The sequence below is a fragment of the Apteryx mantelli genome, chromosome 5, assembly GCF_036417845.1.
Source record: "Apteryx mantelli isolate bAptMan1 chromosome 5, bAptMan1.hap1, whole genome shotgun sequence".
Taxonomy (NCBI): domain Eukaryota; kingdom Metazoa; phylum Chordata; class Aves; order Apterygiformes; family Apterygidae; genus Apteryx; species Apteryx mantelli.
Window position 1 is genome coordinate 59,656,760 of NC_089982.1, and position 72,089 is coordinate 59,728,848.

General features: G+C 37.1%; 3 protein-coding genes across 5 annotated transcripts in view; 2 read left to right on the forward strand and 1 right to left on the reverse strand.

The window, feature by feature from the left end:
• The first annotated feature begins 13,219 nt into the window (after positions 1 to 13,219).
• Positions 13,220 to 27,640, forward strand: GNPDA2 (glucosamine-6-phosphate deaminase 2). Of its 2 annotated transcripts, XM_067298095.1 has the most exons (6): positions 13,265 to 13,363; positions 13,887 to 14,069; positions 14,395 to 14,579; positions 14,681 to 14,855; positions 18,353 to 18,457; positions 27,515 to 27,640. In XM_067298095.1, the coding sequence occupies exons 1-5, from the start codon at positions 13,348 to 13,350 to the stop codon at positions 18,409 to 18,411; spliced, it is 618 nt and encodes a 205-aa protein (XP_067154196.1). In that variant the 5' UTR covers positions 13,265 to 13,347; the 3' UTR covers positions 18,412 to 18,457; positions 27,515 to 27,640. The 2 variants fall into 2 exon arrangements, with proteins under 2 accessions (XP_067154197.1, XP_067154196.1); XM_067298096.1 differs by lacking the exon at positions 27,515 to 27,640 and having other exon boundaries at positions 13,220 to 13,363; positions 18,353 to 19,396.
• On the reverse strand, positions 22,783 to 45,436 carry GUF1 (GTP binding elongation factor GUF1). 2 transcript variants are annotated; one of them, XM_013949499.2, is made up of 17 exons: positions 45,299 to 45,436; positions 43,717 to 43,828; positions 43,253 to 43,401; positions 42,939 to 43,019; positions 40,871 to 40,948; positions 38,958 to 39,041; positions 38,511 to 38,575; positions 37,476 to 37,679; positions 35,234 to 35,373; positions 33,846 to 33,969; positions 33,349 to 33,481; positions 30,663 to 30,806; positions 29,505 to 29,638; positions 27,647 to 27,748; positions 25,614 to 25,733; positions 24,801 to 24,837; positions 22,783 to 23,741 (listed from the first exon to the last, which is right to left on the reverse strand). In XM_013949499.2, exons 1-17 carry the CDS (start codon positions 45,434 to 45,436, stop codon positions 23,604 to 23,606), a joined length of 1,983 nt encoding a protein of 660 aa, XP_013804953.2. In that variant the 3' UTR covers positions 22,783 to 23,603. The 2 variants fall into 2 exon arrangements, with proteins under 2 accessions (XP_013804953.2, XP_067154195.1); XM_067298094.1 differs by having other exon boundaries at positions 38,958 to 39,059; positions 45,299 to 45,333.
• Positions 45,437 to 69,590: 24,154 nt separating this feature from the next.
• YIPF7 (Yip1 domain family member 7) overlaps positions 69,591 to 72,089 on the forward strand; it is a 13,017-nt gene continuing 10,518 nt past the window's right edge. Inside the window, exons 1-2 of the mRNA XM_013949474.1 lie at positions 69,591 to 69,706; positions 71,509 to 71,675. Of these exons, the coding sequence (XP_013804928.1) occupies positions 69,591 to 69,706; positions 71,509 to 71,675 (283 nt within the window). The remainder of the gene's footprint in view (positions 69,707 to 71,508; positions 71,676 to 72,089) is intronic.

Consider the following 72,089-nt stretch of genomic DNA (forward strand, 5'->3'; position numbering starts at 1 on the left):
TATAAAGCCGTGTCTGCAAACCAATCTTAACCAAAGACCAGCAACATACCAGTCCATACGTTGTGAGGAATATGCTTTCTAACCCTCTGCTTGGGTGACTGTTTGGCCATGCCTGTGTCACCCTTACATCATGCCCACAGAGAGAGAGGTACTCATTTTGTCAAGCTATGGGTGCAATTCCAGGCACTGTGTGCTTAATGAGCAGTAGTCACCCTAAGCATTCTCCCACTCCTGCCTTTGTTGTTACTATGTGATTTGCCTTTCTATGCTCCTAGGAGATGCGAGGAGAGGCAGGAGTGGTGGAGCCTTTCTGCACTACCTACCTAAGCCAGATCCTGGCATAGTTCCAAGCCTCCCTGAATGTCCAATAAAAGCAGCATTTGATGCCAAAGATCCTGTCAACTTCCAATTTATTTCCCTTCCTAGGCTGCACTGTCCTTGAGGTGAATTAAGACATGCACATCTTTTCATATTCTTTTTGAGCCAGTATTATCCTACCTGTAGAACGAATAGATATTATGGGGTTTGAAGTAAATGGGTTACATTCTATATATTTTTAGATCTCCAAAAAAGAGATGTGTTTGCAGTGCCTGACTTTGTGAGGACTTTGATAAAGAAATAACGGATGGGGTACCATATTAGAGAGTCAGGGACAATTCTGGCCTCAAGTTTTTCCACTCCTCTGCCTGCTGATCACCACCTCTTTAGCTTGAGAGGTGGCAATGAAAATCAGATGAGCCAATTAAAATAATGAGCTATTTCTATTTATTCCAATAAAAGATATTTTATGGAGATTTACTCAAGTCCAAATACTGTCTCTGATTCCATGTTTCATCACATGACCACTCTTAAAAACAGCAGACTGAGGTAGTTCATGACACATAAATAAATTTCTCTGGGGAATTTTTAACATTGCAACAGTCTATATCTCTCAAAGTTCAAAATAAGACTAGCAAATTGATGGGAATGATCAGTACTGTTCAGTGCCATAGTCTGATGGAGGTTGGACTGGTCCCAGATGTGTGGGAAATACCTCATCTAGGCAACTGGATATCCATAGATCCCCTGGTACCCACAGGAGAAAAAAATCCTGCAAAAAAGGCAGCTATGTGTCAGGAAGACAGACAAAGACTTAGTAATCTGGGCTCACCTGGAGATCTGCTGTTTTGTCTCTAGAACTGCAAGAAGTGCATTTGTACACCGCCAGAAATGGTACAATCAGCTGAGAACAGCTTATCCTGTGGGGACAGGCAGTCACTAGCATTTGTAGGCATTAAAAAGAAATTCTCCTGGGAGAAGCAGACTTTGTTTAAGCCTACTCTGTCTCCTTAGCTCTCCAGCTGGGGCAAGAAACCTAGGGAAAGGTGTCCAGTGGGTTTGCTGCAACATAGGAACAATAAGAATACCAGCTGGCTTGTTGAAACCCAAAAATGAAAGATAAAGACTGAATGTCAGAAGGATCTGTACAAAGGATGAAGCTTAGAAAGCTCTGGTCATCTGCCGAGACAGAAGGACACAGTGGAACAGTCACCTATTTAAGAGATTAGGTAGTACAATATTTTAGAAAATTCCAAGTAACTATAGAGAACGCCCTACTCCTAGGCACTAGAAGTTCAGTATGCCTGGTTTTTTTGTTGTTTCATCTTCATATGAGATACGTAAAAATAAAATTGTGACCTGCTATTTCCACCCCATGACAAGTGTATGTGTATTTTAACCTGATGGTTAAAATATTTACAGTTCCATTATCTTCCTTTTCAGAAAATAATGACCTAGTAATCAGTATCAAGATATCCATTTTCTAAGCTATACTTCACAAGGAGTATTACAACTTTTTAGTGCTAAGTGGTTTCACAAAACCTCTGGCTAAAATGATAAATTAAAGAATACCCAGTCAGAACAGATAAAGATCCATCAGTAGTTTGCAGCATGTTCTGAAAACTACATACAAATATACTTCTGAACTTCTGCTCAAGCTCCACCCTGATCTAGCCTCACTGAATGGACAACATGATAAAGAATATCACTACTGTTTCCAAAAATAAAGTACTATATGCTGGAAAAAATCATCTGGAAAATATAGTACATGAATTCCATTTCACTGGATTAAATATGAAAAAAAATGGAAAGGAGCATAAAATTGATTAGGATTCTGTTTTATACCAACTACTGAAGTCAAGAAACAAAACAGTAAGAATTCAAGGAATATAAGGTGTTAAATGTTAAGTAGTTAATGAACCAATGGTTTGCTTCATTTGAAATACTGAATTCACAGTTTAAAAGAGAACGAAAACACAGCAAAAGCAGAAACAGTCTGCGGGAGAAGTCAGCAGTTTGAAAAGAGAGTACCATAGAAATCATAGCATTATCGTGCAAAGTTCATAGCACATCATAGCACATCACTGAAAATGAGGAAGGTTTTTCCAATGAATACCTGTTTACACGAGTAATGAAGATATGAAGAAGGGGGGGGGAACAAAAAAAAAAAAGCACTCCAGGTTGAAGAAAGTCTGAAATGCCCAAGATGTGTCAACCTTTTCTAACTAGGTGAGTTGTCCTAATAACAGGTACAGCTACTTTTCCTTGCTGAAGTACTCGCCTCTGCAAGGCCTGGACAAACACGTCCGCCACGCCGCTGCCGCGGCTCAGAGCTTATGCACCTGCAGAGCGGCAAGGAGGAAGGCTCCGCTGCTCTTCCCTCCCGGCCCCGCCGCAGCCGGGGGCGGCTCCGCCGCTGCGCCGAGCCCCGCGGCGCCCCGCTCGGCGGCAGCACCGACCGCGGCACCACGCTGCCACCTGCCGGGGGCGGCACGGCGCGGCGCGGCTCCCACGGCCCCGCCGCACAGCCCCGAGCTGCTCACCCTGCGACAGTCGAAAAGTACCACGCATTTCACATGCAGCTACTCTGTTAAAATAGCGCCATTTTAAGAAAAAAAGCCTTTAACTCAAAAAACGCAAAGAATAACGCTTGAAAAGCCTTATGCAATAAAGACGGAGGCATAATTCTAAACTACAGTTCTTGAAGCCATTTTACAACTGTGGTCCTTCCAAGCTTTTTCAAAAAAAAAAAAAAAAAAAAAGGGAAAGGAAAAGTAAACAAGTATTAAGTGTAATGCAGTTTTCCTTTCCTTGCAAGCGCTGATGAAAATCACTGAGGATGATTTTTCTAGTTATCTCCCATCATGCCTGAAAGGCTAGCATGAAACTTTCAAATCCTTATCTTCAGTTCTGCATAACACTGTCAAAAGATATCATTTTCATTAGCACTGGAGACCCACTGACTGTCTGTGCTCATAGATTGAATATACCCAGAAACATGTCCAAGCACCCAGCTGACTGACACAGGATGGTCTACCTATAAGCTAGTAAAAGCAGTGGCTGCAAAAACAAGGCATCCATTATCCTGTGTGCAGCTTAGTTGGAATGGAATGTAGCACTGAACATATCCTGCACACGTTTGTGCTTGATCCCCAGAACATCTCTATAGGAACACCTACTACCTGTGCTTTCTCATTGGCCTTGTGCAACACACAGCAATACGTCCATAGCCTGTAAGAAAGAGCTTTGAAATACACCTCCTCGGATCAGCAATCTTCATTGACGACTTAGTGCCACAACCCATTGCCTACAGTGGCTGCTAAAGTGCTACAGGATGCTCATGTGTTGCTGCTCAGGTTCATGTCAGTAGGTTTTCCTGGAATCTCCATCCCGTGTTGTGGTGGCGCCACCTTCGAGGAAGGGGAAATCTGTCTGAGCTGCTGCTCCTGGAGGTTTCATACCTCACACCACAGGCACCTGGTACTGGGATGCTGTTGTGGAGTGGATATGCTGGGCCACTGTTGGGGCATAGGTCTCCCAACAGAGTACAGTCTGCAATCCTTGTTCTCCAAGCATTCCCTGATGTGGAGGTAAGGATCTTGGAGCAAAAGAATAATCATATGAGTTCTGCCTGTATCAGAAAGTATTGCAGCTCAGTATGAGCAGATCTGCACAGTGACATATTCAGTGCTGAGGACCTGAAGTCTGCAACACACAGTTTGAGGATTTCACTTCAGAGCAACCCCAAATAGTGTATGTTGTGGACGTTATGTTCTTAGCACCAGCTACATCACTTTACAGATCTGCTTCTATTGCTCTGCACTACTTCTGAAAATAGCCAGAAACTGTGACTCTTGTGCTCCAAGCCCCTTCTCTCTACAAGTAGAACTTGGAGAAAAAAGAGCACAGGCTCAACTCTTTAAGGAGACTCATGCCCCCAAAGCCCAGCACATCCACTCTAAAACAGCATTTTAGTGTCAGGTGCCTCTGATATGGTTTAGCTTCATCTAAAAGGAAACAATCTGCATGCTTTCAGCCTGCTCCATGATACAAACCAAAGTACAGTAAAATGAGGACCAGCAGGAGATGGCAAAAGTGCACCCCTCATGCCTGGAGGAATCTCTTTCCTTCTTCTTGTTCCTCAGCAAAGCAGTTCCAACAAGACCTGAACAAACAAAATGAGATGACTTTTTGCATCCCTCCTGGAAGTAAAGAGTAGGCAAGAAGGGTGTTACAGTCCAACATCACAGGAGTGCACAGCACAACCTTGGATATTGCACGGGAAACACAAATAGAAGTGATGTGGCCTGCTGGGACAGCACTAGAGGACCTCGAGCATGCCCAAGTGCCCTCTTCTAGAACAGTAAATGGGAAGGCTCACTGTAAAATTCTGACTACTGGACCATGTCTGAGTTATCTAGGAAGAGTGCTGTTTGGAACAGACCAAATCACACCAAGGAACATTTTAACAGTTTAGAAACATAGATGATTATGTACCAGTGCTGGGCACCTGCCTGAATTTACCAGAACAGATGCAGCCATGATATCCAGCTTTATCAACTTTTTGTAAAGCAAAACAGATTTTACAGTAATTTTTGAAAAAATCTTTTGAAATGGAAGTCACTAGGATCCAGCATGTGAGTTCTGCAAACTGTGAAACGGACCAGATGTTAGTATATTAAAGCTGTTGTCTTTCTTTTAAAATCAACAAATATCCATTAGCAACACTGAAAAATTCATAGATCTTAATAATAACATTAATAGCAAAATCACTTGGGACATTATACCCTTCTGCCAAAACTATATTAGTTCATATTATGCCAAGAAAAAAGGCTGTGTTACCTAGACTCAACTGTCCCTATAAAACTGTTATTGATTCTACTGATTATAAAAAACAGCCTGTCCAGACACTGAAGATGTGGGAAGTATGTTGTGACACAAGACTATAAATATGTTATTAGTGCCTGCATAGTGATTTCCTGAGAAAAGATGATCAGAGTATGGATTTTCCCACCATGCATTTAGAAAATATTGCAAGTGTATTTAGGTAGAAATCTGAAATGACTAATGCTAGCTAAGTTTTAAAACACTGTCACCTGGGGTGCAATTCATCTAAGTGTAAACCTCCACATTCAGGCTATTCACATTTTCTGAAACATGCTTAAGATTAATTAGAACATCAACTACAGATGTCTTATTCTTCCAGTCACTCAGCAGAATGCATTCTAGAAGCCTAGGCCTGCAGATGGTGTGAATCAGCCCACCCATGCTTTAATGAGGATGTCTAACTGGGCAGACAAGAGTCAGAACACTGAGCAAATATCCATATCCAAACCCCTTGACATCCACTCTTGCTACTTCTTAATAGCTATCACAGTATTCCTTGCAAAAAGGCCTCACAATCAGTTTTCTTGACTTATAAAACATCCATGAAGTACCAGACCAAATAGGGACTCTTTGCAGGGGGAAAAAAAGTAAAAAAAAAAAAAAAAAAAAAAAAGTCGTTCCCCATCAGACTGCTTAAAGTAGGGGCAAACTTTTCATCTCAAACTTGTTTCATACCCCTTATCTCTACCTTCAGAAACAAGCCCAGTCAACAAGACACCAGACAAGTCAGGCTGACCACTTATTGTACATATTTCAGCCCAGTCATACTCTTGCTGGAAGAGCTCATTCATACGTTCAGCCCAGAGGAGAAATGGATTAGGAGAAAAGTGGGAGGGGAGGAAAGGACAGACAGAAGAGTTCAGATCAAGAATCACAGAATTACAGAACAGTTGAGGTTGAAAGGGACCTTTGGAAATCAGCTAGTCCAACCCCCCTGCTCAAGCAGGGTCACCTAGAGCACACTGCCCAGAACCCTGTCCAGACAGCTTTTGAGTATCTCCAAGGAAGGAGAGACTCCACAAACTCTCTGGGCAATGTGTTCCAGCGCTCAGTCACCCTTACAGTAAAAAAGTTTTTCCTTATGTTCAGACAGAACTGCCTGTGTTTCAGTTTGTGCCCATTGCCTCTCATCCTGTCACTGGGCACCACTGAACAGAGTCTGACTCCAAATGTCCCATGCTACAGGGGACATGCCACAGATTTATGCACTCACACCTACAACTGATACATCAGTAACGAGGAGAGGACAATAACCTGAGGAAAGGTAATAGGCAGCTCTGCCTCCTGGTTTTGTCAGGAGATGCCTGTAGAGAAATATGTTGGCACACCAGACACGCGCTGGAAAACGAGCAAGACCAACATCATCTCTCTTTGCATGGCTTCAGTAGTACCAAGTAGCGAACTCCAGCATTGAATCCCTGCTTAACTACATTGAAGAACCGACCAGTAATGACAGGTCAATGGTGTGATATTTATATCATGCTCCCTTCTCCCCCCCTCAAATCATCACATTTATCACTTGTTCTGTAGTGACTCTTGCATTCAGAACCAGCTGGCACTTGATGATAATTGTCTATTTTGCTATAGATTCTATCAGAATACCCACAGAAAACACCAACACATGGCTTAAGGGAAAGAGGAATTAGAAATAAAAGCACAGGGTACTTATTTGTTGCATATAGCTTCACAAACTGAGTCAAAGCCTTGCCTATGAAAATGAAGGTGGTACTAAATAGCTAGATGCTTCATTTCTGTGTCTCTGTTGGTATATTCCTGGTATTACCATATCTGATGTTTCCTATCTTACCAGAAAATTGATTGAACTGGATTGCTGCATTAAAGCAAAAGACACTGCATGCTATACACTCTCCAGATAGTAGGAATGTGGTGAGGTCTAACATAAAGGAAGCTTTGAAAAAAATCATGACAAGTACAGGAAAACACAAGCATTGGAAACTATCTTCAGTCTTTGCAAGCAGTATTCAAGGCTTCCAAGTAAATTCAGCCTCTTCAAGCTTATGTTTAGGAGTCAGGTGAAGTTACCAGAAGCCCAGTATGCTTCAGTCACAGAAAAGTGGAAACCTATTGAGCTTGTGGCCTAAAACAGAGTCCCAGAGGCATCTTCCACTTCTCTTCACATTGAGAGGTCTGAAAATTAAAAAAACAAAAAAAAACCCAACAAAAACAACAACCCCCCCACCACCACACTTCATTTCCACTGCAGTTTTCCTCCTTTTCCCCTGACAGTTATTGCCCTTTAAAAGGTTTCAGTTGCTACATTATTTTGTATCCACATCCACCATACGTCTGGCACACAGCAGAGTTTAATTTGGTAAGAGGAGAAGTCACAGTCTTTTTCTTCATCTTTTCATCGTCGCTTGTCAATCTCTGCTTTTAACCTCTTACTTGGCAAGAGCCTTCTTTGCAACCTTTTTTGCTTTTTCTCAGAGTCTTTGCTGTGTGTTGATTTACTACAGTGAACTTTGTTGCTAATTGTCCCACAAACCTGATTTTTACTATGTTTACTACGTAAATGGCTTCACAAATCTCCATATATTCTTCCCAGCATTGGTTAAGCATTAAGGGCTAACACCAGTTAGTTTGAAGTGAAGGCATCAGGCCATTAAGGAATTCCCTGTGGAACTGCAATTAAAATTTAGGCAGATCCTACTGAAACTCATGAGTCCACTGTGGCCTAAGCAGATCCAAGTTTTTGAAGTGCAGGGCTGTACTCTGGGCCTAGTGAAACACAAGCGGACCTGTAGCGCTGAGTTGGGAATATTTTGCCATCTGGATATCTGCAACACAGCCACTTACTGTCTTAGTTCTACCAAGGCTAGCATTAAAAATGAAAGGCAAGGGACATAGCTGGTCCTTGGATGGGCAGTTGCTCACTCTGCTTGATGAGTAAGAAAGATGGGAGCATGTTCTGAGCTGATTGTAAGGTTAAATGTTATTACAAATACTTAGGCTGAGTCATTCTGCTTTGTAGGTCCCAATGTTGGACAGAATCCTTTGTTCCTCAAACTGAAAAGGAGATTACCACACCAAAATCTGAAGGGACAACTACTTTGTTAAAAGATTGGATTCACCCTTCTAAATTTAGGTAGCCCTCCTCAGGTAAAACTTGATTCAGGTTGGTTACTATTGAAGCACATCCAGTTTAAATTCCCAGTCACTTGGAAATATAGACACCTGAAGAGTTACAAGTTTAAAAAAAAAGTAATACAAAAACCACCTGATCACAGCGAATATATAAAAATCATATCAACATGCTGAATAAATCGCTTAATACTGAGCAGATGAATAAATCATACAATACTGAGCAGAAAAGGCCACTAAGAAAAGAGCAGAAAAATGTATCAAAAAGGGACTGTTTTTAGAAGCAGTAAAAAAACACTGGGATTTTAAATACTATGACTATGAAATTTTAAGAAATGTCTAGTCACACTACTCAGGGGTCTGAAACCTAATAAGGAATTAGGGCTTTGCCTAACTACTTGCAACAACATTCAGTGCATACAGTGCACTGTATCTACTATTAATGTGAACATACTATTAGAAAGGAAATTCTGAAGAAAGACTTGGGAAAAACATAACCTATGCATTAGTATACTAAGGAGGAAAGATAGCATTGAATAAACTCACAAAGGATGGGGAATTTTTCTGACTATGACTAGAAGAAGCAATTGATCATGTTGCCAAGACATGCTAAAAGACAACAGACATTGAGGGTTGCTCAGAATTTAGAAGCAGGGAAAAGTGCAAAATGTTCAGACAGAGCAGAAAATAGCACATTGCATTTTCTCTAACCTCCTAGAGAACATGCAGTATAGGGGAGCCCATTATTGGAATTTTAAGCTAATTTTTCATTAGTAACGATTGATCAAAATGCTGAACTTGGTGAAATTTCCTGTTGTGGAAACTAAAAGAATTGTATGAAAGAGCTAAGATTCCTATAGCAGCTCAACTTGTACAGTGATAAACAAGGCCAAACATACATATAGACAGGGTTAGGAATAACCTTGGAGAGAACAGAAGCCTGAAAGTTGAATGACACTGTTCTGCCACTCTGCCCAGGAAAACTGAGCTAACACAAGTGGCTGCCCTTGCTCTACCATCCATTCCAGCATGCTCCACTCTCCTCTTGTCAACCCCATGGGCAAGTAGCAAGTATATACTAGAGGAATAATCCTCAGAAATAAAGTACTGTTTTGAAATTAAAGCAGCAGAGAAAGAATTTGAAGAAGTAGAGAGGTTCATTGTTGCTGCCTTCAGGAGCAACGTAAGGTTGTGGCACATACAAGCTGGCAACCCTAGGGATGCTGAGAGTGAAGAGACAATCTTAGCAGGATAGCACTAAGCTGATGAAGAGAGAAAGTTATACAAATGGATACTTCACAATCAGAAAATAGCCAAGTAACCTATTAAACTTACATTTCTGGAAATAGAGATTACCAGCAGAAGGAAAGGATCTCCCCTACAATTCTGAAACATGATTTTCAGGGATATAGGTATCTAGGTGTGCAGTAATACCAAAGAAGACTGTGTGTTAACCTGTCTGCTAGATGCAGAAATGGATTACCTTGAAGTTTGGACAGACAAGAAAAGTCAAGGAGAAGCACACAGCCCATGTGGGGAGGAAAAAGAAAACCAGGGGCAAAATTTAGGATGTTACATAGGAGCTGAAAATCACAGCCTCCACAATAGCATTCTCTGAAGCATTCCTGGTACTACACAAAGAATTGAGAGAGAAGCAGAGGCTCAGAGTGTGACTCAAGAAAAGGTGCAAGAGAAAACAGTATTCATCAGTACCTGGCAAAACTTCTGAAATAAAGCCTTTACAGGAAGAATAGGCTTCACCTAAATCAAAATGGAACCAAGTTGCTGGTATTTAAAAGTTAAATTCAGAAAGTTAAAGCACAGATTTTAAAACAAGGGATAAGTTTCTTAGTTTTCTGTTGAGCCCAAAAGACTCTGGCGAGATTTATTCTTCCCATGGGTTTGCAGATGAGATCTTTTATGATCATAGCAAAGAACTTCTCAATCTTTTTTCTAAACAGTCTTGCTATTGTTCTAGTCAGGTTAGGAGAAAAAAAAAAAAAGCATACTGTTCTCCTCATATGGGTGTAAGTTCTCATTTCTGACAACTTTTTTACTTTTATTATTCCAGTACTGGAAAATCCAGTACTAGATGGATAGGAATAGATTTACCCCAGTCTCCTAATATGGTAAGTTCCAAATGATCCCTATGACATGTATATACATACTCAGTTATATAGTTTGCTCTCAATTTTTGCCATTTCTCAATTTTAAAGTAGCTCCCTCTAAGAGCATTAGCCTGTTGGCAACCAGTAAGAGCTACTGCACTGTATCTATGCAGAATACAGCCTAGTTGAACCTGTAACATTGTTTGACCATCTTTAAAGGAGAAAGCAAAGAATGAGAGAAAGAAGCTGATAGTTTAGCTTTTTTGCAATAACTGCAAGCAAACTCTTTTGCAGTTGCTTCAAGCACATGCCTAAGTTTAGAGAAGTGGCTTTTCTCATCAAGACCTCAGCATTCAGCAGAGGCCCACTACCTTCCCCAACTCCTCCTCCTCCCCCAGAAGCAGGGCCTTGAAGGAAAGACCTCGATTAAAGGCCCTGTCACAAGCCATAGGGCCACAAGCGTAGACGCAAGCAGAAGCCCCACACCACCAGCAGCTTTCCAGGCACCGGAGCAGAGACCGCCCTCCCAGAGAAAGGCCCGCAACCACCCCTGTCACAACCCCCACAGCCCAGCGTGTGAACGCCGCTAACGGCCGCGCCCGCCTTTAACTGCCGCTGCCCCGCGCATGCGCGAGCCCGCCCCCGCCGCGGCTATTTCCGGTGCTCGCCGGGCGCTTCCGGGTGGTGGGTTTCGTTCCTCGTCCCTGCAGAGCGCTCGGGCGGGCTGGCGGCCCCTCCCCGCTGCCGCCTGGAGCGCCGCCAGCTCTGCGGGGGTGAGCGGCGACCGGGGAGAGGGCTCAGCCCCGCTCCCTTCTGTGGGGGGAGGCGCGGGAGTGTTCGCAGGGCCCGGGCGGTGGCTGTTGGGCCCCCGCGGTGGGGGGGGGGAGGAGGAGGGAGGGCGTTGGGGCCCTCTGGGGAGGAGGGGGCGGCCGGCCGTGGGTTCTCTCCTCCGGGGCCGCTGTGGACTCGCCATACCGAAGATGTTTCCAGCCGAAAAGTCATGGTTGTTCAAATGCCTCTTCCCGAGTCCCCCCCTTTTTCCCCCTTCCCTAAAAAGCATTACCAGTTTCTTTGGGGAAATTCGTCAAGGCTTTATGGGGTTGCCCTGAAGCTGCAGGTTCTGTTTTTAGTGACTATTTCTATCTCTGGGATAAAATGAGGGTGTTAGCTTTTTAGTATCAGTGGTATAGCATTACTTCTACAGAGGTGAGTTTGACCTGTGACAGTTTTACAGTCCAGGGAATGGAAGTAATAGAGTAAGCAGAAGATGATGGTCACTCCCTACCCTGTTTAGTGTGAGGAGCAGATGTTGATCTGTTAGATGCTATTGTAATGTAATTTTGTTTCTTCTAAAACTGGCTTCTCTTCTCGGGTCAGCTAAGGATATCTGTGCGTGCTAGTCATGGTTTGAAACTTAGGTTCATCCCATGTCTAAGGGCAGCTATACTCCACTTCTGACTAGTGCCAAGCATGCTATGGTGAAAACCGGTGGCTTAGTACCTTGCAATCTGGCTAAAAATCCTCAGTCTTTCTATTAAGAACTGATCCTTCTGAGCAGAACCTTATGGAAAATTCTCTCACTTAAATGCAAGAAAGAGTCGTGCTTTAATAGTCAATCATATGTCTTGTAGATGCTCATCTTAATACTTGATACTTTCGTGTTCAGAATGAGAAACTCAGAGAATGAATGTCTCAGGCTTCTGTTTAAAGTTATGTTAGAATTAAAAAGTGAAACCTTATGCCTTATTTTTTTTTCTCATGAATTTTGAAGGATTTCAATACTTCTAATGTTTTAACACTTTTGCATATCAATAGACTTACCAGAAGTGTTTATGGTTTTAGGATGGGACTGAAAGGAACTGATTACTTCCAGTTACATGTTTTGAATATAGACATACAGGGTTATTCCAGGCCTGTTCTCTAAATTTAAGAGATGCAACTGGTCATAAGGAGGGGGAAAAAAAAAGAATTTATTCTAATTTATTTTGTTTGTTTTGTGTTTCAAGCAGTATATGTTCTTCTTTTCTAAGGATAGTAACTTTTTCTTTGTAAAAGATCAAAATTCAAAATATGGCTTTGTTCTCTTCTTGTTTTAGCTTTTTCCCACAAATTGCTTTAATTTTATGTATGCATTTTAATAAGTAACTTCTGGCTGATATTTATTGCTTAGATTCTATAGGTGCTTTTTTGATTGTTTCACGGTGCTGCAGTTTGAGATAGGACTGCAAGAATACAAAATTTATGCAAGTAAAATATCCTTTTTTTTTTTTTTAGTGCTATGCCTCATCGATATAAAAGGTGATTGTTTAGCTCCTCTTATTTAAGAGGTTTATAGGTATTCTTATGGTGCTTATTTTAAACTTTTAACATTTTCTCCAGGTTTAAGTTTATTTTATTGTACAAGTCCCTCACTGCCATAATGCGACTAGTAATCCTTGAAGATTATGATCAGGCTAGTGAATGGGCAGCAAAATACATCTGTAATCGTATTATCCAATTCAAGCCAAGTCAAGGAAGATATTTCACACTTGGTCTACCAACAGGCAAGTTTTCTTCAAAACCTATGTAATTGACTAAACCTAAAAATGTATTTGCATCATTGCTAACAGATATCATTTCTGTAAGAACAAAATAGTTATATCTTTGGTAATACTCGCAACATATTTCTAATTTAAATATGAAATATTCTTGTTTTAAAAGAAGCTGTGATAATGATAGGTGAGAAATGAGTTTTCTTTTAATTCTGTTGAAAAGCATTGTAGCAAAATCTGACTATGAAGAGATTTAAATACACTCTGAAAATGTTGTGTGGATATATAGCACAGTAGAAAAACTTTATTCAACAGGGAGTACGCCTTTGGGATGCTACAAGAAGCTGATAGAATATCACAAGAATGGAGATCTCTCTTTCAAATATGTGAAGACTTTCAATATGGATGAATATGTAGGTAAGCTGTGCTGTTAATTATTTGAGAATATGGTACACTGGAACTTTCTTCATTAAAATTGTTAAACACTTTTAGATAAAAGACAAGATCAAGGTCTGATATGTTTGTGCTTCTACATTAGATTTACATACACCAGGTAATTTAAGCATGTGTCTGTCTTATTTATTCTCAAAAATGTAAAGAGTTATTAACTAGTCCAAGTAGATCCTGAGATAAATTCAATGCTTGTAAATAACTGAAATACTCCCTCAGGAAGTACTTTGTCACATAGTATTGTCACTTCATTTATTATGAAGATTTTACCTCCTTTGTGATATTTGTGCAAAGTGAATGTATTAAACCAATTACCTTGCTGCATAGCAATAGGAAAAACTCATCAGTGTTGTTTCAAATTCTGCTTTGATTTGTTAGATTGTTTTAAAAAGCTTTGTCCTCCATGCCATGTTTATTATATGTAGACTAAAATGATTAAGGTTGGTTAAATAAATTTGTAATATGTTAACTTCACTTCAAATGGTTGCAGGGCTTCCCAGAAATCATCCAGAGAGTTATCATTCTTATATGTGGAATAACTTCTTTAAACATATTGACATAGATCCAAATAATGCTCATATCCTTGATGGAAATGCTCCAGACCTACAGGCAGAATGTGATGCATTTGAAAAGAAAATTGAAGAAGCTGGGGGGATTGATCTGTTTGTTGGAGGTATGACAAAATATTCTGTGATCAGTTAAGATTCAAACAAATGCACTAAATCTGTAGTCACTATTTTTAGAAATTTGCTAAAAAATTTATTCTTAAATATAGTATAAGAAAGTTCTCTGACTAACAAAGAATTGGTGTGATTATCAAAACAGAATGGTTGGTGTCCAGTTTCCAATAATAACTTACTCTGAAATAAGTTTTCAGTGCATTTTTTGAAAGCGGGGGACTAAAAAAGAATTTATCCTAAAACTTTTCTTTTACTATGTCTGAGGATATCTGTTGACCTGTAGCTCTGGAATGATTTATTTTTTTTAACTTTGAAAAGGCATTGGTCCAGATGGCCACATTGCATTCAATGAACCAGGATCAAGTTTGTCTTCAAGAACAAGATTAAAGACTTTAGCAATGGACACCATTTTGGCAAATGCTAAATACTTTGATGGAGACTTATCTAAAGTACCAACTATGGCGCTAACAGTTGGTGTGGGTACAGTGATGGATGCTAGAGAAGTAAGAACTCATTTAGTTTTAGTTGCATGTATCTGTTTTCAAGACCATAGCTGGTATATATATACTGGGATTGAAAGTAAACAGAGACCTTTCTTTTGCAGGTGATGATTCTTATAACAGGTGCACATAAAGCTTTTGCACTGTACAAAGCAATTGAAGAAGGGGTCAATCATATGTGGACAGTTTCTGCTTTCCAGCAGCACCCTCGCACTATCTTTGTATGTGATGAAGATGCTACTTTAGAACTAAGAGTTAAAACTGTAAAGTACTTTAAAGGTGAGCACTGAATCAGAACAGTTACCCATATTTGAAAACTAAATTTAAAATTATGTTAAGTCTGGGCTTTCCAACACATTAGGGTAGCTAATGTATAATGTTCTGTATTCAAAATATGAAATGTTAACTTCTGTCTTGAGTGGAACAGTGCTAAGAGACATCTTGCGTTCCTTACATATGAGATCAGAGTATGTCAGTTGATATTCCTGAAAAATCTCCTTTGAATAAGATCTTTCCTTTGCTCCCAATTTGAAATTGTAGTTGAGTAATCTTCAACTGCATGTTTAGAAAACAGCAGCAGTCTGTGTCTAGTATACTGATCTTAAACCCATTGGAAAGTGTTTCACTTAAAACTTGATACATCTATTAATCATGATATATGCCATGATATTTTTGTTATGACTTGTTTTGTTATGACTCGCAATTTGATATCTTGTAAAGCATTGTCTAGTAAACTTGGTGTGATGTGGGCTTTGCAGTCAGTTGAGGACATCTTGCATATAATGGAGTTTGCACAATCTATACTGGCTTTTAATACATTGCACACTTACTGTGCTTTTCATATTTGCAGTAGGTATATTTAGGTTTAAGGTAACTTTGAATTTTTGATAGTCATTGAGAATTCCTACTTAGTTTTGCTCCACTGAGGCTGTGGAGCTGCGTTTGCTGTGCTAATATAGGCGAAAACAGAAAAATTCTGTTTATATCACAACAGTCTCACTTGAATTTCCTATTATTGAGGTATCTGAGATCTAGATTGTTATTTATGAAATTATTCTTAGAGTATTGTATCACTGGTGTCCATAGATGCATTAGATTGCAAAATCTGACATTAATTAGATTTTTAGTGTGATACACTTGTAGGTAATGCTTTAATTTTGGAGTTTTCAGTATCCTGTTTGTGTATTGGGGAGGGATAGTCTTCACCTGCATCATGCTACTAGATACTACTTACTGCTGTTTTCAAAGTTAAACTTTAACAAGTTTAGACTTGTATCTGGACTACTTGGATGAATTATAAACCTTCTATGGTCTTCATACAAACAAGCTTTGTTCAGAAAAGATATAAACATACTAATGTAGAATTGCTAGGTATGACACCAGTATTCACCATTCCTTTAAAAAAATTAAGGGCTACAGTATGTGAATGTATGCTATTCTTTCACACCATATTTAATTACCCTGTAATATATACAGAGGAGTAGAATTTTTAGAAATTGTTTACTTTAAATGGGCTAAGTTTTCCTCACTCATAAATCAATTTGAGTTTTTTTCATTTTAAGATGGAAGAGAAATCAGTGGTCAAATCTGGAATTCTTTCTGAATGTTGATCTTCAGGTTAGACTTAAGAAGCTAGGTAGTTCTTAAGGACTGCTAATTATGGTAGTTAATTACTACAATTTCTCACCATTTAAAAAAAAATCAAGATACTAGATGAAACTTCAAATACTGTTAGCTATCAGCCAGCATGATGGTCTGGATGCTATGGATCTAGAATAACTTTTACTCCTCTCTGCTTACCCATAACTTTTGGAAAGCCTATTAAGAGGCTGAAATTATCAAATCTGCTTAAACCTTCTTAATAGAAAGGGAAAGGTAACCTCTATTTTGGAGAGAGAGGCCAAACTAATTAGTTTTGAATTTATTGATTAGTCTGCAGAGAAGAGTTAATGCATGAAAGCTTTTTCCACACCTGTGCATGCTTCTCTGAAATGATGTACACATACATTTATTCAAAGAATACTTGAGTTGAATAGGTAGCAGGACTTTTCCTTTGAAATAAAGAATGTTGGATTTTTTTGGCCTCCATCAACCAAGGGACTCTGTCTTGTAAATATCAACTCTTGTTTCTAACTCTGTTCTTGAAACACACTTTGACCAATAGGATTTCAATATCATCATTAAATATGGCAGTGGCAGAACTTGTAAGCATTTTTCATGCCTCTAGGAAAAAAGTGGGGAATTGTCTCCTTTTCCTCTTTTAGAAAAGAAAACACTGGCAGGAGGTGGAATGCTTTGAAGCTCATAACATGAGTTCTAATTTGAATAGTGACTGCAGCTGTTATTTTCCTGCATCAATGACTCTTATATCAAATGCCTACTTATTTTCCCACTTCCTATTAAACTCCTGAAACACTACTGACTCTTTCCCTTGTATGTCAAAGCAATACTTAATGCTTCATGAAATCTGGGAAAGTCTTCCTCAGTAGTACTATTATGTTGTGCAAAAAAAAAAAAAAAAAACAACAACAAAACACTTGAAGGCAAAAATCTGAAGCTAAGTCATTACCGTAGAGGAAAAAATGAACAGAGTTCTTCAGCCTGTTCTATGGAAAAAGTAATAGTATCTGCATTTAAAAAAAAAATCATATACAGATTGGGAGCAGATGCTGCATGGTACAGTCACTTAAAGTAATAACCTCAGATTGTATAGTTAAATATTCAAATTTAATATTGCTACAGTGACAGTAAGTTGGGTACATGATGCATCATGTGTATTCTTGGCTACAGATAATCTTTGGGATGTGCCCTACTGCCAAACTTGAGTTTCAGGGTTTCTAAGAAAATCTCTCTATATTCTTCCTTATTTTTAGTATTGCATATTACTTGCATTTGTGTAATTGTAGAAGTTAATCTTTAGTTTGGTGCTAGATTGGACTCCTAATTTGCAGATTACTGCACATGGATTAGTTGCTGCTATTAACCTCATGCCATCTTAATGACTAAAAACACCAAAGTGACTAAATGCCATGCAGAGATGTAGGTAACATTTTTACTAAATCAGCTTTAACATAAAGAAGAATGCTGTACCTTTCTGATCTCTTCTCAGCATTTTCCAAAGTTAGGGTACCTGATTTAAAAAAAAAAAAAATACTCACCTATTTACACTATGGTGACTTGTATATGACCAAAATAATAAATCTGCTAAGATGCAAAACAGTTGAACTACTGAAGTTCTGAATCTGCATTAGTAGTCTAGATATTTTTAGTTGCTTTCTTTTGTCTAGGACCACAAGTATAGCATTAATCACAAAAATAGTAACACCACAATGCTAGAATGCTGTAAATGTATCATTATGAATAAATCTGACTTTTATTACAAATTATGGAGTAAGGGAATTTTTACCTTGCTGTTATGCAGTTTTTACCTTAATACAAAGAGACTAATTTCTATCATGCACTTAATTCATTTGGAAATATTTCAAATTCATTCTCTGACTAGTCTGCTACCAGATAGGCTGGAGTTCTGAGATGTTTTTCATATGCCTGATCAGTTTATGCTGAAGATGTCAGTAGTATTTCTGAGTGATGCAGGAATAATGCTAAGTTAATTACTTCTGTTCTTAAAATACTTTGAATAGCCAGTGTACTTTTCAGTGAACTGTTTGAAATGTGTACTTGATGAAGTAAACTCCACAAATAAAAATGTGGATAGAAAAAACTTGTTGAAAGTGTTATAACTAATGTAAAGCTGGCATTGTTGCTTTCCCCCCAAGGTTTAATGCATGTGCACAATAAACTTGTGGACCCACTGTACAGTATGAAAGAAAACTGAAAGAAGAATTGAGGAGGAACTCCATGTGGGTGAACAACGTTTTTAGGTAGCAGATGAATTTACTGCTATGCAATATACTGAAAACTGGCTAAAATGGGGAATCCTAGGTACTGTATTTTTTTTAAAGGTCCAATATCTGTACATTCACATTCCATATCTATTTGGTGTTGTACATTCTGTTTTAACATTTGGAGCTCTGTCTTTGGCTGTTACAGTAACTAAATGGAACAGAACAAACTTATTGGAGACTGCATGTTGGGAGGGGGGGGAAGCAGCTGAGCACTCATTTAGCAAAGCAGTGTAATGCCTGTGTTAGAGAATGATACTTTATTTCCAAGCATTTGTAATTTTTGGCTCCATTAGTGCAAATACACTTTGCATTTGTGTCTCTAGGCAGAATGGTTTTGGCCTTTGTCCATACTATTGACTTGTAATAGTTGCACAACTTTTACTATGAAATGTTCTGTTTACATATATCAAATGCACACTGAGCTTTTGCACTTGGTTGCCTTAAATTTATCTTGTACAAACAGTTTTGGGTATCTCAAATCCTACTGTATAATTCAGGCAAATGAGACTTCAAAACAGTGCCTAAAAATGCACCTGATCCTTCAAAGTGTTGTAACAACCTACTCCAGTTACAAACGTTAAACTTCTGCCATGGCACTTTTTTCTTCTCATGTATTTCAAATTACTTTAGGATTTTTATATTTTTGGTATTTGAGCTTTATACATAAGAAATCTAAATGTTCCTTTCTGGAGGTAGACATGTTTAATTGTATCATTGTTCCTATTAAATGCCTGCAAATAGGTTAATTTACGGAAGATCAATGTCTGCAAGTTTAAATGATCATGCATTAAAGACAACTGTTATCTGAACCACTTTGCAATAGTTACTTCTCATTGTGTCATTATAAACACTGAATTGTTACAAGGAATGTTATTTCCTACTTTTAATACAAGTAAAATTTGAATATAAATCTCATGTCAAAATTGTTTTGTTTCTAATGTAAATTGTTTCTAATGTAGATTGTCAGGACTAAATACCTATACTAGTATAGTAAGCCTGAGTATACACCTAGTGAGAATCAGCACCAGAGTTCTGGAACAAGTATCCTGCACCTACGCAAGGGGAGGAAGGGAGTTCCAGATGCCTTTAGAGTTCAGACACCTCTTCCCTACAACTGAACAATTTAGCTACACTAAACTGATTCCTGAAATTCTTTACATTGTAATATCACTGTAACAGAATCAACAGAAGAGATGTACTCCAGTGTGCTTGTCAGGCTTCTATAGAATACCACACATCTAGAACTGTCTTGATTTGATGCAGCTTTCTCAGGCTTTTTCTGGGAGGAGGGAAGAACTGTATTATAGGAACTGACTAAACTAACTAAAGTCTGTATGTTGGATCAGCTGAAAGGAATATTCCTAATTGCATATTATGACCAAAGTAGAATTAAACACTGACAGTAAATGAGGTAGACTTGCTTGTATTAAGGCAAGGCATATGATTTGTACTTTTTTTTTTTTGGGGGGGGGGGTGTAATCAGCCCTGAAGAAAGTGTGGGGGGAAGTGATATGAATAAAAATAGCATTAAGGACTATGGTAGTATGGTGATATTGAGAGCAAACTAAGTAAATTTCTGCTTTAATATATTGGAGGTTTCACGCAAAGCTTTCCACATCATTTTGAGTGGAACAGCTGCTTTGTACACGACTACTGGTGATGTAGTATTTGCAGCTGAAGAATCAGAACCACTCAGAAAATAAACTCAGTTCCTTGTTTTCTAGTAACTTCTCATAAGCCTGCATAGGGTGAATCTTTCTATTGCAGTGGCTGAATCTTTGCCCACACAAAAATTCAGTGGGAGAAGAAAAAGCAACGCTGCCATGCCATGTGACACAAGCACAAGTTTTGAAAAGCTGAGTGTTCAGATTGTCTGTTAATTAAGATCAAAGTGGTTATTTCTGTCATTAGGTTGCAAACACTCAGCATCACAAACTTCATTAACACTCTTAATGAGTGCTAGAAACTGTGTATTAAAGTTGGGGTTACAGGCCCAATATGCCCAGTGGCCATGGCCTAAACTATTGGATGCAAGAATCTTTCAGACTTAAGCTACTTTACTGCAACAACTGCTAGTGTTTCAGAGATCTTAACTGTAGCTCTTACAAGTGATTTAAAACAGGCTTTCAGCTGTAGGACTCAACTTGTGTACTTGCAGTTTTTATAAGGTGGGGGGAAAAAAGTTGCAAAAATTGTGCTGCAGGACAAGACTTACAGGTAGCATATGATTCACGAAGTCCACCTACTTTAGACTTTCCAGTGTGATGACTTGTCCTTCTTGGTCTTTACAGCTAAGTAAAGGCTTCACTTTATGAAGTAAATACTTGTATTACAAAAAATATCAGACTATAAACCTTGAATTCAGGTTGCTATGTTCTTAATGATTACAAACCATCATGTGGCAAAACTATTTGGGACTTCTACTAAGGAAATTTAGTTCAAGCCTAAATGGCAATCCATAGCCTTTGTATCCCTCCTTCTGTTTTAATGCTGTTTTGAAAGTTTTTCCCCTCTACAACTCCTTATTTTTGTTCTTCATTCTGGAACACCTTTTAATCTTCTGCCTTTCTAGCAAAGCTTACCAAGTAAAGCCCTCTTTTGTGCTCTCTCAAGACCTGAAAAAATAGAGAAATTAGTATCTCCACTTCTTCATAATTATTTGAGTTTCTGTCTGTGAAAGGCAGACACTACAGTTCAAATACTGGTACACTAGTGGCAATACTTGTCTGAGTGGGTCTAAGAATATATCTGCCTCTTCATGAACGGTGTTTAGTTGTTCTCTGATTAGCTTCTGTTGTCAAGCTTTTTTCACTTATAATTTGTGGATTCTGCCAGATATGGAACTCCATGCTAGTCCCTGAAAATTCATGACTTCATTTTTCTATACTACTAAACTGTTTCTACCTATCATGTCAGTCCTTGAGATACTTCCAATTACTTTCTTATGAAATACCAATTCTTCTGTGAAAGTACCTTCCATACTTGTCAGTTACTAAGTTAATCTTACAAAGTTGCATTAAGCTTAAACTGTTACCCTGTAGTCTGTTGTTAAAATCCAAATAGTAAGGCAAGTATTTTCAAGTTCAGTAAGTCTTAAGTTATAGGTTCTTAGATAAAAAAGTAAATCCTAATTTAGGCTAGGAGATCTACTTTTGCATGTTATGCAAAAAATACTCCTTTTCCTCAGTAAGTAAGTATTTAAAATATGTTTTAAAAGGAAAAAGTTTAAATCTGTGACTTGCTGGAATCAGATTTTGTCACAGTCAGAACTACTACTTTATTTATTGTTCTACAGTTAAACAGTACTAACCAGTTTCTTTTAAAATCCTTGCTCACAAATCTGACATCATGTACAAGTCCCCTCAGAATTAGATTAGGAATCTGTATTTTTTTCTGTTTCAAATGACTATTACAAGACTAAAAGACTGAGTTCCTGTCTCAGTCCCAAGTAGCATTACCTACACATGTAACTTTAATTAGACAACCTATACATATTTGGCAAATTCAGCAACTTCATGAAGGATTAATTTACTTTTTGGATAATCCCTAGCTTACCTTTAATTTCTACCCTTTTCTTCAGGGCAAAGCTAGACCTTTCACTCTGCTTTTAGATTTATTTAAAGAAAAAAAAAAACATGCTTTAGAAAAAAGAACCTTTGCTCTCAGCAAATACCACTATCTCTGACTTTCTTAAAAATGTAGAGGGTAGGTTTTTAGGGGGAGGAATAATAATATCAATGCTAGCCTTTGTTCATAGTAGCTTTCCTTTGAGTTGGTTAGTAGTAGCAACAGCTTATGTAGCTTTACCTTAGAGATATGGAATACTCTGTTCACATCCAGTTCTTTGATTTTTCAATACAGCTGAAATGCTTTAACTTTTCAACTTTTTTTAATTTGAAACTATCAAAACTCCCTCTCCATTTTTTCCCCTAGATTTTGAGAATAATTTGTGTTGAAAGGAACCTCTGAAGGTCTTCAGTTTAATCTTGCTCCTCCAAGTATTTTCCCAATTCATCCTTGTACTGAGGTTGAAATAAAGGAACTAGCTTACAATCATTTACTCTCAAATCATACTTAGGCTATCCTTACTAGTTACAAACCTAAGTCTAAGAGCAGCTTTTCATAGTGATTCAGTACTTTACCAGCAATATGTTCTCTCAAGTATAATATTTAATAGCAAGAAGTAATGCTCTGTCTGTTTCCAAATTAACCTCTGAAGATCTAGAAACAAAAGCAGCCTAGAGGCTTTTGGAGGTAGTTATACAGCTGTGAACACTGTATATAGAATGGTCATTAACTGGTGTTTTTGACTGCTTTATTTGAACTTCCAAAAGGAACAGCTTACATTAAACTCATTTAAGTACAGTTTTCAAGTGACAACTCAGTGACAAATTTTAGTATGTGCACAATACAAATAAGACTTGGAAGTACAGAGACATGTCTTAAAGAATTCCTTCAGCATGAAGGTTTGGTTAATGCCAGAGTGTTTTATTGTTGGAACGGTCATATATTCTTGTAATCAAAAGTTTTACTGTATTAAAACACATGAGATGAGTATAGCTAGGCTGTATTCATGGTAAACTGACACACTAGCAAGTATAAAATAAATACTGTAGTATATATACAAAAAATCATTATTAATTTGTAGCGAAACACTTCCTGACAACAGCAACTTTAGAAGGTAAATCACGAAGTGTCTTGGCATTTTTGTGGCAACAATTCAAACTCTTTAATAAATGCCAACTTGGTTGTTTGTTTAAGAATATCCAAAAGTTATTGTTAGGAATTTTCGCCACATGATTCCTATTTATTCATTCAAAGGCTTGCAAAGCCAAAATAACACATAATTGCTGTATTAAAATAATTAAGTATTGAAAGTATGAAACTTCTGTGAAGTCACAATAAAAACTTTCAGATTCAGTAATGTCAAATGAGATGACTTTAATTTCATGATTTACAAATATCTGTACATTTTTAGGCATATAGTCCTTTTGTTTGTTTATATTTAACTTGCACCATTTTAAGTCAAATTTGCTCCCTCTCCCAGTGATAAATTATACATTAACTCATTGTGCTACTGCCAAGAAAATTTTGAGAGAATAGTCAACTGCATGTTGCCGATCTATTTGTCAGACTGTCTTTTTAAAACATGTATAAAGGCATCTTTTGGTACTTCCACATTGCCAATTTTTCTCATCAACTTCTTCCCCTCTGCCTGCCTCTTTAAAAGCTTCATTCTTCTTGTAATGTCTCCACCATACTACAAAAAGGAAAAAAATACTTTAGTAAGTTTAAATGCAACTACAGTACATTTCAGCAACTAAATTCAAGGACTTAAACAAAAATGTTCCGAAAGGGTAGTTATATTATTCACGACATAAGATTCTCTTATACTCCAAATAGTTATCCCAAAAGACCACTACTTAAAAAGAATGTGAGCAAGTGAGCAGTTTCATTTGGACAATTAAAGGTAGATTCAGTTACCTAAATATAAATTAACATAAGCCTGACATTTCAGACAACCTACAGGAGATTCAAATCTTTGTGGAACAGCACCTGGAGGCCACGTCAGATACACTGTGGCATCTTGGAATGGCACCAGGTGCTTATGTTTAGATAAGTGAACTGAAGCCTTACACATGTTGAACAGTCAGCATCTGTTTCATAATGTACATGCCTATCAGAAGAATTCTTACTAGTTTTGAGAAAGTGATATTTCTTTAATCTCTTCAACATGTTAGCTTCAGAGAGCTAAAGAGAAGATAACTAAGAAGCATGTTTTTCCTATAGTTTTGTCTAGTCTTGTTCATTGTTAAGTATTGCATTTTTAAGGTCTTGTCATGATTAATCAGTGAAAACCCAAGTAAAAGTCTAATCAGAATCAGTATCTAAAGAAGCACTTTTATACTTTATATACTTTTATATTGCCTGAAAAAAACAATTTAGGAAATGTGTGGAATTATATATTTTTGTGTATATATACACACACACGTACATACATATGTTTACTATATGTACACAACTATTAGATGATAGTGAGGAGACAGGAGTGAACACAGACACGGTCCCTGTTCAGTTCACTCTAAATGTGCAACTTTGAAAAAGCCATTACTTTTTCAGATCCACATTTACTGCAAGCATCAGCTATAAATTATAAGAATTGAATTTTAAAATAAAAGCTTAAAAGTATCTGATAATATTCCATTGACACTTAGGAGTACAAGCAGAAAGTTTATTTGGTTTCTACATAAAGACAGGCCTATCACATTAGCAAGACTACCAGGTTTACATGCATTAGAAACCTCAAAAAAATACCTACACATTTTGCCACAACATTTTTTCTGTAAGCTTTCAGCCTGTAAAATAGAATACCGTATATATGTCAACATATTAGTGCATCTCTTATATGTAATGCTAAATATTGAGTTGTCAAAATGATGAACATTGCTTCTCTACTAGTTTTGTAAGATATATTGTATCATGACACATTTTCTTATTTTGTATACAGAAGTTAAAACTTTAAACAAAAGATTTAAATTTCTCAGTTGTAGAAATAGCTCTTAAAAAGGTGTATAATTATACATAAAAATTAAAATCTTATTTTTTATCTAGGTTTTCTACTATGATTCACAATATTCCTAAGTGTTACGTGTGTACATGTATATAGCTATGCACACATTAATTCTCACAGCAGATCTTAATCTTCTGCTTGGATCCCTATTTTAAATTCTTTTACCACAGTTTAAATTCCATTTCAACAGCAGCAGCACAAATACAGCATGAACACAATTAAGGAAATTATTTGTTCTAAAGGAAGTGCTACTGCTAAGAAATAGTTGTGTGTGCTCAGCTTGCAACACATTTTGTTTGGAATTGCACTGTTCAGTTCTTTTTTTGCTGACTCTTCCAGAGATTCAGCTGTTCCACAAATAGCTAATTTTTTTCCATTGGTGAGAAACTTTTTCCACAGCCAAAAAGGAAGTGGACGCATGGGTATTGCAAGTTATACTCCATCAATTAAGTGCAATGCTGACCACAAGCAATTTAAAATAAAATATATTTTTTCAGTTAATCTTACAGGAAGGTGGTCTTACAGGAAGGGTAAAGGTAAGGGTAAAATGGTTCCACTTACGTTTCTCTTGCAATGATTTTCTTGCCAATAGCAGCCTGGATGGCTATTTCAAACAACTGTCTAGGTATAGCATCTTTTAAACGTTCACACAGGAATTTACCAGTGGCATATGCCTTATCACTGAAAGAGAAAGTCACTAGCGCTTTTAGAAGGAGCAATACAACCTCAAATATATCTGTAGACCAGAATGTCTGAGAAAATGATTTTATCATCTTTTAAACTCAAATATAAGCTGACCAGATCATAATTTTGCATCTCATGAGTGATCACTTCATGCCATCCATTTCATAAAACAGGTAATAGGATTACATTAACAGAAGGTCTTCAAGTAAATTTAAAATATTCATAATACATACATCAATTGTCTATCATACTAAAGCCATACTGATTACTGTCACAGCTTCAACTGCTATTTTAAACTAGAAGGTCAAGGAAGATTTTTTTGATTTTTGGCAGAGTAGGTCAAAAGATCTACATATTATATTTTGAAAACTTTTTCTTGATATATAAAAACAATTTTCTAAAGTGTAATCTGCTAATCAAAATTATCAAGACATTCAACATCAGCATATACTTTAGATTTTGCAATTAGAAAAATGAAAACATGTTTAAAGAAGCTACAAAACAAGTGCTTTCAGTGATTTTTAAAAGTAACTGGCTGTCATCTCTAAATATTTGCATTCATGTAGCAATAGTGTGACTTCCTGCTACCTATACAACACAAACCATAAAAAGAGCTGTTGTTTAAGCATTACAGTTATAGAATATACAGATTTTACTTGCATATTTAGGACATTGAATACTGGCTAGATTACTGAGGTTACTGTCAGCGTAATTCTTTATATAAAAACAGAGGTAACGTAGTTACGGTGAGAGGAGTCTGAGAATAACTGAAGCAGGAGGAGAATGAGTGCTGAGTATGAGGTGAAAAATCATTTGTAAGCTAAAGGTAAAAGAAAGGGTGTTAGTTTCAATAAGCAGAAACAGTTCAGGGATACATGCCACATTGACCAAGAAATTAAAGCAATAAACAGCTTTTACATGTTTGGCCACTCCATTTTGCATCTTTTCAAAGTAGAAGATGCAGGTAGATTTTTAGACACACTCCATATTCATGAAAAATGTTAAATAGCCAGTGTATAGCAGAGAGATTTATTCCAGTCCATTGCCATGATCCTTCTAAACAAGATAAGGGTATCATTTTCCTGCTTTTACCTTCTGAAGTCAAGGATACTGAATTCAAGGATTTCAGGACTGTAGTTATGAACAAAACTAAGTAAATGAATATATGAACTTTTAGCAACTGTAAGTTAGGGCTTTGAGATAATCAAGGAGAAAAGGAAAAGTGGTTCCCAGCACTACTGGAAAGGGATGGTGAAATTCCAGAAGGGAGCCTTACAGAGGCTTTGAGGGGAGAAAGCAAAAACGAGAAGCTGTAAACAGGAAGAAATTACTTGCACCAGCAAATGAGGAATTCCTGAGAAACTGATTATTTTTTGCGTAGAGAAACTATCATTTTAGCAAACATTTCTGAGATAATTACATCCTGTAAATACTTGCATTCTCCTGGTAGTCTGGCTGGAGACAAAATAATAGCAAACTTGCATAGAACAGAAATGACTGGGGGCATAAAACCAAATTTTTCAGTTTTTCAATAGTAAATAATAAAATACTATAAGTGATACATCTGGCATCTCCAAGACTGGTCTGTCTTCAACTTTTCCAGCCCTTCAGAAGATTGGCATTTTGTATTTTCTTTTTCTTACCCCCCCCCATTATTATAGATACATTTTATCTAGCATTTAAATTGAGAATGGGAAGCAGAACGTTTTTGAGATTTGTTTTTAACTGACATGTATTCCCTAATTCCATCCTAATTATAAAATGCCTCTCTTTTTCAGATCATCTCAGAAAGTGGTGATGTGGTGAAATCCTCAATGCTGTGTTCATATATATTCATCATAAGATATATATTTTCATTGTATATTAACAAGAAGTCTAATTATTTGAAATAGAGAATACAGTCAACCTACTTGTGTATGATAGTTGCCAGTTCTTCAACTGGATTTCCATTTAGAAGAATGTCCATTTTGATAAGGTCTGCTGCCTGGTATCCTGCATCCTCATAATCAAAACTAGAAGAAAAGCAATTTAAAAGTTAGTGGCAATTTTGTGACAATTGTATTTTGTATTCTTTGTTCCAGATATTTTAAGTTTTGTACACACTTTTTAATAAAACATTTGAACTTTTAATAAAGTAGGAGCACAGTTTTTAGTCTCTCAATAGGCCACCCTTCTGCAAAACTGGACAAGCAATTTACTGCAGATAAATCTTTGCTCCAAGGCAGCAGAAGACATCATCCTCCATTCCATATTCCAGCTACTGAGCAGGGTAAATCTATAAAGAATCTACATTCCTACTGCACTCCCTAAGAGTTTATCCAAATACAAAGAGGGTTCTCCTATCAGTTGGAGTTCCTTAAAGCTCAAGTCAACAGAGCCCTTCAGAGCTTTTTGACAGCATCCTTGATGTCACAGGAATCAAGCACCAACACTGGACTGTTTTCTTTTCATCCTCCCACTTGACATACTGTTTATATAACCCACATTATCATTATCTCTAGCAACCAAGTTTCTCTCTTCATTTCCAACCCCATTCTTCCAAGTCATGTTTCTCCTTTGGTAGAGAGGGGCCTTACTATCTGTGTGTCAGTTAGCAAGTATTCTTAAAACGGAGATGCAAAGTTGTACAGTAGAATATGTGCATCTTATACATAAGTATAAAAGCAAGGATTGCCAATACCATTAAATATGGTCAGATCTGAAATATCAGAGGGAAAAAGAAAGCTTTGAGAGTACTTTAAAGTACTTCTATCTGTTTTAAAGTACTTCTAATTGGCTTAGATAAACCTTTGCATAGTTGTGTGAATACATATATCAGAAATATGATTAGTGAGAGTGTTAAGTACATAAGCAAGATTTGATAGCCAGTTAGGAAATAAAAGTCAAGAAATTTAATAGTGTTATATTGATTGCTATCACACCTTAATAAAAGGAAATCCAGCATAATTCTGGTAATCAGACAGTTTCTTAAGAGTTCCTATCTAGTTGGAGAAGCAGATCCTGAGGGGGGGAAAAAAAAAAAAAGTCTCCATCTACCTGTTTTTTCTACATTCCATCTTTTCTTCCCCACCTTTCCTTATGCTTCTACAAATATACACAAAGCCTACCAAAATGGTAGCTTTCCCTTACCTTCACAAGGTATATTTAAGGAAACAGAGAATCAAATCAAATTCAGTCCTTTAATAACATTTGTTATATTTTAGGCTTATAAAATGGAGAATGTAATTAGTCCTGTTAAAGCATAATATATCTTACTAACAAAATCTCTGCATGTAAGGTTTACAAGACCCATTGAGTCTCCTGTGATGTAAGCCCATCTGCCTTGCCTCATTTTCCCTTCAATTAAACTCAAAAGCTCTTGACAAACATTGTTCTAGCATCTGAATTTACAGAATCCACCCACATGAGACATAATTAACATAAGTAATGTTTCCAGGGATTCCTTTGTTAGACAATGCCCATTCTCTTGTTAGATGAGCGAGAGTCATCTAGGTTAGTGAGTGCCACCTTATGTAGCACACTTGAAAAATACAAGCCTGACAAGAGGATTATAAGATGTGATACATGTGATTCATATTAAATGATTCTCAGAGTTATTTCCACTCATTTTCTCAGTGAATCTAATTTATTAAAGATGAAATAGAACTAGGTTTGCAGCACAAATATTCTTTCCTTGTGCCTTTCTATGTCTTTTTCTCAGGTTCTTTTTTCCTTTTCCTGCCTCAGGGGACTGGAGAAGGAGAAAGGAAGAACAGAAGTTGTAATTACCTTGCATAACCAGAAGACAGAGATTTAAGAGCATCATAAAAATCCAACACAATTTCATTCAGTGGAAAGAGGTATTTCAGCATAACCCTGTGTTCATCAATGTACAACATATCCTTCTGGACTGCCCTGCGATCCTAGACAAATAAAAAATGTTTCAATTCCCCTCGACAGAAATGTCCTACAATAAAATAAACATCTATCCAATTACACTAGAAAAATGCAATACTTAAAGCCTCAGGGTAACTTTTGTTGTTAGTTCGATTAGGTCCCAGAACAAATAAGGAACTGCAAGACAATAATTTAAAAAATAGTTGTAATTTAACTAGACAAATGGTTCAAATATATCTCTTTCTAAAAGCTGAATTTCTGAAATCCTTAACAGCTCCTGCTTACTGCTGCCTTTTAAGTGTGTAGGTATTATAGTCACAAACTCAGTCACTGAAATTAGGCTTCCAGTAGGGTATTATGCACTACTACTGACAGGCTCATCTTCCTTCCTGCCAGCAGGGTGTTCTTAAAATTGTTTTGTGAATTCTTTTTAATAGATCTTACGCCTCTATGAGCTGACATAGAAGTACTGCACTGTTTTGTATTACACAACTTGAAATGCTAAGATTAAAAGCTAAGAAAAATATTGCAAAGAAATTATATAAAAATGGTATCTATGGCATTTAAAACTTTTTCACTTAAAAATAATCCAGATGCACTTGGGGGACATGTTTGGTCACCACCATTCTAAATGTACTTCAGTGAAGTACTGAAATCATGTATAAAGCCTCAGGAAAATGTTGACAGAAGTCACATTTAAGTGAAGTTACTTCTAAAAACTAATAGATCTTATTCCCCTGCTGCAGATTTTGTTTTCTCTCAGGAAAACAAAACCAGCTATAAGTTTTTCTACTACAGGATGCTGGATCAGGTATTCTGTTGTCACTGAGTTTGAACACTAACTTTCAGTATAAGCATTTTGTAGTTCAGAAGTAATTTTATATGTAAGCTTAAAATATTTATTCTCCTTCAAGAAATATATTTAATAATTACTGTCCAAAGATACTCTTCACTGATATTTAATATCTCACTATCTACTATCTTCACTATTATTTTAGTACCATAAAGAACTTAACAATACAAATGACAAAACTAAAACTATATACCAACCTGACACAGAGCAATTATTTTCCCAATATATTTGTGAGGGGTTACAATAGTACCGAGAACAGTTGGCTCCATATATTCAGATACTGACAGTTTATCAGGAAACTGAGCAGGGTTGATAACAGTAATCTCCTCTTTACCGTACTCCTGAGGAAAAAAGAAAAAAACCCCAGACACTGTGATTTTACAAAGAAATAGACTGAATTACACATTTAAGAAAAATAAAAATGGGGAGGGAGAGGAGAGAGAGAGAGAGAGAGAGAGAGAGAGAGAGAGAGAGAGAGAGAGAGAGGGAGGGAGAGATGAATACAGCATTGAAAAAATGCTATAAATTTTTTCAGTTGTTTGGGGATACCTGTGAGTTATACAACCCAAATTCATACCAAGCCTGATTTTAAAAACAGGCTTCTGTATCAATAAAGAAGTCCCTGATCAGCATATCTTTAAATGGGTCATCTAGATCATCACCATCACTTGCGAAATGAACTGGAAAAAATGGTTTCTCCGCAGCCTGGTGAAAATGCAGGCTATGAGAACAAAACATAGGAGACTGAAAAGATGAAGTGCTAAGTTCTGCATAGTTGTCCATTTCAAAGTTCAGTTTCATGCATTAATTTAATTCAGTCTCTACAGAGAAAATGAGTGAGTCTTTCCAGTTATATATAATGTGTAATGTTACATTTTGTAAGTACAGTGGTAATCATAATCTCTATGAACTAAAGACACAGAATTTTATAGGAAGCTACCAAAAAATTGCTACAGCTGAAAAGTGATCAGTGAGGCAGCTTTTCAGTATTTCGGTTCTCGTTCAGTGAGAGATCGCCTTGCCTTATTTACTGCACATCATTCAGTCCCTACACTGCACTAAACATGAGTCAGAGATCAATATACTCAATCTCTTCACAGATTAGTTTAAAACTCTTGACACTGAAAGACTGGAATCCCAAGTAGTACAAGAAAGCTGGTCCAGATAATGATTTAGCAGGAATAGCTTAAGTTAAAGGGTAATATTAAATATCAGACCTTATGAGCCAATTAGACTAGAAATTATTATTCTGTTTTGAAGTTTAAAATGATTTACTCCATGTACCATTCACAGACCCCAAAAACTGACTGAAGATGGACTTGCTTCTTTGGAATATATTAGAATTTCATGTTCAAGTCATTTGAATATACTATTCAGTATAGCACCATTTTTCATGGCCCAGTACTGAACTTTAAGAACAAATGAAGTTAACAGTTTGATTCTTGACCATATTTTAACCCTCCTGCCATCATCTCCCCCAAACAAAAATGGAAGTACTAAAAGAATGCCATTTTCCATAATTTAGGTTAAACATGGTTGCTCAAGGTTTTCTGAAGAAGATTATAGAAATTATTTTTCACTAGGAAAAAAAATGTTTTAAACATTTTATCCAGTGACTTTCAAAAGCAAAAGTGAAATAAGCACTTGGAGCTAGGACTAGAACCCAGGGTTATCCACAGAAACTTTTTTGTCTGTCTTTCTATCTCTCTTGCCTACAGAGCAAGGATCCTCCTTGTTACTCCATTCTAATCTTATAAGGTGTTTCTGCACAGCTTCAGCCCAGTTTCAACAGAAGACCTGCTCCAAGTCATTCTGTAGTTTGGTGCTGGGGTCTTTCTTTTGCAAGTAGAACTTTGGGTTCATGCTCCCTTACAGGCTGAAGTGGGCTTAGAACGTAAGTCAGCAATTCCTGTGCAAGTGCTTTCACTACCTGTTTTTTCTAGTCCAACATCTCTTTAGGAACTGGAGTTCTTCTGGAGTAGGAAAAAAAGAGGTGGGTCACGCTTCCTGTTGTGTACATGCAATCCTCCATACATCAAAGCAAGCAAATATATCACCTCTACTGTTAAGGGAGTGTTCTGGAACAGGGACCCAACATCCAGCACTGTGAAAACTGGAAACCCAAATACTCAATTTCACTGTGTCCCACAGCAGCAATCCAGAACAACTTATGCATTGAAGGTGTCAACTACTTAATTCATAGTTGCTGCAATACCTAAGCAGGAAGCCAAAATGTGTCTCATACCTTGCAGGTACAGCAACATTGTTACATAAACTGCTTGGAATAATTAGATTTTCTTAATATTTACAGATACATGCTGGTTAATGAGCAGTTAGACAATTTGCAGCCTCCTCTGTCAACAGGTGCTCATAGGCCCTTCTCTGTTGAGTTCTAAAACCCAGACACATGGATTTTCTTTGCATCCAAGTCAATGATGTTTGCATATGCCTGTTTCACCATGATCAGGCTCACTTGTCTCCACCTAACCCTGCCACCATCTACAGTAGCATTACAAGCCACTCCTCAAAACATTCATGGTTTCTGACATGTAAAGTCTGTCTGGAAGTATTATTTCACCTGTTTGTAATTCAGCTCAATCTGTATGTGCTTAAAAGAATACAGCAAGAAAGGTGTGCTTTATCCCTCTTTTCAGTTATTTTCAAGGACAGGTATAAGTCATGAAAACAGAGCGCTTGAAGGCAAAAGGGGAAGGAAAATTAACTTAAGAATCATTTTAATAGAATATTTAAAGGATGTTAAATATCAGTGATTCTAATGTTTACCTTAAAATAAAGTACCACTATACATTAAAAAAGTGCAATCTTTATTATAGGACATTTTTAAACTTCCATTGACATAAAGCTGTAATAAATTTAACATACCTTTATCAACTTTGCTGAGGAAAGAACAGCTTTATATGGAACAGTAGGTGCAGTCAAAATAACGGACATGTTATATTCTTGCTCCAAACGTTGATTAAAAACTTCCATATGTAAAAGACCAAGAAAACCCAACCTGGAAAAAAAAAATCCTGTTATTCAAAATACTTGTATATCCCCTGGAAATCCAGTATGTTTTTTCCCCCAGTATGTTTACACTGCTGGTCTGGCAATATTAAACACAGCAAAGAATCTCCAAAAGACCAAGTCAAAGTCCTAGAGTTTCATAGTATGAGTCTTCAAGAACAAAAACTATCAATCGCAGCAAATTGCATATTCTGTGCAAATACAAGCTCACATGCTGTCAATCTTTACCTATCATTAATTTGAATTAAAGCTTCTAAACTTGAATTAATTTAAATTCAACTTTCATTTGCCTTAAACCTGCATTAATTTATAAATAAACAGTTTGAAAATCTAAAGTAGCGTAAAAGCCTCACCTCCACCCAGCTCCTAAAGCAGGGCTACTGTCACGATGAACACTTACACTGGAATCATTCAGTGTCAGTCTTTCCAAAGCACTTTTGAGATTATTATATTCTGAATGGTCTACAGGATACATTCCTGTCAAGCAAATTAGATAGAAGTGATGTGATAAAGAAATTTATCTGATTTAGCGTGTACTTAACTTTCAAATATGCCTCTTAGAGTGAACACAGTAATGAAATCAGAAATAGCTTACTTCTGTTCCAGCTCAAATTTTAGACTTTTTAAAATGCAAAAACAGGATATAAAGAGAATATTTTTTTCAGAAGCTAAAGTTACAGTTAAAATGTAACAAAGTTTTAGATTACCTTAGAAAAACAGGGATTAACATTAAAGCAATAATGCTAGGAATACTGTGCTCAGCTAATCCTTCACAGCTGTGGAAGATGCACAAATGTGTACAACCATCATTTTGCAGGGCTGCTATGTACACCTGCTGCTAAACAAATAAGCAGACTAACTCCTCCAAGATGCTCCTTCAAAAATACTAGCCGCAAAAAAGTATGTTATACAAAACTATCAAAGCTGCTAATGTTTCTATATTTTTTTGAAATGAATAAAAGGAGCTGTCTGTATAATTAGCACTCAAAATAGATTCTACTGTATGACTTCCACATTGCCACGTGTTCAGAAAAAGTCGATTGCTCTACACCAAGAAGCAACACACAGACATGACATACCTATCTACAGGATTACACTTTCCCTTCTACCTTCACTGGCAGTAAGCATATTCTCCATGAGCTAGTCCAAGTGAGTTTTATCCATTCCCTCAGAACAAGTCTAAGAAGTGATATACAGAATTTTTTTCTGAAGTCATCTTTCATAGTATTTGTTGCACTTACTGAAGCAAACGATGGTGACAACAGCTCAAGAGAACCACTCAACCATACAATCAAATATTTTACAAAATCATTTTGAAAATTAGCTTTGGTAGTTTATCACATTTAACAAGAATGAAACAGCTGCTAGTTTTTAAAAGAAAAAAACGACAATAGAAACCTGATTATCAAGATGAAGAGAAACGGACTTCACTTTTCAAAGCCTCAACCTTTCTTCTCCAGCTATCAAGACTGTAGTGGCCACAGAAGCAATAATCATGGCTAAAACTAAATGTTAGTCTTGTATTCATGTAAAACCAATCTGCAATGATTATTAATCCTATCTGTTAAGTCACCAGAAAAATTATACAAAGCTATATAAACAACGTGTCCCCTAGCTTAACTTTGCTAAAATTCTAATCCTCACAACTCTTAATACACCCATATATTCTTTCAGGAGGTCTAGTACTTACTCTTGTTACTAGTATAAATGTGATTCCATTTTTAATCAGTTTATTCCTCACCTGCAAAGACCATTGGTTTCGCTGACTTAAAGCCAGGCAAAGGCTCCACTGGCTGTTTATGCATAAACAGTGTGTCTCCTATTTGGGCTTCTGTTACCTCTTTCATGCCAGCAATCAGGTAGCCCACCTGTCCAGCATATCTAAATAAAATTTGCATTATGTGGAGATGCTTCTTGTAATTATCATTTTTACTAGTATTCTTCCCCACCTGAATTCACCCAATAAGAAATTCAAATAAACCCTCCCCAAAAAGCCCATCCACAATCCAAAAGCCAAATTTAAGTTGTTCTTCCTCTGATTTGTAAACTTTGTCTCAAATGAACTATCTGTTGATTGAAGCAGTTGTACTTCTGTTACAGTTAAATGATACATTTAGTTTTGGATTTCCAGTTCTGTACTATTCCCAGTTTGAAAGCAGGAGCTAGAAGGAACTTCAAGGACCTAAAACACAGTAGCCAGAATAGTTCCCAGCTGCCACACCACAGCAAGTTTCATATACTAAGCAGGAGAAACAAAGACAAATGCCCTCCATAAGCACATAATGCTGTTAGGACAGGAAACCATGACACATAATAATCACTGGTAAGACACACTAACCTAGTCTCACTGAGAATCATCACAGAAGTTATTAATATATACTTAAGTACAAACTGACAAAGCTTCTTTGCTAATTCTACGTACCTGATTTCCTTCCCATTGCTGCCATGAGGAGACAGTTTCTAGAAGCTGTTGCATTCATGGATTTAAAGTTTTCTACCCACAATATATATTGCAATAATAACTAAGATGAAGCCCCATTCCCTTCCACTCTCAAACAAGGCAGTTGTTAGAAATAAATTGGACAGCTGAATAAGAACATCAAATGCTAGTCTTAGAAAGAACTAGCTGTCCAGATGCTCAGTATACTATAGACTCACTGATACAATAGCTTCCTTCCTCTAGATTATCAGCTCAGTGCCATCAGAATATTTAGGCAAGAAAAAATTGCAAAATAGAATTAGAAAAAAAAATTACAACTTAAGCATAAACAGTTTTATCTCATTTGCAATAGTTTATCCTGAAAGCCCTAAGAATATTTAGAGTAATTCCTTGAAGAAGAAAAAAATCCTGTTAATGCTAAATAAAAGCCCCCTTTTTATGCCTACTGCCAACAGATTAACTTGTGTTAGATGCCAATAATTTGTAAAGATATTGACAAAAGACCTTTACATTGCCCAACTTAAGAATTTTTGAAAAACGTGACCCCAGTGTAATCACTGCAACAGAATTATATCACCCCTTCTAAAAACCTGATGATTGCTTTGTATTTCATATGTATAGCCTTCTCCAGTAAGATATAAGATCATATAGATCTTTTACAACCTTTTAATAAGATTCATGAGGGAGTTTAAAGATTCTGCCACTTCAAATTATTTTTTGATTTATCATTAACAGCGATACATAATTAACTTCTTGAGAGAGTAACATTTTTGAAGAGTATTGAAAGACCTCTGTCAACTAAAAATTGCAGTACCATGGGAAAAAATTTCAACTTAGTTCCAGAACCACAGAGCTCCCTCCATAAGTGCATCAGGATTAAACAAACTACTGAAGAGATACTTCTATCACTAGATTGTACTGCACTAATTAAAGCAGACACAAATTTAATGACACAACACAAGTCTTAGGGAAATTCAGGAAGCCCTCACTATCTCGTTGCCATTTAAGAACTCCCACTCTGATTTTTTCATTACAGCTGATCAGAAACTATGCAGTAAGCTTCTGATGCATTTTAGCTGTGTATCTACCTGGCTGAAAAGTGGACAAATCCAAACACACTGAAGTTTTCACACACTATCCCCTTTGTCTTTTCGTTGATACTATGAAGACAGGCTGGGAGACTGCATGCACATGAGGTGGACCTCATCTGTGCAATGAGCTAAAATAACTTATGTGTGAATAACTTACACCATGCAGTAGTTTTTAGAAAATGTTGAGAAAGGTGTGTAGCTAATGTTCCCCTCTTCAAAAGCTTTTGCCTCAGCATGACTAGAAAGACTGGCATTAAGCATTCACTCACTTATAAATAGTAATAAAAACCCCCACTGAAAAACAAGAACAAAAATCCAAACCTCTCCCAGCTTTTACCACTCAAAGCAAAAATTGAACAGGTGATCTAGAAATGCAAGCTTTTGTATCTTACAGTGTCACATTTTGTATCTCACACCAATTTATTATTTGTTCTACTCAAATTTTTACTTACAGTTTATGCATTGGCTGTTCATTTGGAGTCAGTATTCCTACTTCATTAACTTCATACCTTTTCTTTGTGTGAGCAGACACAATTTTATGCCCTTTCTGAATCTCCCCACCAAAAAGTGCAATATTAGCTATGACACCTCGGTAGTGATCAAAGGTGGAATCAAACACCAAGGCTTTCAATGGATCAGTAGTATTAAATTGGGGTCTGTCACAAAAGATGTAAAACAATATATTAAGCAGCATGTTTTAAATTCAATAGTCCCATTCCCCCCCTCCCCCAAAAAAGAAAAAACACTTTTGTATTATTACAGACAACACTATGGAGTAATTTTCAGCATAACACATCCACACCAGATCTCACTTCAGTGTTTCACTATGCATGATGCTGCAAACCTACTCATTTTATTTTCTCTATGTGCAATAGCAGCACAAATAAACCAAGACAAATGCATATCCACCATCTCCATTTCCCAAGGGGTGAAAGTAATTATTGAAATATTAGTTTATTGGGGAGAACAAAAACTCAACAGTAACATTCCAACAACTGAGTTTAAAAAAAAAAAAAAAAAAAAGGCCCACTCATATTTTGGTTTTGCTATCTTTCATGTAAAACTAGTTCTGGATTTTCTTTTAACTAGAATCATTAGCTAATAAGAGGAAAAAACACAAAAAGGAATATGCTAACTGAACTGTAATTTAGCAACTTTGTCATCAAGTTCCTAAATAAAAGTCTATTTTAAAGCTCAAGTTCAGAATATGAAACTTTGTAAAGACAGCAGATTTCAGTTACCTATATCATAGTAACAATGCAATGTTCAAACTCAGTAACACACGCAGATTCTGAAACACTGACTTTCATAGGGAAGAGCAGAACTTGTTTCTAAACTGAAGCTACATAAACATTTATAAAAGTATCACCCTTAGTGGCTCACTTCTCAGCTTTCATTCCAGACTGCATTCAGTACAGTACTGTACAAATGTAACTCGGTTTCCTAGCTAACCTTACAAGGTTTCATAACTAAAATACAGAACTTACGGTGGAATCTTTTCAATGACTTTTTGTAGAACTCTTTCAACATTTGTTCCTTGTTTAGCAGAAATCTAAAACAAGTCCAACAACAATTTTATATGACATCTGTCTTACACTCATTCAGTATTTATTAGTGTCACATTTAGTCAGTTTTTGGTTGCCACATTTGATACTACCCATAAAAGTATTCCAAAGTGAGAGAACAATGGGAAACAATTTCAAGTTTATCTGATGCATCATCAAGGCATATTAGAATGTTTAACTGAGAAGTTTTTTCTCCATTCTTGTCTTCCAGGAGACAATAATCTTTAAAGAAATTCATACTATATGTCAAAGACAGACAGACAGACAGACAACACCTTGTTGATCTATTATGTGTACAAATCTTTCATTAGCTACAAAGTAGGAACAGGTATACAATCAGCCATATTATGAAACTTTAAAAGATCTTACCCTTATACATTCATCTACAGGGATATCAAACAGCTTCTCAATCTGTTTTTCGACTCTTTCAGGGTCTGCATTCTTCAAGTCAATCTTAAAAACAACATACTGCTAAACATACAGCAATTACATCTTATGATTCAGCATGGTAGTTCCCAAAAATACAAGTTAAGGAATATTTATGAATTTACTTATAAATATTGGATGTCTTCAGCAAAAGATCTTCATCAAGAAGCTTTCTCTATTATGGCTTAAAACAAAGCAAAGGATTTCTAGAGATTTGGACACAAAAGATTTTTTGCAGGTTTATAATGAATAAAACTATTCACTAGGAACAAATGACAATTTCATAAATGAAACCACAGGCTAACATCAAAAATTCCAGTCACTCATTTGTTTTAGGAAAAGCCTTCCTTGCTTGACTTCAAGAAGGACCTTTTCTTTAACTAGGCTATTTCTGTTTGTTTCAGTAGACAGTGTAAAATGAAGTTCTTGAGCAAAGGTACTAAGTAATTTGAAAGCATAAATACTACCTATACTTGTTTATAGGATCAAACATCAAGTACAACATATATCTATCAAAAAAAACCCCCCCAACATTTAAGCTAAACAGTGACCAGTATTGTTATTCCAATCATGGAGCCTATGAAAGTCTTCTAAACTACAACACTCGTATTTTCTTTAAAATTAAGACTACACCTTTTAAATATTGAGCTGCTATGCATGTAATCTCCTATGTGTACCACCATTAATGAAAGAGAAAAAAGATTAAAGCACATGCAGGCATATATTGATTATCACAGCAAGAACTTTTAAAGCTATTTCTGTAAAAAGCCACTGGAAGATTTGCCATGGGAAAAAAAAAAAAGATTTTAAAAGGAAGAACTTCCTATGCTCATAAACTGGTGCACTTATATTAAGATAGACTACAGGATCATTAGGCGTAAGCCACTGGAAAAGAGCACATTTATTTTTTACATTAGTTCTTATTTTCATAAATTTTCTAATTATCTTCCTATCCACAGATACAGGTTAAATGTTTTCAGGTTAAGGAGTCAAATCAGAAGTGATACACAAGTTACGTGTTGCTAACGCAAGCGTATATATACAAGTACAAGAAGGCCTAAGTCCACTCTGAAAGCCTTTCAAATTGCTCACATCAGTCATTTCCAATTTGAAAACCACAGCTGTTAAAATATGGTATTTCACAAAGCAGGGCCATTAGTGTCCAGAAGTCGCATCACAACCAGACTGCTAGAAGCATGGCAGAGCCTGTGTAGGTTAATCTACACCCTTCTGGTCATACATGCTCTATGATAAATGAATTTACATACCACTGCACTTAAAAAAAAATAAATAAATCAAAAATAAATAAAAGAGACTAATTAACTATTTCTTCCAATTAAAGTCTGTCCAAACTGGTTGTTATAGGTTACAAAACCATATCATCTAAACATTCTCATTTGTATTTAACGTCTAGTCAATCTGAGACCCTAGAATGCCAGGGCTTCAGTTTATTCTCAGCAAGATAAAATACACAGTATTGAACAATATAGTCTAAATGGTCAGTTGCTTTTCATATCATGGCCCTTATTTGCTTCAAGCTTACTTTTTTGCAAACTAAAACAGGTTCATACTTCCTTATCAAGATGCAATTTACACAGTACTTCTGAACACGATTAACTATGTGGACTCCACAAATACTTCTTTTCACTGCTGCTTTTAGAAAATGGAGCAATGTGTATTGTATGAAATCAATTACTCTAAAATACTGAGCAGACAGAAAATGCACAAAGTTTTTATTACATATTAGCTAATTTCACTTTTCAGGACCACCTTCTACTTGAGGATGCATTTCTTGTCAATTTTCTATACATTTACACAACCCAACTATTTAATATAAAACTCTAAAACCTTATTACCTTGTTTATGACAGGAATTATTGCAAGCTGCGCTTCAAAAGCGAGATAGAAGTTTGCCACTGTCTGAGCCTGAATACCCTAGAAAACACGCATGAAAAAAGTTTAACATGTAATTTTACTGGTTCTTTTTTGGCATATCATACAAAATAATAAGACTACTTTGCTATTCTATCCATTCCTTCTTTTGGGGAACGGAAAATAATTAACAGTAATTGATTATACACATTCCTGAGAAAGAAAACAAAATCGTAAGATCATTTCTCATAATGTGAATATAAATAGGACAACTAATAATGCTTTATGTGCGACATCTCACATATGCAGTTATTTATAAATAACATACTGTTATCCATCACAAAAATATATATTTGGTGCTTAATGTATGTTATTTACTTCTGAATAGTCAAGATTGTAGCAGTTACCTCAAAGACAGATTCGTTGCCTACAGCAAGCTGTATTCACAAGTCAACTAACACAAAGTAAAAGCTAGTCATGTAATCATGGTAATAAAACTGCAATTACTCCCGAGGGCAGAAACATACCTTCACATTTACCTTACAGTTATTTTGGAAAATGAAAATGGATTATAAGCTTTGTACCTCATATTTCTTTCATAAGCAAGACAAAATAACAGCACTGGTTAGATAAGGAGGAAGATTAGCTTCCAGATCCACTCCAAGGGGAGGGAGGGAGGGAACAAAAGCTAAAGTCTAACTTCACAAATGGACCAGAGAGGATAGGAAGGGGATGGTGGGAGGGGGAGAAAAGCCTCACAAAAAAGAAGCTACTTTTTCCCCTTTGTTTTCAACAGCCCAAGCAGAAAATTACTTAGATGGGAAAAATCAGCATGGATATGTAGCCATAAGCTTTTGAACAATATAAGGAAGAAACAAAGAAAAATGATCAAAAAAAAAAAAAAAGGAATAAAAGAGAGAAATCTTGAAAATGACTCCAAAATTCAGGCTGGGAGGGGAAACATTAGCAACTATAAAGATAAAGGTGGGTTTGCAGATATTCTGTCTGAAAAGCAGACAGAGAACACCAAATCATTACATAATATTTAAATATAACATCAAAAATATATGTGCACACTAAATATAAAAATATCAGCATATTTAGAAAATGTATTTATTACCAAAGTTTACTTAAGTCCACTTTCTCACCAAGTTGGGAAGAAGCAAGTGTTCATAAACATAGAAAGGAAGTTAGATATTTTCCCACCAAGAGAAACAAATGGAAAAATGTAATATGAAAAAAGTAACATTCATTTGACTCTTGTACAACCTAATCATAAATATAACATAGAAAAAAATATCATCCAAATACTCTGGGCAAATGTGTCCATATTTAAAACCGTGATCCCCTAATCCTCCTACTCTAGTCCATTAACTGAATCTTTAAAATGTTTTTAGCACTATACAAAGAGAAGGATATCCAAGGTCTTTGATTTCAATTCCCTCTTAGCATAGACTTTGTCATAAATTTTATAAACGTACAGAGTATCATCTTAAAAACATTCTGCCCCTTAACTCCCTGCTTCTCCTGAAAGATCAGTCCAGAACCCATTAATCTAGTGGTTACAAAACTTCTCAGATTTCCATAATAAGTTTATTGACAGTCAGCTTATACTGCACTTTAGCTTAAATTTTCCAAGATTAATGTGCATTCTAGAAGACAATTAGAAACACAACACCAAGTACTTATAGTCAACAGTGTGGTTGAATGCACTGTCAAGCTTTCCAACAAGAAACTGAAGGTACTCAAATGGGTATTAGTACCACAGACTGCCACTTACAAGGATCATGCTCTGTAAGAAGTAGGATTTGATTCTTCACTAATCTGTGCTTTATTTCTATGTCATGGAACTACAGTATCTATAAGCACAAAAGTATTTGTCTATAGCTTTTTTTAAACTGTCATTACTCTTCTTCTGCAACACACTACTTTTGAAGAGCAAGACCAGGAGCAAAAAGAACTGTGGAAAAACTGAAGAACACCAATTGTCTCTGTAGGCTGCTTAAAGAAATTGCTGAAATTCTAAGCAGAAAAAAAGAATTAAGAACTCCACCTCATTTGCATCCACTACAAGTATGACACCTTGACAGGCAGATAGCGACCGTGATACCTCATAGCTGAAATCTACGTGGCCCTGTGGGGAAAATAAATATTTATAATTTCACATATTTTTAAGAGTCCTTCACAGAGATTTCTATGTTATGAGGTTTTCATTTGTATTTTGTTCATCCAAAAGACAATTCTTGAAGAAAAATTAAAGCATTTAATGAACACAAGAAGACAGAAATCTGCTAGGTAGTATTTTTAAATATAAAGACATTTAGTTGTGAGTGTGTGTAATTTAAACACTGTTTATACTTAACTTACTGGCGTGTCAATGAGATTTAAGAGGTAGTTTACTCCTTCATGACTGTAAAAGAGAGATGCAGATTGTGCTTTAACTGTAATCCCTCTTTCACGTTCCACTTGCAGCTTATCCAGCACTTGTTTATTACAATCAGTTTTAGCAATTGTTCCTAAGGTCAAAAAACAGTTTTAATACCTCATTAGTATCTTATCCTATATACACCCTACATTTTCCTCAGGTTCAGACAGAGCTTCTTGTGTTTCAGTTTGCGCCTGTTGCCTCTCGTCCTATTACTGGGCACCACTGAAGAGTCTGACCCCATCCTCTTGACACCCTCCCTACAGATACTTACACATTGATAAGATCCCCCCTCAGCCTTCTCTTATATGATATTAAGAAGTTTAGTATTAATCAAAGCTATAGAAATTTGCATATCTGCTTACATAACAAATGAAGATAATATAGGTGAAATCAGAACACTTACCTGTAATTTCCAATAATCTGTCTGCTAAGGTACTTTTGCCATGATCTACATGAGCTATAATACTGAAGTTTCTAATACTTTCAACAGAATATGTAGACATATCTATTTTTTCCTGAAAAACAGAAATTCCTTTTCACAAACCATGTATACTATCTCCACATACAATATGATTAAGTCTTTAAAAAAGCTTATTAAGTTTTCAGAATTGTATTATCACTACTATTTTATAAAATCACAGAAACAAAACATTGGAAAGAATTTAAGAAGACTATACAATCCAGCATCTTTGCTATGTATGGAACAGGATCGAGCTTAAGAAAGAAAGGAAAAAAAAACACCCACACATGCACAGGAGATACCTGTCTTTTTCTTAAAAACCCTCCATTTAAGACTTCCCTAAATAGACCACGCCAGTTTTTCATTACTCTTATGGATCAAAGGTTTCCTTCTCCATTTGCAGCAAGTGAGGATTAACATGATTAGTCTTACTCTTCCAAGCATCCTTTGTCAACAACTAACCATACTAGAGGATCTAAGATATCCATCTTCCCTTTCCTAAACAAATCCTACATCTTATTCTTACTACTATTCCCTGCATGCTTTCAAATTTATATTTATCTTCATGCTCAAATTTTAGTATCAGTGCCACAGCTACTACAAAAGAATCAAAGTACATGAAGTTTTGCATGGGTTTTAACATTGCAAATAGTAACAAGGATAAGGTTGATAAGCAGCAGTCCTAGTCATGTGTGAGAACCATGTGCATATTTGTAGTTTGCTACTATGCAGAGAGGAAATAAAAAAGTAGACTGAATAACTTAAACTGCCACCAGTGTTTAAAATGTTAGCCTTTTCATTCTAGCCAGGCTAAACTATCAGTAAGTATGCTGGAAAGTGTTGTAAAGAACATTGTGTTCTTATGAAAATAGGGAGTTAGAAAACTTAAAACAGTTACGGTAAAGAGTTCAGGTTTGTTAAACCATACTAAACCTGAGCATTAAGAAAACTGGACTTGGGATCATTAAGGACATCATTCTGCATGATAGCAATACTGTGATATTAGCTAGCAGTCCAGGCAGCAGCAGCAACAGTGCTATCGTAAGAAGCCGCTGGTTTTGGTGGAAAAGGAATCTACAGATAACACAGAAATCTTGGCTAAATTAAAAAAAGGGGGGGGGGACCAAAACAGCTTGACTTCCTTGGTTCACACACAGAGAAGTCTAGCAATAACAAACTCCTTTTGTTGTGTTATTCCTGCTCATTCCAAGTAATACAACATTTTGAAGAAAGGTGGCTTGTTTGCTTTTCAAAGTTTTCAGCATCAAGAACCAGGAGGTCACTAATAGCAGTCAATTACACTTTACTGAAACACTCTGGCCCCCGCTTTAGAAGCGCACGTAGCACCTCCCTTACACAGGCTGTGCTTGCAGTTCCAGGCCAGGCAGAGGAGAAAACAAGCCCTAGGATCTTTGCCAGCATCCACCTGCTGAGCACACGCCCGCCGCCTTTGGGGACTCGCTCCAGGCAGACCCGGGGCAGGCGAGGCGACCCCCGGCCCCGGGGGCGCACGGAGGAGACTCACCTCGTCCCGGGAGCTGTAGGGCCGCACGCACGCCCCGGGCCCCGCGGGCAGCCGGGGCGGCGGGCGCAGCGCGGCGGCAGCCGGGCAGCGGCCCCGGCGCCGAGCCCACCACAGCGCCGCCCTGCTCGCGAGGGCCATCGCGCTCGGGGCCGCGATCGCGGCGCGGCGCCCGGCAGCCGCCGCGCCCTTCGCGGGCCTCCCCCGCCGCGAGGGCAGACCGGCCCCAACGGCCCCTCAACGGCCGCGGGGCCGCGCGCGGGTGGGCAGGCGTGGGGGGGGGCGGAGGACGGGGACGTCCCACGGCACGAGGCGGACGCGAGCGGCCAGCCCGCGGAACACGCCACCTCCCGCCCCACGCGCCGGAAGCGCGGCCCGGCGCGGTGGAAGTGACGCGTCCCCCGGTGCCCTCCCGCCGCGTGGGGCGTGACTGTGGCGGGCACAATCTGCCGGTGTTTTGGTTTTTTTTTTTTCAAACGCTATTAATTGTTTATACAGCGATGGCGCAAGTCGTGTTTGTTGCTCTCAAAATGCTAAATGCATTTTATTTTCTGTCTTACTAATCTGAAATACTATGAGCACAGCAAAGAGCTGTTTCTGTTCTTTTTTGCTTTTGTTACTCTTCCCTTATCCATAGGGTAGTACTTGTGTTCTTGTAATCGTTTCTAGCTATGCGGCTTCAAATGCTAGAAGAATGTGCGTGTCTCTTGGTCTAAGTTCTGGCTTTCCCCACAGAGAAAGCCATCAATTTGATTTTAGAATTGTTACTCAGCTTTATTTTATGCAGCCAGTTCTTCAAGAAGCAACAGAGCAAAGCTCTGCTAGGTCATGGATTAAACTAGAGGGCCCAACTCTTGTCACCTAGAGCTAAAAGGTTAAATAACTGGTTCCTTTCTGTGCGATATATATATATGAGTTTCTTGTTGGTAAAAGTTTTATTGGCCTACTTGACATACCTACACACCTGAGCCGCAGTTTGTGGGCACTGGTCCTAGGCCATTTGCTATTCATGAAAAGAATTTGGGTCCATCAGCTTTGTAATTGCTCTTCTAAAAGTTGTGGGTTTCTTTTAGGTTGTGCTATAGCCTCCCACTTGCCAGCCTAAATAAGTGCAGCTCCCAGAACCATTCAATACGAGGCAGGTGGTCTAAGACTTTGACAATTTTGGTAGCCTGTTTGTGGATCCTTCAGTTTGACCACCTGCCTCCTTGACTGGGAGGTCCAAACTGGACACAATATTTTAGGTGCCGCCTATCCAGTGCCAAGACAAGGGGAATTAAAACTTTCTTTGATCCTCATTCCTTCTAGTGTAGTCCATTATGCAGTTGGCCCCACGCTGCTGGCTCACATTCAGCTCGACGTCCTCTGACTCGATTCCTAGAGTCTTCTCTGCAGGGCTGCTACTCAGCTGGCAGGCTCCCTGCCTGTGCATGCAGCTGTTCCACCCCGAGAACTGCAGATCTTTGCATGAGGTTTCTGTTTGCCAGACCTTCAGCTTTATTGGGATCCCTTTGGATTGCACCTCTGTTGTAATGCTTGCATCAACCACTGTCCTTGATTTAATATTGTTCACAAATTTGCTGAGGATGCATTGTGTCTCATTATCCAGGTCATTGATGAAGTTTTACAACATGAGTTTCAGCACTGACTATTGAGGTACTTCAGTTGTTACTGCCCACCTACTGGACATGGCAGTCCAGCTAATTTTCAAACTGTTAGCAGTCCATTTGTGCAGCCCGTAATTCCCTAGTTTCCAAATGTGAATGCTCTGGGAGATGGTGTCAACAGCCTTACTAAAGTAAAGCTACAAATTACCCACAGTCCTTCTTTCATCCACTTAGCCAGTCATTTCATTGTGGAAGGCAATCAAGCTAGTCAAATATGATGGTGGTGTTAAATCTGTGTTGACTGTTCTGTTTACCTTCTTGTCCTTCAGCATTTGAAAACAGATTTCAAAAGGGTGTGTGATTACAGTTACACTCGTAATATCTATAAACACAATAAAATTATCTGGCAGTATGGTCACCAACAGAGACCTTCTCATAGAAAGGGTTATTTTAAGTATTATTCGGCGTACCTTTTGTATAAATGGCTTTATAATAATTATGCACTATTCATAACTTTTGTTCTTTTGTCTGCTTCCCCCATCTGTTGCAGCCCCTCTCTTTTCTTTCATCTTATGTTTTCTGTCATCTAATAAGCTTTTGGAACTTTCTTGTCCTTTTTTGGTACCAAATTGCTCACCAAAGTGGCTTGATTCCTGACTGTAACACCTCAGTGCTGCTGCAAAACATATAATACTGTTTCTTTGAAATATTTATTTATTGGTATTATGGAGGGACCTGCTGTCTTGTATGACTACTCCATTGCCAGTGTACAGCTGTTCTAGCCTTCTCAGCTTTATAGAATTTTAGAAGCATAATTATTATTGAATTATTCCCAGATGTTTCCATGTGTTAATCTTTATTAGGGATTAATAGATTAATATTGTCTTTTCCAGGTATTTTTCTAGTTTATATTTTTCCTAGTTTAGCTTTTATTGCTGCCTGCATGTTCTACTGTTTTTTTCTTTCTGCTTTAAAATTGCATGAAAGATTCACAGACCTGGGAAAACATAGGTAAGCCTAGGGTCACTAATTACTTGGTTTACATGTATTGGCTTTCTCTTTCTCATTTGCTCAATCTAATCAGAATTTCAGCTGTAGCCGCATAAAGTATTTAAGGAATGCCAGCAGACCACTTAACTGAGAAAACTGCAAATACTTATATCAGGTTCACAGTCTAGAGTTGTGCTGAATAAAGCAAGACAAGGAGGAGAAAAGTATTTAAATAGCAGGTTTAAAAGTATTTAATAGCAGGTTATCAATATAAAATAAATACATTCTTCATTTTAAATTACAATGATTTGGCCTCAAAAGGCTGCATAAAAGTATCTGATAAATAGTGAAGAGGGTGCAGGAGTTCAATATATACCAGCATGGGAGCATGTAGTTTCTGAGTAAATTTGCTAGCATAGTTCAGTGCACTCTGCTGAGCACATTGAACTTGGGTAGTAATGGGATACGGAGATCTTACCAGCAAATTCGTGATATTATATAGGGGAAGAGAAGCATGTTCTTGAATGGAGAATAAATGTGACAAGGGCCTTGAATCTAAAGTGATGAACCATAGCATACAAATGAGGAGTATAGCAGCCGTTTTTGGAGGAAAACATTGTTTCTGCTCTACATGGTTAAATCTGATGCGCTACAGACATTGGCTTACTGAAGTGTGGTAATGCGAAACAGAAATCAACACTGAGAGCCATCCAATAACTGCTAAATGAATATTGTCTTCACTATCCCAAGAGATAAGAATAACAGCAATCTAAGAAAGCTCCCTGTCTATTAGCATGAATTAAACTAATATGCTTTACATAGTATCCTAAAATATCACTACCACAGAGCAATGTACATAGATAAAAAGTCTGAATAATTCCAAAAAAACAACTCCTGCAGAGGTAGCTGAATCACACATTCAAAGTGGCAACACACATGGTTCATTCTGTATAATGACATGCACAAAATTGTATAGGCACACAAATATCTGCAAAAACAAGAGTTGCTACAAACCAAATACCATGACTAAAGATTGCACCTTCATTCCTCATACCTACTCCTTAGAGAACCAAGACCTGTATTTGCTCCACCTGCAATCCAAGCCGGCTGAACGCGGCTCTGATTCAAGGAACTGTGCTCGAGTAGTCACTACATGAGCTCACATGATGTATCTTCATGCTGGAACTCGTTCTTGTCTTACTGGTACGGGACACCTACAGAGCGAGTGCTGGTCTGTAAAAAGACTGTACAGATAGATCTGTCCTTGTTGTTAAACTATTAGCAAGTCCATATATTTTAGAATTCTAAAATAAAAATTGGAAATGCAACTGCTTTTCAAATACACCCCCTGTTAATGTGAATGCAATATATTAAACATAAATTCAGATTGGTGTTATTTCAATAAGCCAGGATTGAGCACAGTAAAAATGACAGGTAAAGTCATCTATCTTTTCAGCTTGCATAAATATATGAAGGAAATATTAAGATCAGCTCCATGTACAATGGAGTACATTTACTAGAACAATTATGGAAAGATGTCCAGTTCAGCAAAATAATAAGTGTGAAAGTATCTATGTGACAGCAAATTAGTAGCATAAATATAATTTTTCAAGTGATCCATTTAAGTGTCGAAATGTGATGGATGTACATACACAATCAGCATTTCCTGTACTTCAAAAGCCATTAGTTATAATGAGGATAAATTAAATGTACCTGTCATTAGCTGGATTGAGTAACATTGAAACCAACCACATAAATAAATTCAAATATTTACTGATTCATTACTGAAAATGTGAAAACAAAATATTAACATAAATTTGTTGTCTAATTTCCAAGATACATATCTCATTATAGCCACACGGGTATGCAGCACTGAATGTCCTATCAATAATTGAGTTGAAGAGATAATGTCGTTTTGTCATAATTTAAAATCAGTCAGTGTTATGTGTTGTTTCTTGACAGTTGTGTTCACTGGAAGCAAATATGTTCCCTAATTGTAATGGTGTCATAGTCTGTGTTTTAATAGGGGTGCTTTATTTTCTCATAAAGTAACAAAATTGTAAAAGTAAGCATTCACACATTCAGTGATCTTAGTCATCAGCTAAACACCCATAAGTGCAACAGAGTATGGAATAGCATACATGAATAATAGCACGCAGTGAATAATATAAAAGGTAAACAAGCATTTCCCCTGATAGTAAAATATGAGCAGATTAAATGCAGCTAAGATTTCTTAACGTAATATATATGCATGCACAAGGCCAAGCAGATTGGTAATCAATGGTATCTGTGAAACACAGCAGAAAGTATACTACTTTCTATTCAATTGGGAGCACGCTTCATTTGAAAGCAATCTTTGGTAGCACTGTGAGTCTGCGGAAATGTAGAAATAAAAATAGAAAGGTTTCACAGTGGTAGTGAAAAAGAAAAGCAATTTCTTATGTCATTTGTGAGGATTTCTGTGACAGGAACACAGGTAAACCATGAAATCAAATATTTCTAATCTCTCCTCATATAGTTACTGTGCAAATGGAATAAGCATGAAAAAAACCTTCTCCTGTCACTGGGAAGCACAGCTGTGAGCAGATGCTTAAAGGGAGTGACTTCACTTAAAGTCAACATTAGTAGAAGTTTCCCCTTTCTGTAAAATATATTCTCCCAAGCCAAATTCACAGGCTTTAAATTTGCATAGGAATTAACCGAATTGAAAGGACAAAATCTACCCTGAAAAAAAAAGGCAAACAAAACTGGCCTTAATGCATTTCAGCCTTAGAACTCCTACCGGAAACACTTTATATGACAGGTCACTAATACTCATCTTCTGTATATGTATATGTATCCATGGCGCAATGAGGTGCCTGAAGAGGTACCTGAACTAATGAGCATGACCTGCTAGTTAGCCTCTTAACCAGAAGATGGGTCACCCAGCTGTTCTCAGGCTAGCTATTTGAGTTAGGCCCTTGCTGTCCTTGGGAGGACAAATATCAGCAAATACTTTTTTTCTTTTTCTTTTTTTGTAATCAAGATGCAGGCTCATGTCCATATGGTACTTGTCCTTGTAGCTGCTATAACCATTTCCTAATCAAAAATTATGACAAAGGAAGAATGGTGCAAAGAGACAGCAGTGGCTGGAATAAGTATTTTGTCTTTTCATGTTGACAGTGAATTTATGTTTTGGAGTCTTTCCTTGACATTGACTTGTCACATTGCTACAATATGTTAAGTTGTGCTTGAAAATGCAGCCAAAACTTTTATTTCTCATCACTTTGTAGTGATGATTGCTGAACATTTCTGTTATAGTCACGCTGACATAAATAGAAAATAAAAATGCATCTCTTGCCTTAAAAATAAAATAAAGCAAAAGAGATAGCTAGAATCTTTTTGTCTGAGAAGCTTATCTTCAAAAATCATAGCAGAAACAAGCAGTGATGCAGTCTGTGAAAGAAAACACCTGAGATTAGTATAGTCTGTCTAATAAAAAGAGGAAATGGGACATTTCATTTTTTCTATGGTCATGTGAAATTATATGCTTCTAGGTTGTAGCCTAGAGAGGAAAATGAAAGTATAGTGAAATACTTAATTTAACAGAATAATTGTTATTTTTCTTTATATTGGAAAGCTTTGTCACTTTAGACATTCATCTTCTATATTCTACGTGCTAGAAAGTCAATGTTTTAAAATTATATTCTAATTACTTCTCTGGGTTCATAATTCCAACACATTTTACTGAGTTCTGATGAAGACTATTTCTTCCTCTTCCTCTCCCTCATATTAATTTCTTGGGATGTAGACTCTAATTAGCAACTTTACATGAGTTTACCAATTTAATGGAAAATTGCCTATTTTAAGATTTTCTTGAGAAAGCTTAATGAATGCTAACTGGATTCTTATTCACTTGATTTGTGTTTACAAAGTAGTTCAAACATGTTTAATGGGTTGCATAATTTTAACAAACTGCATATTGAGAAGAATGCTTAAAGAGCAAAGATTACTGATGATGGGAGTTTTATTGCTAATGAAGTCTCTTCTGCATAGTAATGTGGCATTTTAAAGTGTTTTCACCCTTGTATTATCCAGTTAATTTTCCAGGAATGTTCTAAATCTTAGAGAAAATTTTGTCAGTGTAGTAATACATATAGCATGCTGAACAGATAAATTGAATGTTTAATAAAGTAAATTGCATTACAGGAGACATGACCCTGAGCCAAAGTTCAGTCTAGACATTTCAAAATACTGAAAAAAATTTCATAGTTACATGGAGAAAAAGGCCAAAAAGGAAGATGTCCCTTATATTTCACTTGTACATAAAGTTTCTAAAACTTTCTGGATTTAATTCTTCTTTGCACTAGTATGTGATTATTAGTAAAAAGCATGGAATTTTGATTTAGAAGGCTGTCAGTGATGCAGAACCCTTCTCCGCTTTGGATGGTTATTCTAACAGTTAATTTGTTTTAAGTCTTTGAAAAAAGGGATCTGCTTCTGTTCTGATTAGTCTATTTTCAACTGCCAGTTGCCAAGACTGAAAAGACCATTCTCAAAGTTCATCTCCTATGTAAATTGTCACATGGTCAGGAGGCCTCTTTTAATCTCTTCTTTGCAAGCCAGGCTAAGTTTCTAGAGTTTTTGATCGAAGGAGTTACATTTCTCTTATTACAGAATCACAGAATCACAGAATGGGTGAGGTTGGAAGGGACCTCTGGAGATCATCTAGTCCAACCCCCCTGCTCAAGCAGGGTCACCTAGAGCACGTTGCACAGGATCGCGTCCGGGTGGGTTTTGAATATCTCCAGAGAAGGAGACTCCACAACCTCTCTGGGCAACCTGTTCCAGTGCTCTGTCACCCTCACAGTGAAGAAGTTTTTCCTCATGTTCAGATGGAACCGTCTGTGTTTCAGTTTGTGCCCGTTGCCTCGCGTCCTGTCGCTCGTCACCACTGAAAAGAGTCTGGCTCCATCCTCTTGACACCCTCCCTTCAGATACTTGTACACGTTGATAAGATCTCCTCTCAGCCTTCTCTTCTCCAAGCTAAACAGGCCCAGCTCTCTCAGCCTTTCCTCATAAGAGAGATGCTCCAGTCCCCTAATCATCTTCGTAGCCCTTCGCTGGACTTGCTCCAGTAGTGCCACATCCCTCTTGCACTGGGGAGCCCAGAGCTGGATGCAGTACTCCAGATGTGGCCTCACCAGGGCTGAGTAGAGGGGGAGAATCACCTCCCTCGACCTGCTGGCAGCACTCTTCCTGATGCACCCCAGGATACCATTGGCCTTCTTGGCCACAGGGGCACATTGCTGCCTCATGCTTAACTTGGTGTCCACCAGCACTCCCAGGTCCTTCTCCGCAGAGCTGCTTTCCAGCAGGTCAACCCCCAACCTGCACTGGTGCATGGGGTTATTCCTCCCCAGGTGCAGGACCCTGCACTTGCCTTTGTTGCCTTTATTGTTCTTCTTTCATTTCTCCCTAATTAATTCATTTTCTTCTCATATCTGGATAGTGTTCTACTTATGATTTATTTAGCAGGAAAATTTCTAGTGATATAGCCTTCCCTTTCTCATTATTCACCCATTTATATGTTCAAGGATGGATATTTTTGCCCCCTCTGGCCTCCCAGGCTGTTCAAGCCCAAAGCTTCTGCAGTTAGTGCTGCCACCGCGTGGGCGGGGACTGCTCCCTTTGTTCCTAGGTGTGTAGCTTTACATTTGGCTGCATCATAAATACCTGGTTTGGTGATGCATACCTTACCATAAAATTCAGATTGCTTTGTTTCTGTGGCTTGTCCTTTTCATTATTTAAACAGTCTTCATTTTTTGTGTTATTTTTAAGTCTATTAGCAATTGGTTTCCTAGAGATTATAGACATTAATGTTAAAAAATGTATACTTCTACTAGAGACACAAGTACTTGATCATTTCCTCTCACCATACGTTTTGAGACCTAACAGTTAGACTAGTCCATTTAATGTGCAATGTAAAAGTTGTTTTGTTTCTTAATCAAATATTGCATATTATCAAAGTCACACACCATACAGAAGTCTACATATTTTATATTGAGAGTCTTTTCTACCCCCTCTGTCAACCTAACTTGTAACCTCATTTTAAGAAAGAAATCAAGTTACTTTGATAAGATATATTTTTCACAAATCCAGGGTGATTGGCATTGATGTGGGAACAAGAGAGAATTCAGGGAGAAAGATAAGGGGGCACACAAGAAAAACAGTACGTGGCAGCCAAAGCACACCACCCTTTTGCAACATGAGTAACGAACTAGCTGGTGAAGGCCAGACAGTTTGTTCCAGCTGCATGGCGGAGGAGGGAGCGATACGGAGGTATCACGGTCCGCCCCTGACCACAAAGGGTTGCATCCCAAAAAATAATTGCTGCTCACAGACTAACGGTTGACCTAGAGTACCCCCAGCCTCATTATCCCTGCTTACCATATTAAAAATCATGCCCTTTGCTGCATAATGATATGTAAATAAGGGGGGCATACCCCCAACAACCGCGCAAATGGCAATCTGGCCAATGAAGTATGTCTGCCGCACTTCCACATCCTCTTCAGCAAATATAAAACAGAGGATAGCTCACTAAAGTTTTTGGAAGGGAAGAAAATTGAACCCCCGTCCTGTTCACTGGAGACTGCTGACGAGCGAGCCTCCTTCTCCCTCCCCCAAACAGGGACGCCTCTTTGGTAAGACTTGTGCCTCCGACAAACATCGGACGTCACCCAGGAAAATATATTATTATTGAAAGTGCTTAATTGTTAGTTTGAGCTCATAGAAGGAAAATTTGTAGCAGCAAGTGCATTTATCAATGGCAATTCCGAACCTGTTGTATCTGTCGCTTTAATAAAATCTTATTCTTTTTACTTTGCGAAACTGTCTCAGGGAAAGTCCTCAAACAGGGGGGCTCTGGTAGGCAAACGTAAATTATAAAGATAAGGAAGGGCCTTCCGTCCCTCCCTTTCACACGACAGGCATTAATTATGTTATCCTCCTTTAATTCTTAATTAGAGTCCTGTAGCATCCATTCCATTATTTTGCTCATGATTGACATCAAGCTGACAAGTCTATAATTGCCCTTTTAAAAAGCTGAAACACTTCCTTTTTGCTCTCTACCAGTGTTCTGGAACTGATGCAGTGTTTCAGGAGTTACTGAAAAGCAATGTTAATAGTGCACATAGCTTGTCAGTCAGGACTTTTAAAAGTTTTATAAGCGAATTATCTGGATACAGAAATTTTAAAGTTTCTAACTCTGCAACATCTCTTCGTATTGCTGTTAGAAGGTAAAGAATTCAATCCTCATTATTATGTGACATACATATATAAATGTTTCTGTTCTGTATTTGGACAAAAATTAACTGTTCAGTATAATAAATACCATTTTTCATTTAACAAGTGAATCACCTAATGAATCAATGTAATTGAAGGGTTTTTTCTCCCGAAGAATGGATTTTATTACTTAAAAACATTAGAGTCAGCACTTACCATCTTTAACTCATTATGTTTTTGGAGGGCTCACTAGGCAAATAGCAAATCAAGAAATGGAATAGTATTTACCTTGTATTTTTTTCCTTTTTTTTGCTATGGACCAGACTGTATCATAGTTTATTTAGTACAGAAGTCATTTTCACTCTCTTTCCCTTTTCAAACAGCTTTTCTGTTTTGGTTGAAGTTGTGCCCTTTCTATATTTCAGTGAATAAACTTTCTTAAGTATTTGGGGCCTCATAAACAACAAAAACCCCACACTTTTTCTCGCTGCACATTATTTTCCTTATCTTCCATGAAGATGGAGAAAGTATATAACACCTTTAGACTGACTAATACTTTCTTCCAGGTTAATGGCCCATATTTTGCATTTTTGTAGAGGTTTTCAACCATAAGTCGTCAATGGGAACTGTCTTTTAGGACAATCAGTTCTTTGTACTTTGGATGAGACCAGCAAATATAGCATGTTATTTTACATCTACATCATCACAATAGTTGCCTGCAAAACAGGTGATTCAGTGGATAATAGAAAACAGTAGAAAGAAAGAAAGAAAAAAAAATCAATGCTGTATGTGGCCAGAAGAAATAAATACTTTTATTTAAAAATATTTCCTCAGTCAGGCAAAGAGTGAATTAGTCACTGAAGCAGCAATACCTTTCAGCTACAAGCAGTGTATGAGAACAAGCACATACTGGTTATAGATATTTTGGATAGTAGAGAATCTACAACATCAGAGTGATAATAAATTCCACATTTTTTGTCTTATTTCATGCTAAAAACAAAGGTTGTTTTTTTCAAGTTTGCCTTTGATATAAAACTTTAACTGCCTCTGTACACAAACTGATTTTAATTACCTCTGCTTTAGTGAGAGTAAACATTTCTGCTGAATTGTATTCTGCTGTATGCCACGTCTGTAAATTGCAAGACCTGGAGATGTATTTTCCAAATGCCAGAGGTCTACTCAGTGATGCATAGTGATGCTATCCATTTTACTTATTCCTAAAGTGCCATTTCCAGATACTGAAAGAATAAGATTACGAAGTGTGAAAGTCTACGGAGGACTCTCTCCATTTGCTTTATTGTTTGTCTTTGAGATGTCCTGGAGGACAGCCAAATCTCATTAGAGAAGGACAGACCTAAACAAGAGCAGAGGAAGACCTGAGAATCACTAACTATGATACCCAGAAAAGCATTAGTGCTAACTATATAATTTGTAATGCGTATAAAAAATAAGATAAAAAACAACCAGGATGGATTCATTGAGAACAAATTATGTCAATCCAGGATAGCTATCCTTTGAGAGGGTGGTTGGTCTAATGAACACAGAGGAAAACTCACAACTCACTTTCAGTGATTCCCAAGCTCAGGTCTGAAGACAGGAAGGGAACTTATTTCCCCGGTGTCCCTGAGCCTGTATATTTATAGTTAATATCAACACCTACCCTGTCGAACTGCTGCTGGTCCATCTCCACCTTCAGAAGACATAATCTCTGAGCTGCTATGGCCTGTTGTGCTTTTGGGTTGTTTTTTTTTCAGTTTTCCTAAGGTGTCGGCCTTTGGCCTGATTTGCATTTGAAGTCTGATCATCTCCTCTGTTACTAAGCTCCTCAGGGAAATAGGTATTTCTTTTCGTATCATTGTAAATAAGTCAGTCACTGTCTGCTGCAGCTGGTAGTTCATTAGGGCTCCTTCCAAGCTACACATCTGCTCTCTGTCTCCATTTCAGGGATTCCTTGTCTGTATGCCTTAGGAACAAATTCCGTGTGCCTTATGAAAAATGTGTCATGTTGTGGCATATGGTCACATCCCCATTTCTCCCCATCCCAAGATCTTTCGTTTTCTGTAGCTGAATCCCTTCCATCTGATGCTTAACTCCTAGCTGAGTAGTCACCCTTCCTTAGCCTTCATTACCCTTCCTTAGTATTTAGTGGTTACAAAAGCAGTCACAGTCACAGGTTGCTTTAACCAGGAGCATTGCAGGAATGTGATACTGCAGTCATTTTGCTTTCCTCAATACAGATGTCTCAAAGACTTAGCACTTTCCCATGATGGGCCTAGCAGAGAAATAATGTTATTTCAAAACTAGTGTTCAGAACAGCATGATTTAAAAAGGTTTCTGACAAAATGGGGGTATTCCAGAGGACAGGAATAGAAATACTGAGAGGTTTAGAAAACAACTATTCCAAAAATGTTTTAAAAATGGGGTTGGATTCTTCTAGAAAGGAGAAAATTAGGTGCAAAATACAATAGCAGAGCCTCAACACAAAGTGCTTTCCCAAAGGTGGTGACTAGTTGTTTTCTTTTTTCACTTAGGAACATAGAGAAATAAGTAATAAGTTTTATTTTCAGCAAGACCATCAGCCTTTCTCTGTGCTGCCAGCTATAGCCGTTTATCAGAATATAGTGCACAACACAGTGCACAATAAACTGCAAATAAAACCAACACCCTCCTGATGCCCCATGGCTAGCACAGAGGAGCCTCAAGTGCACAGGCTGGGACAAAATCACAGCACTGCTTGCAGGAAGTTTAGACATGGCTTGAGACCAAAGTGCCTGTGTTTTCCGAGGCTCAAAACCACACATTTGAATTTGTGAATTCACAACTGGCAAGCACGACAATGATCACTGCGGCTCAGTATCCTTCTCTATCATCTCACAGGTATCAAACCCTCTACAGCAACTTCATCCTACTGTATGGCTCAGGCAATAAGCTGTCTGGGCCACAGGCATTGACAAAACAGGCCGAGCTGCTAGAGGGAAGTTTATATATATTTTTAATCCTTCCACCCCACAGATTAAGAGACCCTATGGAAAGGATTTGCGTGAGGAGAGTGGGAAGGCTGTCCAGTCTGTGAATGCATGGCTTGTGCAGTTAGCAATGTGATTGCTCATGCAGAACATATCTGATGAGCTTCTACAGTGCAAATCTAAGTTTCAACATTGCCTTCCAACCCCCTCACAAACATATGATACCATTCAATACTTTAGTGATCCAGGAGCTGCCTGATTTTGAAGACGAACTCCTAGGTTTTTCTCTCAAAAAAGTATCAGTCAAATCTTACAGCCTAATGCATACATTGTAAATACAGCATACAGTGATAGCAGGAGGCTGGAAATCAGTGGGAGCACTAGCATTTCTTAAAGTCAAGAAAAATAAAGAGGATACGTATGGGTTAATATAGCTAATTTAATTATCCACAAAAAAATGGCCTCAATTTAATTTCCGCGTATGTCTGTCTAATAGAAGAAAACCTTACATAACTCAATGGGCCTAACTCACCTTTATCTTTCTATTGATTAGATATATACTTTAAGGCAATTTACCACAGTAGTTGAAGGAGTGAGAATGTAAGAAATGTGTCATTGAGTGAGATGAATGGTTTGCCTAGGCCAATATCCTTTCTTCAGCAGCAGGACATGGTATTTACAGAGAGCAGGCAGCCTGGCCAAGTCCTGCAGCACCTTCCCTTGCCCTCAGTCATGTCCCCTGTTGCCTTCTCTCCAGCCTGAAGAATCCCAGCCTTTTTTAGGTTCACAAGACAGCACCATCCCCTTGATCATTTTTGTTGCCCGTCTTTATGTCCCATTTAACGCTCCAGTTTTTCTCTCATTCTTATTTTCCTCAAGCAAAACAGACAATTTAGCAATTTACTGTTTAAACATGAAGTCCATTATATGGGGTCATCCTGAGGATGAACACAGTAGCCCAGCAAGACTATGATCCATGTCTGAAGAAACAAAATCCACGTTCCTTGCTATTTCTATTAAATTCCCTCCAGACATAGATCAGGCGAAGGCCATTAATCCCTATCTTAATTGCTTTTCTCTCCCATTAAATTGTCTGTGTTAGAAAGCTAGGTTTATCCAGCTGTGGAGAAGGGGGCAATTAAAATCTGTTTGCCAGTTATCCCCTTGAAGGATTTGCAAGTAAAACAAATACTTCTGAGCAGAAGAGAAAGAATTGATCATACTAGACATAAATATTAAGGTATTCCAAAAGGATGGATTTGAGGATTTGATTTTTAAAACCCAGTATCTTGTGAATGAATGTTGGATCCATCCTTTTTTTTTTCTTTTTTTTCCCCCCAAATACAAGAGAAGCATACATTTCTTCTATACCATAGTGCTTAAATTTCTGATGGTTTGTCTGTATAAGTTTTCCATGCACTAGCAATATCTTTGTTGTATGACTTGTCCAGCCAGATAAGTAAACTTCTCTGTTTGAAAATTACACGATACATTTCTGGATACTTCTTCAATCTCTAACAATAAGGAAGAACTGATTAATAAAACAATTCATGGCAGTTTTATCAGTTTTTTTTTTTATATTTTTCAGAATGGAGATTAAAAGGAATAAACTAATATGCAGAAAGCACTCTAGTAAACCTTGCTATAAAACTTTTACATTTTTCCTTTTTTAGTTATCCTAGCAACACAATTTCAAACATTCATATTTTTCTCATTATTCATCTTAATGCTAAAATAAAGTTAGTACTGAACAGTGATCATTTTAATAAACATTTCCAAAAGCACTTCTCCCATTACAAGTTTTGGCTCTGGATATTTGCACACCTATAGTTTTATTTTTATTCTGCTGTGAATCTTTTCTATTTAAGTAAGAGTAAAAATACCTTGGACCTATCTTTGCTGAATTTCTTTTCTGGATTTTAGCCAATAAATTTTATCTTGTTTCTGTATCCATTCCATATTCATTTCTTATAATGGGTGCAGTGATATAAAGAATAACCACACACAAAAATTGGTTTAAACCAATGTTAACCACAATGTCAGGTACTGAAAAGTTTGAAAGTCTTGGGAGTGAGATTCTCATTACAAATATGATTTCAATTCTTTTTGTTCATGTGTTTTAATACTTGATCAAATACTTTTTCTTTCATAAACTGTCTTATTTTTCCCTAAATTAATTCTTAGAAAACGGCGAATGTTTTTTTGCACTGAATTTTCTTTGCTTTGAAAATAAAAGACATGGGAAGTCTAAGACCAAATACTTAAGATTTTACAAATTTATAAGCCGCAAGGTCTTTATGAGGCCTTTAATTACAGTGTAGGCTGCTGCACTAATCTGTTGCTTGGAGTATGACTGAGTGTACTTTCGGTGCCCTGACAAGCCCGTACCCTGGATGACCCTGGTGGGTAATAATCAGGAATTCACAGATCTCTGTTGTTCCATTTTGGCATCCAACATTGTGTCAGTGTATGGAATATTGATTCAGTTCTGGACAGTGTGGCTTGTATTTCTTTTTCTTATTCAAATTGGGTTAGACTCAGCTAGTCCTTTTTTCAACCACAATTTTCATTGCTCAAGGGAATGTACTCTATGCCACTATCCCCTTTCTCTCTCTTAGTAACTTAAAGGATCTGTGCTATATCTGTCTGACTTTTGGCAAGCTCAGGATATACTCAGCTAAATAGAAATTAATTAGGAGCCCCTGATTTATTGTTAGCAAAAGCTTTCTCTGCTGCTTTAGGTTTGTTTCCAAGATTTGGATTTATTTCCTCTTCCCTTTCCTCCTGTGGGAAGAAAATAATAACAACCAGACAAGTCTTCTGCCATATGCTTTTCTCTTAGTATAACATTTATTTTCTAAACAACCTTTATAGACATAAAATAATATGAACAAAGCAGCATGTATCTCCAGAGTTCCATAGCCTATTTTACAAATACCAACATCTTTTTCCTACTTTTTATAAGTCTCTAAGTCTGGCTACACTTCTCTAATTACTTCAAGCACAGAAAGGAAGCTGAAATTTTACCTGAGGAGCCTTTTAAGGATATCAAATCCATCTATGTGTTTTTCCAAAAAGTAGAACTCACTTTCTGGACTTAACATTCCCTTTAGGCAACTTGTGTTCTATAGATTATTGACACAAAATGCCTTAGCTGCTCTTTTGAAACCTTTATAGCTTACAGAGCCTATGAGTGCTATTCTAAAGAAATAATTAGAATTTGTCCTTAGGAGCTTTATGACCTCCACATAGACGAAAGTATTTGATGAAATGTTACCACATCTCCTGTTCCCAGTACAATTTCAGAAGAATCATTATGATTATGCAGGATGCAGTGCTGCAGTTTTGTTACTCCACTAAGAGCCCTATGAAAAGCAAATGTTATGCAACATCCTTCTCAAAAGTTGAGCATCTTTGTTGTGTTTGTTTAAATAAATCACATTTTATTTTAAGCTTGTTCATAGTCTTATATAAAACCTGCCAAAGATTTTTTTAATTGAAAATTTTTTTCTATGAATAGTAGAAAAAATACTGGCCTAGGTCTCAGAAACTTAAAATTCCATTCCCAGCTATGTTGCTGGCTAAGTGAGTTTAAGAAGATCACTTAATCTCTCTTTTCAAGCATAAAGCAATAACAATACTGACTTCTTGCATAAAACGCTTCATAATCTATTGAACAAAAGTCCTACAAAACAGTAAAAAATGATTGTATGTTACTACATGTTAACTATTGTTTTTGTATACCCTCAAGTATAGGTTCTATTAACTTAATGCAAGGACAAAACAATAAATTTAGATATCTACACTTCAAACCAATATACCTCAATATCCAACAGTTCTCCTTTCTTTTTCCTCAATCATGATTGAGGAAAATTCATATTTTGAATTTCAAATTTGAGTTCTCCTGGAGTGTAAATATGTATTTTACTTTATGTGCCTGTACAGTTTGATCTCTCTGCAAGAAGAAGATTTGAAAGAAACTGAACTAGACTGCGACGCAACAGAAAGGATATGGCAAAAAATTTTAAAAAATGGCTTTTCTATAATGTTAAGATCTTGATTTTCTATAGATACAAGCCTACTATACTATGCTGCTTACGTACTTATTCTGTCTTTCTCCACAATAACTTCTGAATCTGTTGGCTAATTTTGAATAGATTGAACAGAGAGGCAGTGCTCATAATGATAATGAAGTTTCTGCAAGTTTCATGAGAATAGGCAGCTACAAGGAGGTGAGAAATCTTGTTCATACCTCCACTTAGAAAAAGATTAAAACATGAACTCAACCTTATGAGACACCAAAGAACCAATGAATCAGTCTTAGAACCAGCTATTACATATGCTTAAACCACAGAAAAAGCTTCAATAGACATTTCAGTCTAGGTAGATTAAAGATGTCAACCACAAGGTTAAATCCATTGCCAATCAGGTTTTGTTAATTGTGATACCATAGAACAAATTTTTTTCAAAAAATTATTTTTCATCTCTTAAGAAACATTGTTAACATAAGCAGACTTGAAATGCCTTTTTTGGCCTATCCATATCCAGACAGTTCCTCCAAGGAACAGACACTGAACTCTTCAAGAGCTTTTGTAGGTAAGGCACAGGAATTCTAGATTTCTTTTGGAAACCACCAATCCTATTACAGAGGGGTTATATAGGAAAGAAATTGTTTAAACTGAGAAGCTCTGGAAAATGAGGAAAAGTTCCTTTCACTTTTTTGGAAGTCATTAATCTGAGTAGATCTGTTAATCCAATTTCAGATTCTTTCTGCTGCCAGTGCATTAGTATGTGGTGAATGCTGCGAGGGGCAGGTGTGCATTATGAGTCAGAAGTTGAACAGTAGCTAACTCAGAACAGAGACATGAGAATAGGGACTCTGATCTGCAGTAACAGCTGTGTGGAAGGAGGGCTATATTTGAAGCAATAGCAAAGCAGTAGTTTTGATAATTGTTGTAGGCCAACAGATACATCCCACATAGAGTTAAAGAAGTTATAGTCTTGTGCAATGGTTTTCTGTTCCTTTTCTTTGATTTGAATCTATGCTTTTTTTTCTGTTTGCTTTCCTCCATCATAAACATAAAGAATAAGAATGGCTGTAATGAGTCAAACCTGAAAGGTTTGTCTAGCCCCAAATCCTGTCTTTAGCAATGACAATAACTGGGTACATATGGAAGAATATGAATGCATCCCCCTAATGCCTTCCCAGTCTCCTACTATTACTAGTTTCTGTGCATTTAGTCATCCTCAGTGGATTTCTCTTTCATAAACTTGTTCAGGATCATGAGAAATATTCAACACGCATGACTTCCTTTGGCAAGGAGTTCCACAAGTCTGTTACCCACAACATGAAGAGCCCTTACCTTTTTTCCCTGTTATTAACCTGGTACCATCACTTTGTGATGCCTTGCTCTTCTTTTGGAAGAAAGAGTGAACCGTCCATCCTTACCATTCACTCCATGCCACTCATAATTTTGTCAAACTCTGCCATGTCCACCCCCCCCCCCCATTATTGCTTTTCCAGACCAAGGACTCCTTGCTGGCTTTGTTTTTCTTCATGTGGAGCCTGTTCCATGCATACCTTTCTCGCTTTCCTCAGCATTTCACTGTTCTTCTATCCCTCTCTGAGATAAGGGAACTGGAACTACACACAGTATTAAAGCTGTGGGCGAATCAAGGGTTTATACAGTGGTATAATGATGTTCTCTGTTTTATTCTTTTTTCCTTTCCTAATAATTCCTAACACTGGATTTGTGTTTCTGACTGCTAGTGAGTATTGATCCATAAAACCACTCATGCAGGAGCCCATACTTTCTCACTTTTTTGTTCAAGTCTAACAAGTCTGCTCAATATAAAAAAAAAGGAAAACACTACTAGTTTTAGATCTTCTGCCTTTTTTTGGCCTCTTATCCACCCTCTAAAGACCTTTCATGGGAAATAATTAGGGTGTTACAAAGGATGTGTCTGAGGCCTCTATGCATATAATTCATTTAGTAGACACTTTATACAGTAAATAATTAATTAAGTAAAAAATTATTTTGTAGAAGCAGTAAATGGTTTATTTCTTTGCAATTAAATTTTCCTTTCCTCTTCGGTAATGTATTTTAATAATGACTCACTTATAAAATTATTAATAGGGTCTGTAAATGTGAGTAATTAAGCTTAAGGCTTACTGAATTAAACCTTAATGTGATTAGTTGATGCATTTGAAAAACTATAGAATAATTGACTAATTATTTTAATGGATTTGCCATGGTCCTGAGTTAGTTTTGAATACGAAATGTAGGGTTATATATCTGATTCTCTAGCCAGAATTCTATGGCCTTTTCTAACTTATTTCATTTGATCTCGTTTAATAAAAGTGCTTCATTACAAATAAAAATACATAAAAAATATTTTAATAATTACCATTATTTTGACAAAAAAGTGGAAAATGTCAGTTTTTGAAAACTGATAATATTTCACTTTTTCCTGCTTTGTCTATTTTACTTTCCCTTTTTTTTAATGCTGGAAAATGAAGAAAACATAGGGAAAATTAGGAAAATGAAGAAAAAGTAGGGAAAAAGCCTTAACAGTTCAGTTTAGAAAAAATTCTGACTTTTTATAGAAAAATCTCACATTTTTCATAAACTACACTTATCTTTTTAATCAGCTTCAATTCTGTTTCATTTGGGATAATTAGTTCTTCTCCAAACTAATTCTTCCCTAGATTATTAACATTTTGTGTACCTGTCTCTCAAAGAAAATGATGTTACATTCACATTCTGTTATAAAGCCTTGAGGTACAGCAATTTATTTTTTCCTCACGTTAATACACGTGACAGCCTTCTCTGATGAGCTGTGTCAATGAATGACTGAATCATCAGGTACATGAAAGAACGCTCAGCTCAGGTGTCCCTTTGATCAGTCTACTGACTTGTACCAATAAATACCAGCTGTGTGCTCTCTTCATACCAAACATCCTTCCATTTTCAAGGTTTAATATTGGCTATAGTTACCTTGTTGTGAACATGAACACGTCTATTTTTCTTAGCACCCTCTCAGATCCTTTTAAGCCTTGTATTTTTAATCTAAGAATGGTTCGTTTAGTCTTCAGACCTGTCGCTGAGTAAATTAATTTCTTATTCATAGACTTTAAGGCTAAAAAGGATCTGTGTGATCCAGGTTGTAATTCTGGATAAACATAGGTCATAGAGTGTCACTGAATTAATTCCACACCTGAACCATAACATAATATCTGCTCTTGATTTTCAGCTATCCTGTTGCAGGAAACTCACCAGAAGCATTGGTAAATTGCTCTTGTGGTCAACTGTCACTGAAAATTTTAAAGCTTTTTGTCTCTGAATTTTATTGTACCTTTGACTAATAGCTTGAAGGATTTTTTATTATTTGCTTTCTGTTTTGTCCTAGTAGATTCTGATCAAATCACCCTGTAACTAGTTCTTTGCTTGGTAGATTTTGATCCAAAGTGTCTACTTGATTAGGTTTGTAAAGCTTTTGTCCTGTAAGACATCACTAGAAATATCCCACTTCTTTTATAATTATATTTGAGACACATCAGATAGCAATTATTTAATCAGTATAATGATTGTTGCATTAAATAGTGATGGTTTTGTATATATTGGAGCAAAATCAAGTAAAATGCCTTGTGTTAAATGTAGATATAATTACATTAGTGGTTACCTTTCTCAACTAGAAAACTCTTAAAAATAAACTTGAAAATAAACTTAAAAAATAATCAAATTAGCTTGAAGTGACCTAGTTTCCATAAATTCTTGTTGATGGGCTTCATTGATTCAGTTATTTATTATTTGAGCCTATAATTTGCTTGGTTTAATCTCAAACTGATGGGCCGCTATTTACTCAGGTCATCTCATTTAGCCTTTTACAAAATAGCATATTTGCTTTCTTCTGATCTTCTTAAACTTTCCCATCGTTTTGCAGTTCAACAGTGTAGAAAGTCCTTGACCAGTTCTTTTAAAACTCTTAGATGCAAGACTTTAAAATGCCTGGTAGCAGTTTTATAAACCCTTTACATTGCTGTTGCATGGAAAGTGTTTAATCATCGTTTCATCTGACATTTCTAATTGAACATTTCTGCCTTTTTGTTTTATGATCACTTGACCTTTTCCATCTGATAGCAGACCAGCAGTGCTGTTATGATTCTACATGCTCCTAATATATTTGGAAACTATTTTTTTCTATTCTTTTCTATCAAATACTTCATCTTATATTCTTTTTGTCAATTGTCTGCATCATCATTTCTAATTAATGTCATCTTCCCTTTTGTTTTAGATGTACGTTTATATGCCTATATACACAGGGATATTCATGTAATATACATGTATAATGTATATTTTATTTTAATTTTTATATATACACATATATGTTTATGTATTTGAATTTTACTTTCATTTTTCAAAACACTAATCTTTTTTTACTGGCATGAGGCTTTCTTTTGCAACTATGATATATTAAAAAACTAGTAAAATTTTCTTCAACCATTGCCCACTATCAGTTTTGGGTTTTTTTAAGTCCTTCTTCCAAGTGCTTTGTATGATAATTATTTTCCATTCTTATCTGGTAGTCAGTATGCATATATATATATATATATATATATATATAAGTTCATATATTAAAATATATAAAAAATATAACTTTTTCTAACTGAAAGTAGCAAAAGTGGCCAAGTCATTTTGTACTTAAACAGGCATAACACTAGCAAATTAGACTGTCTCCATTCCTAAAAATACATGTATCTTTAATTACCTTTCTGAAGGATAGAACTTAATCCTGTATATCTTAACGGACACTTTTTTCCCCAATGATTTGGCAAAAAACAAAAATCAAACCATATTATCTAAACTGGGATGATTAGACACCATTGACGTTAGCTCTTTGCTAAGAATTGAAACTGAAAATTCACCTTGGTGGGTGTAGCAGTATAGATTGTTATTCTGGAAATGGCAGGAGAGAAGTTTAATAGCACAAGAGGTAGTCTCAATAATAGGCCTAATAAATATCATAGTTGAATTACCCTTAATTAGCAGAAACAGATATTATATTTTTTAATTCTTCCCATCCTTCAGTTCTACAATCTTTTTTGTACATGTATATGTAGTGAAAACTTAACATACTTAATTTTTCTTATTTAAAAATGCACCTATATTTTACTTTTTTCAAAGAAGTCTAGGACATGTATTAACAGGGCATGATTATTCTCCTAATGAAATGGAAGTCATTTGGCCTTCCACCTCACAGAATTTAATATGCACCTGAGGCATAGATTAATGGCCAGATAATGCATTCCATTTAATGTCCCATTCTGTAAATTAAGAAGCTCAAGTGCTTATTGGGAAACTATCCAATAAATAAGTGAAAAAGGCAGCACTTGTTACAATAGGTTATGTATCTGATACTGAAGTGCGTGTACATAGAAAGCTGGCTTAGAGGTTTAAATACACTGTTTGAAAATCCATACCCTATTACAAATTTTCTAGTAATGAGGGCTACGGAAAAGGGATTCCTAATTTTTTTTTCATAGAAGGTCATGTAATGGAAGGAATACCATGAGCTGGATGTTGCATAAAAAAAATAACTGGGATTGTGATATCTGCATGTTCAGTAAAGGCCCTCAAAGAGCAGATTGGGGTCGATCGTCTTGTTGGTAGAGACTTGCCGTGGCCGTGTGGTGGTGGGGGCTGCGCTGGAGAGACCCTTGGGCAGCCTCGTTTGGACATGAACAAGAACGGCTGGGAAGCAGCAGGGCCAGGAGCAGGCCCTGGGAACGGGGCCCGGGCCTCCAACCGTCTGGGGAGCTGGTCCCCCAGGGCCTTCCCTGCTCTGCCCCAGCCGCTGTTATGGCCCCAGGGAGCATCCGATTCTGCCCGGATGGTGGGCAGGTCCCACCGCTGGCCCCGGGGCCGGGCTTCGCGGGCTGCCTGCGGCCCCCGGCCATCCTGCAGGAACATCTCCTGGAAACACACCCCCAAGTACATGTATGTAAATATGCACTTAAGGCACAGGTTCTAAACCGCAATCTTGATTAACATTGGTGTTAAATATATAAAAGAGTATTTGTTTATTTTGCTTTGATTTCCTTGAAGATTCCTATCCTTTTCTGCTTATTGTCGTTAATACTTTTGCATGTGTTGTTAAATGCTGTCCATGATATTGACAGTTGCTGGGTTTTTTCCTTCATATGCATCTGTTCAAAGATCAAATTTAGAATTTTATAAATAGCACTAAGCTCATCCCTGTTAAAGCAAGAGGCTATTTTAGGTGTTTTCCAGCATGTAAACTCAACAGAAGGGATTTTTCATTGAATACATTAAAAAGTAAGTAGCCTTAACTCCAAATTCTTTGAAAATATGTTTTCTGAACTGTAGCACATGGATTTTAGCATACCTGGTAAAGTGAAAGGTTAAGTAATTATTCTTTATAGTGATAGCAAAGAACATTAAAGACGTTCTAGATTTGAACTGTAGTGGGAGAGGTACCAACTAAAATTTTCTAAGATTTATTCCATGTAAAATCTTTATTAAATATATAACTGGTGTAAAATCTCAAATAAAATCATATTAAATAATTTAGTAAAATTATTTTGTATGAATTTATATTTACAATATATAATTTTTTTAAAAATTTGGAAATCCTGCATGATTGCAGTTAAGAAAATAATGTTATATAACTGCTAGTTTGAACTGCTACTCTGAATAAATGAAGGAATTGGGTTCCCATGATTGGTCTGATTATAGGACATGATTGGAAGCTATTGAATATGCAGCATTTCAGGGTCCCTGATGAAATACTAATCTTTTAACTTTTACCTTACAAAGAGATTTGCAAAGATCTTTTCTGTGAGCAGAAATAGAAATGTTGTTAAATAGAAATCACATAATTCTGTGAATATTTTGTATTTTTCAATGTTTTAGAATGCTCAGATATAATATAGCAAAGCACAGTATCTAAAAATAGGAATTGTCTATGAAACCCAAATACTTTTTTAAATGGTAAGAACTCACCTAATTAATTTCTAAGCATTCAGACATGGCCACTATTTTCTTTTAAAATAGGAAAATGAACTGTATTAAACAAGTTTCCCTGATACATCTTCTTTCAAAATTACTAATTACCAAGTTATTTTTGATGACGTTAACAAGACATCGAGTAGAGTCAAGTGAAAGTCAAGAAGTCATTGGAGAGTAAATTTTTTTTCGCCGTCTCTATACCACTAGTAAATTAATATACACTAGCATGGTAGCAGAAGATTAATTTTTTTTATTGTAACAGAAGAAAGCTGAGAGTCCCTTTTTGTCACTTGAAATTGTTATGAGTTGCTACAAAAAATTCTCTTGAGTTTGTGGCTGTAAGATCTACTATTTTTTTCAGTTTAAGACAACTAAAAACAGATACCAGCTTGTCTGAAAGGCTATTTTATCAATGTTTTAAATCTCTTTTCTCAACAGAATGTCAATTTTTGAGCAATTTCATTCAGACTTTTACGAGTCCAGTTATACTATAGATAACCAAGAAGAAGGTTACAACAGTTATGGGTCTAATGAAAATCTTTGTGGAAACAGAAAGTAAGTATGCTAGATTTAAAAAAAAAAAAAAAGTTGATGTATTTCAAAACCCTGATCAAATGAATGGCAAAAACCCACCTGTAATTGCCAAAAAAGGACTGAATATTCAATGAAGGTGAAGCTTTAAGGGACAAGAACAAGCCATAGCATTAGAAAGACAGTAGGAGCCTTATAATCTGATTTCTTTTTTGTGTTTTTCTATTTGTGGCTTCTGCTCATTACGTATCCTGCCCACTGGAAGGGGGTATGGAGGGAAGAAAGTTTTGGGAGTTTCACCTTAAGGAGATTTCTATGCATGGTTCTGCTGTACGAGGTTGGACCTTGCTGTAGCTTCCCCATCCTGCTGCCACAATCCAGGCAGCAGCTACCCCTCCTGCTGGCCCCAGGCTTCATAGAGGGAGAAGAGCTGCTGGAGACCAGACATTTCTCCTCACTGTCCATTTGGGTCCCCTAGCAAAAAAACCCTTTACTCTACAAAGCTACTTAATCACCACAGCCCATACACACACACCCTACAAGGGCTTTCTGCTACACTGTGTTCACTTTTTGCTGCCTCCCTCTCTCTCTCCCTCCCTCCCTCTCCCTCTCTCTCCTCCTAATCTTACCACCATCTGTGTCTGCTGTCACACATCAGCTGTGTGGGAACACAGCTGGGCACATTACTCATTTTCTTTATTGTTCTCCACGGAGACTGTCCCATCCTTATGGAAAATCTCAGGAAATAAAGAATGGTTTGGGTTAAAGTGTTGAAATGGGCATCAAAGGATGTGAGGTTGGCCTTAGCTCTGCCCAGTGGTTCCTGGGCTGCTCTATGTTATTATTTTTTCCTCTCTATGCATTGTTCTGAATGTGTAGCATGAGACTAATAATCCTTGCTATTTCCCAGCTTTCCTCTGATTTCTTCATTTTGACTATCAGCTCTTTGGATGTCACTGGCTGTTGTGTACATATTAGTTTTAGTCAAATGAGAGTTCAAACTTGGTTTAAGCCTGCAGGTCATGTAGAAATAAAATTACATATAAAAGTAATCAGGGAACTGTAGAAAATAGTTCAGGAAAGAGCTTTAAGAGATCATGTAGTCTTTCCCAAGGCAATATCATTTATACCTAAACATTTCCTTATAAATGATTGAGCTCCATATTAGTTTTATAAACACAGATGTTACATGTTATTTGCCTAATTTGAATGACTGAGCTTCACACTATTAATGCTGTTTTTTTTCCACGTACTGCTAGAAATTCTTTAAGCTCCTTGTCAGATTCAAGAAAAGAAGTTCATTTTTTTTATAAATATGGCTCTTTCATTAACAGTATGGGCATATACTGGCAGTGTCGCTAGGCTGCCTGGTGGAAGCCAGAAGCGCCTACGTTTTGGATGTCCTCGTGGCTCCCAGGCTCAGTCGTCGGGAAAGGCCTTTCCCCACGCTCCCGACCCGAGGGCCCTTCCCTCCTGCCCACTGCCACGGCCCAGGCTGGAAAGGCCCAGACGTGGGTACAAGGGGTTGAGATGTGCCGGCAGGAGTGGGAGCAGTCCCAGGGTTGGCGGCACGAGCTCCCGGTCAGCAAGGGGCCCTGCGGGATTTTGGAGGGGTCTGTGGTAAACAGCAAAGGAAAGCAAATCTGTGGGCAGCAACCTGACGTTTGCTACACGTGGCGTGAGCCGCACCTGGGAAATTTCCAGGTCTCACAAAGTTGAAAATAGTAGAAAATTTAAGCCACGGCGCGCTGGTGAGCAGCTCTAAGCTGCTGTGAAGCTGCTCCCTGCCATTACTCGTTTCACTGGTGATTCGCTTGCTGTTCTAGGAGCTTGATAGGAGAGCGACCTCAAGCAGGTGCTTTTGTCCCTTCGGAAATACTTTTGTCTGCTCAGAGTTACGCGGGTCAGATTTTGCAGCCAACATGCGATCCCGACGCTCTCTCGCATATTAGTTATGCTGACGGTTTTGATGAAGAACTTCCTTTGCTAGAAGGTAAAAATAAACCCACAGACAATGTTTGTGGCTTTTGTGGGTGCGCATACTTTCGTTTGCTAATTTGCGTCAGTCGCTAGAGAAACTGCAGCAGAATTAGCAAGTCAGGCTGCTAGGTTTGCTGCTGCTCTGAATCCTGTGCAGGATTTCAAGCAGCACCCCCAATCCCCAAGCCTACATTTGTATATTTGCATGGAAATCTGCATGGAAAATAACAGTATTAACTCATTCTTATGACATATACGGCATACACTTTACTACCACTAGATGACAGCATAACAATAAGCTTTACCTGCATGCTTCTGAGCATTTTTTCCAGTCTTTATTTATACTGCATAATAAACTATATTAGAACACCTATAATTAATAAACACTTACAATAGTCCTGTTTGCATATCTAGTAATAAATTTAGT

Coding starts and splice junctions, on each gene's coding strand:
- GNPDA2 (XM_067298096.1), top strand. Junction 14,070..14,394: donor GATTGATCTGTTTGTTGGAG/GTATGACAAAAT, acceptor AACTTTGAAAAG/GCATTGGTCCAGATGGCCAC. Junction 14,580..14,680: donor CAGTGATGGATGCTAGAGAA/GTAAGAACTCAT, acceptor TTTCTTTTGCAG/GTGATGATTCTTATAACAGG.
- GUF1 (XM_013949499.2), bottom strand. CDS start 45,436: ATGGCCCTCGCGAGCAGGGCGGCGCTGTGGTGGGCTCGGCGCCGGGGC. Junction 43,020..43,252: donor TAAATCTCATTGACACGCCA/GTAAGTTAAGTA, acceptor TTTTCCCCACAG/GGCCACGTAGATTTCAGCTA. Junction 39,042..40,870: donor TAATTCCTGTCATAAACAAG/GTAATAAGGTTT, acceptor GTTGTTTTTAAG/ATTGACTTGAAGAATGCAGA.